We start from the raw sequence: 72,089 nt of genomic DNA, 5'->3' as shown, positions 1-72,089 counted from the left end.
GCGAGGCTGGACAGGAATCCTCACCTGCGTTAGGCTGCCCGCTCGTGCACGCTCCAGCCGGCTCCAGGTCTACACTAGCAGATAAAGCATATCCTCAGGGATTTTCACAGCTTACCTCACTGACATGCCTCCATGTGTTCCTGCCGACATTCCTGCATGTGAGGGTTCGTTGCAGGCGGCTGCTCTCAAGTTCGGCGCTCCCGTGGCACGGCCGCTCCGGCGGTGACGAGCAGAGCAGAGGCAGGTTGCCACTGGCCAGTTCTACCAGAGCCCAGTCGCGCGCTGTCTGCAATCACATCTCACTGAGTGCAAAAGGAAAATTAAAACATTTTTTTCTCTTACACTTGAATGACACAGCATACTGTTCTGTCTTTGCATTTAAATTGGACAGCATAATTTACCACTGGCTTTTAATTTCAGAAGGGTTAATCACCTCAGCAAAGGTCAATCAAACTTTAATCTCCAATAAAATTGCAGTAGCTTCAGTCACCTGCAGGACATTTATTATATTCTTATTTCCATGCAAAAGAATGCATCACTAATCTTCTAACTCTTTACATTAGCACATTTGCCATTAACATTTTACTAAAATTATTAATTCCTCCGAAACTATTACAAGAGCTCATTTCTACACATCTCAGAAGATAATCCTGTTAGAAACCAGCCACATCTACTGTGACATTGCTTTAGTTGTCTGCTCTAATCCTCACAACCGTTTGATACTCCAACCGAGTTCTAACAATGCACAAAGTCTCAATTACACAAAATATTACAGGGTTTAGTTTAGAACAACAATATACTGGTTTAGTAACTTAATCTTCCCTATTGTCTGCAATCACAATACTAATCTATTTTGCCACTGTTCACAGCATTTTCTGTTCAAAACAAAATATAGATTTTAAATTTTGCTTAGCAGCTCTTGAAAAGCAGTAGATTTACAAGGATAAGTTAAAACCTAGAATCTGTTGCTGATGATAGGAATAATCATGATGATAGGAATATTTTTCTGGCCTGAAAAAAAGTATCTCCTCACAAAACAGAAGTCTCTTTTGAGGCATAGCCCATTAACAAATAAAGAAAAAAAAAATTTTAGTTGGTACTTCCAATTTGGTCTACTAATTAATTTATCTGCTATTAAATTGACTGAGAACTGCAAAACCTCTCTGAAGAATTCAAGTCAGGATTAGTTTTAAATTACCATTGCAATAATATCAGCTCAAAACTAGAAAATTATTTAACTCTAAACAGAAAATTGTAAAATAGAAAAGAGCGCATCCCCAAAATATGTTGGTTTTAAATAAACATCAGCTACGTTAGCTATACAGCAATACATTCCTTCAAAAGTCTACTGTAACAATTTCATCTGAATGCTCAGAACTAGTTTACCTGTAAAGATACAGAGAAGAAGAGCAACAGAAAACTCAGGGAGAGCTCATTACGGAACTGAAACACAATGCAAACAATTCATTTCCCAAATTTTAGAAACTGGTACCAAAAAGTCAGAATTACTTGGGCAGAAAAACACTAATACCACCAAAATAAATGGGTCTCCCTTATTCTCCTACCATGGCCATATTAGCTCCTGTGAGAAAGAGAAGGAACCGTCCGTTATATGCCATCTCATGTCTATTTAAAATTGATTTTTTAGCCATAATAACATTTTGACATACCGTAATGTAAATAAGCTGTTCTTTCCCATCCCAATATTTCCTTCTCTGTCTCTCTGTCTCTCTCTGTCTCCGTCTCTCTCCTCTTTTTGTTTTAATATATGGCACACAGACAGACACACGCCCCCGTCACTGTCAATATGCACACTCATTAGCAATATGTCAGGCTGGCATTTTCAACACATACTCCAGAGCATAACCGAACTACCACGCAGCGCGCACACACACATGTAAAAATACAATTGCAGAGAAGAAGAGCTCAGCGGAATCATTTTTAACTTGGAAAACTAGGTAAATGTACAAAAGGAATAAGTGAGATTCTCAGGCAATATTTTACAAAGGTGCTGCGAAGTGGCTCTCCAGCTAACGGCACCGACGCTGCTCTCATTTCACACACACAAACACGCACACAAATATGCACACACAAAAGCGAATATTTTAGCAAGATATTTTAACGCTGAATTACGAACGCAAGAATATGGGGTTTTCCCTGGGTTTGGTTTTTTTTTCCGCCTTTTAAATTACATTCTAACTTGAAGTTATGAATGAAGAGAAATATTACAAAACATAAACCTGAACTGAACTACGAGTTCCTAGAATATAGCCCATCAACAGCATTTGTAGTTCCTCCAGCTGAGAAAATTAGCTATGAAAACAACCGCATCCGTATTTTTTGCAAAAAGCATCTGGCAAGACAGCGAAGACCACTTAGAAAGGGTGAGTAGCACTGAACCATGGTTTTGATTATTCACCTTTTGATGCATCAATAAAACATATTCTAGATTGCTATTGCAACTGCTTTAAAATACGACAGAATAGCTTCATGTGGCACCCTGAAATGAAAGACACCATCAAAGGACCATCTACTTCATTTTTCAAAAGAACAAACAGGGCAGAAATGTACGGGGAGAGAAACATACCTTTAGTTATCCCAGCGAACGACTTCTCAGCACATCCTCATAGTCCTGCGGCTCCACCAGTACAAAAGTCGACACTGCAGCGCTTGTGATCTCTGTGACAATGGTATCATACTGACGGCAATTTTTTCGATTAAACTTCTCAGACATGGTAGCAACTTTGTTAATTATGATATTAGCCAGCTGGCGGGTACAATCAATCATCCACTGTAAGAAAGCCAGACAAAGAGACATCTAATCATTGCAACCAGAGCAGATAAATTTTGTTCCTTTCTTATAGGTGTCACAGATTCTATCCCTCCTGACCCTCTACACAGCCATCGACTGTCAAATTTAGATTCAGCAAGCTCCCAGGCTTTTCTTTATCCCTGCCTTAGATCTGAAACTCCTGGTTATCAGGAAGACAAGCGTCACCAGCTGTCTCAGAACAGGAAGGCAATCAGGTGAATAGTACTTATTATCTCTCATTGCCTTCTGAGGAGCGACAAGATTGATTTTGGACCAACAACACGTCCAGATCTCAGGCACAGCTACTACGGCATCCAGTCTAGAATGTGGTGCATACGTAAAGCTGACCTCAACCTTTATTAATACTGCATACCAAAGTTTGAGGGTTGCTTCTTTTTTGTTTGGTTTTTGTTTGTTTGTTTGTTTTTCTCTAAGAGAACTCAAAGTATTTTTTTTTTTGCTTCACAGCTGCACTGGATATTCCCTCATTCCAGGCCTCCTTCCCCCACCTCAAAAAACCCGGGCAAGCCGACTGCACCGTTACTCAAGGGACTGTGTTTCACAGTTGGATAGTCTTAATTGGGCCCACAGAAGCAGTTAGCTACCATTAAAGGCTTCTCTGTATACATCTTCCTCTCAACTAGTCTGATCATCTATAAATCCCAACTAGTGAAGCCTATGCTTTGAGAAGGTTAAACATGCAAATACACTGTAAGCCCAAAATATAAAAGCATCCTAACAAAATTTGAGCTGACAGTTAATTTCAGCACCACTCTAGAAAACAATACTATGTTTGAGCTTTTCATTTATGGCAGCATTGGACAATCTTTCATTTACGGCAGCATTGGACTATCTTGCGTTTCTGCTGTAAGACCTTTCTACAAACCAAATACACTGCAAAGTACTGGAAGGTAATTCATATAAAGTAGAATAAAGGTTACAACAGAATAAATACCATCCCAATAACTCATTCTGGTACAAAAAAAAAACCCAACTTGGTACCTTTCAAAATGCCTGCTGACAGTTCTATTTAACTAATTAGACTGGAGTACATGAGTTAATTAATACAAATTTATAAGGACATGCAAAAATTTTTATGACCACTTTTGGATGCACGGTACACTGGCTGCCCTGGCACATGGACCAAAGACTGCTTTTCGAAAACCCTAGCTTTTCAGACAATGTGATCCTATGTTTACTTCACCTTAATTTAAGGCTAGTTTAATATTAAAGGTAGTATACAGCAATATTGTCTCAACCTCGAACAAGAATACGCTCTGGACTTGGCAGCATAAAATTAGCCCTGTTTTTAGTAAATCCATTGAAAACAATAAATTTTTCTTCAAAGTTTTCACATACAATTCAGATAAAATTTTCACACTTTCCAAATCCAAACAATCCAAATATTTTCACAATCCAAACAGAAAATAGCGACAGAAAACAGCAGCTTCTGGGAGTGAGAATTATACCCTGACCTCACTGCCTTGAAATTACAGTGTTGCGAGAACCTGCTTTGCCTTTCAGAAGTCAAATTTTTCTTTTATGCAAGCGTCTCATTTGGAAAGTTTACGAGGCCAAATACAGGAATCATTATGGTGTTCATTATTGGTCAAAACACAACTAATTACTTTCTGATATTTGTTGGAAAGGATGAGGGCAGGAAAATAAATTACATCCTCCAACGTAATGTCATCACTCCAGTCATTACGGATGACTGATCAAGTATTTACCCAGCTTCTCAGGCAGATATTGAAGACTGCGCCAGTTCTGCGCTGCGCCAGTTCTGCACCAGTTCTGCGCTGTTAACCAAATGGTTAACAAGTTGAGATCTAGCTCAAGTACCTCCACACCATATTGTCACCAATGCAATGGCAGACACGCTGTTAGAAAGCTCAGTCCTAGCCGAACTAAAATGACTAATTCACTTTATTGAAATATCTGCCGCCGAGAGGATTTTACTCAGAAGAAAAGGAAGCCCTTCATGTGTTATTCCTTCTCATTTCTATTGCTGTACTCAAACCACATCTTGCTTTTTTTAGACAGCCTTTAAACATGAAGAAGTAGTCTTGATCCTAACACAGAACTTTAAGGCAAGAGGAAATAACTGAGCATAGAAAATGAACAAGGGACTTTGGAAGGACACAAAAATAGGAGGGTGCTGTGAGAACTGATTCATTTTTCTAGAAGGTGAACCAAACGCATCAGATACATAAGGCTAGCCACAGTAGTATCTCCAGGCAGCCACCTGCACAGACCTGACCAGGTTTCTAAGCTGCCAGAACAGATCTGAGCCGGTGGAACAGGAAAACAAACAGGATGGTCTCTGACAGGTCCAGATTGAAAGTTGTTTAAGAGTAGCATGAAAGAAGGATCGAACTTGGTACCCTAGCAGCACTTGTATTTGTGCATTTTCAATAAATACATCAGGCTTTTCTCTCACTCACACTTTTTCTTTTTCATTACTTCAGAGTTCACTGAGGAAAAATACAGAATTAATCTCACCTACCCTCAGCTATTATAAACAAGGCAACTGGGCTGGTCGTCTGTGCTCTCCTCTGTCACCACTAGGATGCAGGAGAGCATGACAGGGATCTGCTGAGCATGAGTTATTATACCCGTTTCCATAGTCAGACACTGGTGGAGTGACTCGTCCAACGGATGTACTGCTCTCTCTGTTGGCTGTCACGCAGACTACAAAACTGGTCTGAATTCAGTTTTAACCCTGCTTGGAGCAGGAGGGTGGACTAGTTGACCTCCTGAGGCCTCTTCCAACCTGAATTATTGTATTAATCTATGAACTGGCTAAGGCAAAAGCAACATAAATAGCAAAAGTTATGAGATGAAACCAATTACATGAATTACACGTGTAATTCTTTCAAGAGAGCAGGGCAGCTCCTCTGGGTAGTTTGGCCCTCATCTCCCTCAAACCTTTTGAAACAGCAACCATTTTTTGCTTTTTCCCCCCTCCACTGAGACAAAAAAAATGAGAATTACCAAATCATCTATACAACAAGAGGTTCAGAGAAAAGGAAACATATCAAAGAGAATACACAAAGAAGAAAGTACAGAAAGACGTCTGTGGAAGCAACTAAACAACATATCTGGTATAGGAGGAGAAAGGGAAAGTAAGTGGTAACGGAAAAGTAAACTCGGGGTCGGGTCAGGTAAAAGAAAAATTCCCTTAGAAAGTAGGGAGGTACAGCAAAGGATAGGCCACAGTTAACCTAAAGCACATCCAGTTTAAAAAAAACACAAGCCATGACCGTAATAATGTCTGGTAAAGACAAGATTACTCCAGGATTTCCACAATATTTGCTGCACTCACAGAACACAGAAAATTGCCACGAAAAAAAAACAACCTAGAAGGAAGCATAGAAAAGAGTAAGATCCATGACCTAAAGCAAAAAAAGAAAAGAACATTCTAAAACATTTTGATCAATAGTCACAATTGTACTTCACAACCCAAGACTGATATAAACACATTTAAAGTTATATATATAACTTATATGTTCATAAGCTTAACCTTAAAAACGCCTGTCTAATAAACCTTCCATTTGTACTCTAATAAATCCTGTAAATCTTCCATTCAGTACCTCATTAAAAAAATTAAGTGAAATTAAGTGATAATATATGTAAATTATATATTTAAAATAATGGGCAATGTAATGAAAGGAATACTCTTCACATTGTAATCCAGTGGGCTTTTAAATTAACTTTTAATGTTCAGCGGCTGCCAGTTAATAAAGAGCCTACACGTTTGACTGTGCTACAACGCCCAAACGAGGAGAAGGAAAGGAGCCACAGAAGGGCACGAAGCCAATGCAGGATGGTGCACAGATGCCGGTCGGCAGGTTTAAGGGAGCACATGTGGCAGAGCCTGGGTCTGAGAAGCAACGTCCCTCTGCGGTGAACCTCTTCCCGAAATCAGAAGCTTCGAAGGCTGGGTGACACACTGACCCTCTCCCTCGCTGATTCCTCCTCATTCCAAGAAAGAGCATATGTAGCTACAGACAGAGAGCTTATGGTATAGTTATTCATTTTGGCACATTATATGCGTCAAAAATAGTCACGGATTTTTTTTTATTTTTAGCAGTGCAAATCAAGAGTAAGCCTGCATCATGAAAGAATGAAACCATAAAGTTTCACAGGGCAGAACAATGTCTGCAAAGTCACACGGAGCTTCTCGAGGGGGAAGCGCCATGAGGCAGATGTGAAGAGGCCACATGTTGAGTCAATCCTTAGCACAGAATGAATAGAGGTGAAATATTAATGCATTGCAAGAAAAACAATCTTGCTTACATTCTATGAACTAACCAAGAAAGAAAAAGGGGAACAGACCATTTTTCCACCTGTGTTACGATAAACAGGTCCAGTCTTATCCTGCTATAATATTTTCAGTACACGTGAACTAAAGGACTTTTGCTCTATTCTGCTGTGACCAGCTGCAGGCGAGCCTGAAAACTGTGAGCTTTTTTCCTTGCTGCTCCCTTTTTCTTGCACCAATGTCCTGTTATTCTGTTACCTACACTAGTGGTCAGACACACCGCTTTTTAAACTGATTGGTAAGAATATATACACTGGCTCAGATACCAGCATCCTGCCTTTGACAACGTCCAGTAGCAGGTGTCCAGGAAAAAGTGTAAGGACAAGCACAGAGCAATTTCTTCCTGGTATACTCTCTCAACCTCTGCCCACACGTAGCTTTGAAGTTTACTTAGTACATGAAATATCAGGATGGCTTAATGTAATACATTAGACAAGATTTCAATACAGTTCTCCTATGTCGCAGAATGACAAAAATCAGTGCCAAGAGTGCACAGTTAAATAATTGACAACATATCTGTAATACAGGAAAGCTCATGTGAATAAGAAACTAAGAATGAGATGGAATCTAAAAAAATAATTCTCAATTAAAATATATCTCAATTAAAAAAAAAAAAAAAGGGCACGTCATCCATTCACATTCAGACTGCTAACAATTCTGGATTAGAAAGTTTTGTTCGTATCATTCCGTAAAGATGAAACAATAAAAAGCTTGCATTGTCTTAATAGAAAGATTTTTTTTCATATATAAAGCACCTTCTGAAAGAGCCCCTCACTAGGACAAGCAAGGCATCTGAGCACCATGGCTCCAGGAGCTGGCAATAGCTCTTGCCTAAAGGCAGGGTTTGCACCATTTTGCAAGAAACTTGCGTGCAGAAATTTATTCCCAATTTTGTGGTTAAAAAGCCTGGAAGCTTCTCCACCCACGGTAAACTGGAACTCGAATGGTAGACAGACAGACAGATACACGCACAGAATGAAATGACAACCAAGTTCAACAAATGCTTATTCTGGAGACAATGAACACAAAATATGTTGGTGAAAACATACTGCCATGTTACAGCAACACAATCTCTTTAGATTATATGGTACTTATTTTTAATGTGCCATTTTATATTTTTTTTCCCCAAAACAAAAAATGTACTTACAGCTGAAGTAGCCTCTTAAAAGAATCCATTTTGTCTGTATAAAATTGAAGCATGTAAAACACTAATAATGTGGCAGAAACAAACTCTGGTACATGACCCATTAGAAAGGTTGTACCTGCAATGATCCAATCAAAGTGACATAAACTAAAACACCCAACTGGCAGGAAATTAAAAAAAAAAAAACAACAACAGCCCAAAACACTAAAATTGTCTGTTTATAATTCATTCTTTAAATAAAAAGAGTTAATGTAGTTAAATTTTGGGTCTGGATTCTCCAAAGGTAGGTCTCAAATTGGGAAACTGCCCAACATGGGCATTCAGGATTTTAATAATTTTCCAGATTGACTTAATGAGCTTCTTTCAATACAATTAGTTAATTTCCTGACACATAATACTTTACACCTGATTAATTTCAGAGCAGTTAAAAGGCAATAGTTCCAAAGGCAAATTAAAAAAAAAAAAAAAAAGAGAACAAAGAGGCCAAACCAGTGACCATTGTTTTTGCAAATCTAAATTCCTTTCTTATATACTCTAAAACTGGACTATACATCAACAGCTTTATCTATTATTTTCAGTATCGGAGGACAGCAAGCTCTTACAGAGTCTTATGTCAAGCAGCACCTAAAAGAAGAAGGTCTAACAGTAAGAGAGGCATAGTTTTGTCTTTTGGGGTTGGTTTGTTTGGCGGGGGGGGGGGAGATATTTATTATACCTTGTAAAAATAATCAAATTATCTTTTTTTGCAGCAGCAGCAGATGTAATCTTACTGTATCAGATCAGGTCCTTTCACTCTTTCATTACAGAAATCACCGTTAGGAACAGTGGTATCTACCCATGCCACGGTGAAATCAAGCCTAATATTAGTCATTTTGTGAGACCAGTTTCCGAAATGCACATGTTGCAATGTCTTGCGATAAGGAATACATGACTGTGTTATATGTCACTGAAGTTTTCAAAGCTGCCAAAAGAACATGGATACCCAAATCTTCCAGATGTTCAAGTCCATTCTGTATGGTGCTGTGTTCCTTTTAAATAAAGCCTAACAAGTTCAAAAGGAAAAATGTTGCTGTTTCCCAAAAATTCGTGGTTTATGCTTTTTTCCACTTTATAAAGATGGTATTTGCACGAAGATAGTAAAAGATTCCCATGTAACGTGACTGAATGGGTCATACGTAGTTGACCAAAGAAGCATCACTGAAGGATCCCTCTCCAGTTGTAAATGGAGGGTTCCCCATCACGTAACAATCAATTGCCCCAGGCTTCACCACAGCAAACAGGGAAGTGGAAGTTCTGCGTAAGGAGCCCTCTCCTGAGGGAGCACAAAAAAATCCCACAAAAACTTCAGTGCCCAGATGTTGCCTATTCCCAAAGGGTTTCTAAGAGAAAAATATGACTGGTGTACAGAGCAAAACAGGAAATAGCTCTGAGTATGCCACGTGTGGAAGATGCTGGACTGCATCAAACCTCTTATGAGCAAAGACTCCTTAAGATTTTAGCTGTTGCAGACCAAAAGCTCTTTGCTCATTTGAAAATGCTCTTGCCACTCTCGCATTAATGATCACTAGAAAAATTAAATTGCTACTCTCATTTAAAACGGAACATTGATTTAAATCTTTTTGAGAAGGGAATTCAAACTCTATTGTATAAGTGCAGGAATCAAAAATACCATTATAAAATGCTCTGTAATAGTGTTAGTTTTAACTAAGAAGTATAATCAAAATTGTTCCTTTGCTGGTTTCATTTGAAAAAGAGTAATTCCTTGCTGGTTGTCATATTTAAATTTAGGGGGGGGAAAAAAAAAGAAAACCCAAAACATAACCGTAACTCACCATTTAACTGAGCTAGAACATGAAACTTCAAATGTCTTTAATCAAAACTACCTGGAGCAGAATAAACGCACAGTTAAGGAAAAGTGTCCCTGCTTAACAGTACCTAAGGAGCTGCTTAATTTTGAAGAGGAATTTAAGCAGTGCCCCTAGAAGGAATAAACTTAAGTATATGCTCATATGTTAGGCTGTCGAGGTGCTATACCTCAGGAAAGCACTGCATTATACCGGTTCTGAAGAATAGTGCTCAATGCTGCTGTAGTTCAAGTGTCGATACCCAGTAGCAAGCTACTCCAGACGTATATACTGGCACATCCTATGATTCTTTGGGATTTCCCCTATTTATCACAAATACCGGGTGCAATAATCTGCAAGTTTGTAAAGAAACGCATGAATCCCATTTAAGGATTCTGATCAAGGCTCTAAAACGCTAAGTGCCAACCCTAAATAAACATGTCTGTCCAGGTCTTTGCCTGTGTTTTTAAACACCCGTACCAACTTAATTATCATTATGTTAAAGTTGTGCAATCAAGTTCATTGCACATAAAAAGGCATGCCAAAAAGAACAAAGTAAAATTGATGGATTCATGCGAAAAAAATAAAGCAAATAAAATAAAGCACTAGCTAGGAGTTGGGAAGATCATGCATTAAGATGAAAGATGAAACAGATGCAATACACAGCAAAGATCAAAGAGCTCCATCAATTCATTCTGAGAGTCAAAATCCAGCTGAGCATGGGAGCCCTGTCCGCATAATAAGAAAGGTTGACTAAAACATAAGGATTAAACAGATGAGCTGTCTCCAGTGAATGTACGGCACAGGAAGCCCTGCTGAGCCACTTGTAAAGACACTTTGGAATTGTACACCTGCTACTCCACAGTGAAACCCTCAGGAAGCCAGCCTGGAAGGGGAAAGAAATCCACTAATGGACTAAATAGCTATCTTTAAGGGAAAAAAGAAAAGAGTCAATACAGGAAAACGGCAGCTAACAGATTTGCTCTTTCCCCTCCATTTAGTTTATTTACTAAATATTTCCACCAAAAATGACTTGTTCCCTTGAAATAAAAGAAAAAAGCTTAGCACATACTTAAACTATGAACACAAGCATCCATATACAGCAGGGTCAGCCTAGGATTCTCAATGAAAATATCTGTTGCAATATTAGTGGTTTGGAATCTCTTTTTGTAGTCGAGCACTCATGTTAAATGGCCAAAGCTCCAATAACTTCAGTGCTGCAGGATTAAGTAAGCCAGACGATCATTAGAATTGATATTATTCCTAATACTGATGGCCTTTTAAATAATGTTATATATAAATCTTCACTTTTCTTGTCTACTCATTAGATAGATAGAAATGGAGATATTTCAACAATCAAAAATTATAGGTAATGATTAGTTTCTTTTCTCTTATTATCATTGGCAATGAGAAACAAAACTAGAAAAAAGCTGTTAATAACAGGTAAGAAACACTATTCAATTGAATTAATTAATTCAATTAATTCTTGTATTAAAGTACAATCCCTATGGTGCGCATTTAGCCATAAACACAACCCTTACATAGGGAAAAAAATGTAGCGCTAGGACTCACTCCATTACTCAAAGGAGCCAAACCACAGAGGTTTCTAAAACCTCTGAAAGAATCAGTGTTATACACTATACCTTCTTGCAAGGAATGGATAAAGGAAACCCTTGCATCAGAAGATGGCAAACCATAACTTAAAACAACCGGGGAACGAAGCAAATTGAACGTATACGTGCTTGCAAGTTTCTTAAGGCTTTGCTTTCTGCTAGATGTTCAATTAATGTCAACTGCCTGCTACAGGTGGCTCTTTATTTATTTTTTAAATTAATGATACTAACCTGCTTGTCCCACGAACGTTATTTACAATCACATCTTTTATTCTTGTTTTAGTTGACAGGACAATCTCTTCAAGGATCTGGGCAGAGCTGATATATTTGATTTTCAGGTTATCTACTGCCTGCAGATACAAGCACTTTGATTGTTTACAATGCAGGAGTAATTGGTAACCATTAAATAACTCCAGAGACTGATTTAAGAGTCCTTCACCTACTGCATGAAAGTAAGGCTTCATCCCACAGCCCCTAATCTGGCTAAATTCTTAAAGACTTCGCTACAAAAACAGGATATTAAAAAATTAGCAAATGCAATGATAATTTAAATCATCAATCACATGCAAGCATTATATTCAGTTTTAATGATTTAAAATGAATTTATATTTCAAAGTGGAAATTAATACAAGAGACAAATGTTTTAAAATCTCTCATTACATTTCCAAAATTAGTTGCAAATATGAATTTGTATAGCACAGTTTTAAGCAGAATTTCTACAGTGTTTCTTTCAGCACACCAAGCCAAGATGAGAACAGTAAAACAAAATTCAGCAAGTATCCCTATGAGGAATTTTATGTGCTGTTTCATTGGTAATACATTACTTCCTGACTGCATATCTTCAAGCTGTGGATAATATTTAAAATAACTTTTCAAAACACTTGTCTAGCCTTGAGCAGTCAAATAGAATTACTTTGCTATAAACAAATCAGGCTAATTTTCTTTTCAGCAAAAAGTCACAGAACGCATTTTAACTTTTATTTTCTGACGCCATTTTATAGCCACCGAACTTTACTGCTTCACAAAATGGTGTGGAAGCACAATACTGTTAAGAACACACTGATTGCTGATGAAACTCCTCTGAACTTAGCACTTTGTACCAGAAAACAGTAATGAAATACATCATTGAAGACGTTACACACTTCCAGACAGCACCGTCAGGGACGTAGTCTAAGTCAGATGCTAAAGCACACTGCGGAAGGCCACCCGGTTAGTACTGCAGGGAGTCACCATGCCCACCTTCACCACAGAGCCCACGTCCACCATGGTTTGAGGAGCAAGGTCGAGGTATGCAGCAGGGCACAGGGTGTCCCTAGTCCTTCTCTGCCACTGCAGCTCCTTCGGGGAGTGCTGCACCAAGGCTTCTCCACTGCTTCTATATGAAACTAATTTAAAACTAATCCTGAAGGGCTGAACGGTGGTGGTGCCCCCGAAGCGCGGTTCCACCAGCTCGTGGACCAAAGGAGACACTAGTGGCAGAGCCACACACTGTGGCTGGTCTAAGGACTCGCTGGATCCTCTTCAGCCCCACGCAAGGCTAACTGCAGCCTCTCAAGCCAGCTTGGACAGAGTTCTCTCTTTTCAAGAAGAAGAAAACTTAAGGAAACTAAAACCGCGCCTAAATCTTTAACAATGGCAATTCCCTGACCTCTCGGGGCATAAACATGCTTGTTAGCACACTGTAAATCAGTCAAGAGGAAGCCCATCATTTTACAATTTACAGCCAACAGTGAATGACACCAGGACTCCTGCAAACCCCAGGTGCACGTTCTGCAAAAATCGCAGCAGGTACGTAAGCAGCGAGTCAGCCAGTGGCTCTTCCAAGTAACCTGGTGGATATACTATTACTAAAATTTTACCGCCCATGGGAAAATCACAATACCTTCAGACCAAATCACAACCATTTTCACAGAGACGTTTCAAAGACATTTCTCTTGAGAGAGAGCTGCCACCTTGAAAAATTTCAACCTGTGTGCCCAGCCATTTTGGTACTACAGCTGTCATTTAAAAGGTCATAGCCATTCTTTTTTATAATGAAGGCATTACTTTACTTCCGCTTCCTTTAAATACTGCCAGACAGTTTTAGATACACGCTTGAAATAACTTTCGCACTCTAGGTGTACACTAGAAAATTTTAGAGCGGTATGTGAACAGTTCAGAAGCTCATGATAAGTCAAATGCTGAAATTGGCTCTATTGTTATTTTAACCATTAAGCTCTATGCAAGTTCCACAGTGGGGTGTGTGTACTTGTTTATTTGCTTCGCTTTTTATTTGACTACTACATCATCAGCTCTCACTACCTGTTGTTCTACAATAACATTTTTTCCAACGTATATGTATACAGACTCAGCAGAAGGGAAACAACATATTATCCGATTCTTTCAAGTAAAAAACCACACAGAAATTCCTTTTAAGCTTTATAGTTCACCTAGGATTTTTAGGAAAAAAATCATCTGAACATACTTTTAAGTGTGCTAAACAACAAAAAAAAAGCCCTTGCAATTATTAATTACTAATAGTTAGTAATTAATAATTAATTACTAATTCTGAAACACTTCTTCTTTGTATTTGGCCTCAAATCAGACTTGGTTTTGGCTCGACAGAAAATCAGAACTGTGATTAATTACAACTTTTTTTAGGGAGGCAGGACTAAAATTTTCCATGTCGTACTGACACATCACATGTGCAAGAGACTCTGGCTTGTCTTTGTAAACTTAGTTCACTGGATTTAATTTCCTAGACTAAAACGTATATCTTCTTTATATATCTTGATGGAGAAGATCAGAGAATAAACTAAATGCAAAATATAGTGCCATTTCAGGGGCTATAGCTATCAGTGTAATCTTTTGTCTTCGCTGTCCTACCTTCCAGTTTGTTTGAAAGTCTTACATCCATCGTACTGTAACCTCAGTTTTTCAACTATATATCAATCAGGAAAATATATTTTCGGATGTAAAAAAAGTCTTAAGATTGATACAAGGATATTAAATGAGGTGAACTTTACAGTCATCACACACACAAAACCCTGCCTATATGCAAGTGTCCGTAAACAGCTTTTGTTTTGTTTAAAGATAATACATAAAAACACTTACAAATTGTGAATGCTATTATACCCAGCATGAATTCTGTTGTTATAATTTGCTTTGATACAATGTCATGAATAATCTATTATTGTGTCAAATTCAAATATTCAGTCTCATCTTGAAACCTCACTGTCTTATCTCTCCAGCTTCATTTAAATAGTGGATAAGGTGTGAGAACAAGGGTAAAGGAGTTTGACCTACAGTTTGTGTCTCCAGCAAAGGAGATAACAACATGAGATGCAAGTGAAAATGAACAAAAAAAGCCCTAAAGAAATTTATTTCATTTTAGGTTTCAAATAAATACCCCTACACAAAACCTGACAACATTTCCTTGGTCTTTCAGGTTCAACTTCCACTGATCAAGATAGCACTGCAATATTTACTCGTACATGATCATGCATACCTAAATCCGTAGAAAAATTTATCTTAAGTCTTAAAGAGTTCAGAGTCTGAGGGCTTCAAAATGGATTACTAGCATTTCTCCAAGTAATTTCAGACACCAGATGCTAAAAATACATTTAAACTTGCCTCAATTCAGCAACGATCATGCACTTACTGTAGTTTTCGTTACATCAAAAATGCTTCAGCTTCATCAGCAACAGATGAATTCATTAATTTCTTTATTAATTTAAACGATTTTTTTTCAATTTTTTATAAGCCCCAAGGTTCTCTCAGCAATATCGGCTCCTTCTCTGTTCCATAAAATCGTAATCAATCTCTATTATTGTCATGAAAATGGTATTTGTCACTTTGCTGGGAAAAAAATAATCAATACATCTTGCAGGGCAGAGCAGGCATTTAATGCAGTGAATTGATGCCTGTTAGAGAAATTTAGCTTGCCAGCAGTTTGGGACAAGCTAATAGAACACCAGAAAATTCACTGAAGGTTGACAGATGAATATACGGAGATGCCAAAAAAATTAATATTTGGGCATTTTGTATAGCCTGTCATTTCATATGCTGGGGAGAAAATAGATTTAGACAAGCAAATCCCTAAGGAAATCCTTTTGGTTTTTAAAAGGCAAAAGCCAAAAGCATGTAAAAAAAAAAATTCTTCACTGTATTATTTTCATGTTTAGATATGTTTCCGAAAAGTAAGTATTCTGAAGCAATCTTCCATCTAAACATTTTGCTTCAGACATGATACTGAATATGAAAACACTGCTGAGTGATAAAATAGTGCAAAGTCTCTGAGGCAATACCGAACTCCTGATCCTTCTGGAGAACACAGCATTACAAAAACAAATCAGAGCATTGCTTCCAAAATTAGTACATAATCTGCACAATGGCATTGCTCAGAAAGCGTTCTGAATCATGAAAAAAAAAACCAACTAAAACTGTCATAACCAATATCTAGAAAGAAATCCAGTCATACTGTTCATGACAAACACAATATCCTCAAAAGAGCCGCTAGAATTATTTGAACCTTACTAATAAAAAGTTACACTTTAGGAATGCAATCCTCCCTTCTGTCTACTGCCATCTGCAGAAGCTGTCAAAACACTCCTCCTTCCAATTACGCGCTTTCTGTCTTTCACTTGCTCTACGATAAGCCTATAATCTGTTTAATTCCCTTGTTTGGTTGGTTTAATAAACAGTGCTTTTAAGTTGCAAGGCTCGACAAACCCAGCACCCACAACAAGCAAGTTGGCGTTATCCACCCCCCCAGGAGAGCGTCAGCACCGCTGACCGCAGAGGCGTTACGCCGGCCACAGCGGGGAGCAGCGCAGGGCGCCAGTGGTGGACTTCTGCTGCAAGGCCATCACTTTCTGAACTCCATTCTTCCTAAGAAATCCCACTAATTCTGGGTTGGATATAAATGGGACACCCTCTTCAGGGACCTGCCTGCAACTCCCAGCAAGCTCTAACAGCATGAATTTTAAAAACTAAGGTACTCACCAGGTCACAGAGCAGCAAACATGTCTCTAAATGCCTAAGAAGGCCACCAGCCGATTGCTCGTGGTGAAACACAATCATGCTCTAATTCCAGAGACTGAGCAAACGAGCCTGGTGTATGACTGCTGTTTGGGGAAGAGGAACAGTTTTTTCATCATGTGCAAAATAGCAGCCTTGGGCAAAAGGAAGGGATGCTAAAGATGCCGATAATTTTACATAGCTTCCGAACAGTCAAACACTCATGTTCAAACATAGGAGAACAGAAGGGACAAAATTTAACACCTCCTTGCCTGTAAAACTGAAATAAGACCAAGCAACAGAAGTCTATAACAAGGTGGACATTGTGGAAAATCTGTATCTCCTACTGCCTTCACCATTCTGTCACGTATTTAAAAATACCCATGTAAATTAGAAGTCTCCCCTGCTACTACTGCACTCCTTCCTGACAGCAGTGGTGCTAACACTGAACCATTCCGTAGCCATCAGAAATTTGCTGTAGGAAGTGGAGGATTATTAACATTACTGAGGTTCTCCAAAAATAGGGAACTTAATCTAATTTTTTCCTCATTTGTAAAAGAATTTGACCTTCAGCCTGATAAAATTCAGGCCGAGTTTCCGCCACAGCAGAATTTAAGCTAAACAATAAAAGGAAAATAAACTTCTATCGAAACATTATCACTGACAATTTTGCAAGCCTACTAGAAGGCAAACAGCAACACTATTTGCAAAAGTTTTGCATTCTCCAAAAAAAAAAAAAAAAAGAAAAGATATCATACTCCATAGGAATTTGGCAACACTAACATAGGGGTCCCCAAAAGCCAACTGTATGGTTTTTATTTCACAACTGAGTTCCAGCTGCTATTTTACATTATAGGACCATGCAGTTGGTGGGAATGACAAGAAGTCACTGTTGCATGACACTGTCAACATTTATATTTATGCTTTGCATGAGTGCAAACATTTGTAATTCAGCCTAGGAAAGTTAAAGGGTTGTTACAGAAGATGACAGTGTGTTAGCAGAGCTAGTTCAAAATGGGAGATGTTCCAATACACGCTGTCAAGTCTGATGTGTCAGATTTGCACATCGAATCACAGAATGGTTAGGGTTGGAAGGGACCTTTGAAGGTCCAACCCCCCTGCAGTGAGCAGGGCCATATCAACAAGATCAGGTTGCTCAGAGCCCCGTCCAACCTGACCTTGAATGTTTCCAGAGACGGGGCATCTACCACCTCTCTGGGCAACCTGTGCCAGTGTTTCACCACCCTCATCGTAAAAAATTTCTTCCTTATATCTAGTCTGAATCTGCCCTCTTTTGGTTTAAAACCATTCCCCCTTGTCCTGTCGCAGCAGGCTCTGCTAAAAAGCCTGTACCCATCTTTCTTATAAGCCCCCTTTAAGTACTGAAAGGCTGCAATAAGGTCTCCCCGGAGCCTTCTCACATGTGGTGAGAAAATGAACACACACGTTATGCCCTGGAAGCTACATAAGTATTTTTGTCAGAAGTGCAAAGCACAGTTTGGTGTAAATGCAAGTCTTTACAAATTTACCAGCACTGGAAGCACTTGCAACATCATTGTCTCCATATGAACGTATACACTGCATCTGTTTCATGATCGGTTGTGAGGATATAAGCATAAACTCAGCATTAAGTATGGATATTTTTGTAATCAGTATGGTGGACCCTGAGGGAAATATTCCCATTGATTTTTCCTTGGGCTTTCTAAGACAATTTGTACAAGACTGATGATGAATTTGAACAGGTTTGAAAGCACAATCCCACTGAGGAAAAGGGTAAAAGGTATTTCCCAATTAAACTCTTTCATATTAGCTTGCTGACAAAGGGACATAAATTTGAACCCACAGCATATATTAAAATTAGATGAGCTTTTACTGAATATGGTATATTTTCAGATATTTTTTCTTAATTTCACAGACATTTTTCAGTCCTTTCAGACATTTCACAGTCATTTCCATATGACCAGCCAGAAATTCTGCTGTACTCAAGGAGTAACAGCACTGGCAAAGAAACGCTTTCTTTCTTTATTATTCTTCCCTGTAGTCAAGTGAGAACTAAACCACGAAAACATTTCTAGCACTTGTTATTAATGCAAATACTGTCTGTAGGAATTATGATCTACTTTAAAGTTTCTGTTTTCTCTGAAATATGAAACATTTTCAGGGTTCTATGTGAGCATTTTTTCCAATAAGACTCAATAAAATTATGATGTAAGGGCATGATCCTACATCCACTGAAGTTAATAAAAAGTGTACACCAGCATAAACAGCACAGGAAGAAAAGCTAAAAAAAAAATTAAAATGCAGCCAAAACAGAGGACTTTCCATCTAACATCTGGCCTCATTTACCACAAGTGCCAGTCATGACCATTAAATAAAGGACAACTTACAAAATGCCTCCAGCTTCATTCCCTGTGCAACTACAATGTCCATCAGCATCAGCAAGTACATTTTGCTTCAGATGGAAAAGAGTTTTTCAAAAATACCAAGTAGGTATCATCTTGATTTCTCATTTTGCTATTGACCAAATAATAACTATTAACTGCTAACTACTGAATCACTACTAGTTGAGTTTGGATTTTGATTTCTATTATGTAATAGAAGGCTTTGTACCATACAGCTTTTCTTCTGAATCATCTCGTTCCCTTCCCTTCATATTTGCAAATGAACCTATCTGACCAGCAGACAAGGGTTCATACGGTATTGAATAAAGATCCATGACCAATATAAACAATCTTTTAATTCCTTCTCAAAATCTTACCTTCATTTCCAAGAACAACTATGGTAAGTACTTTATATAACACGCCCTTTAAAAACTAGACGATTGAGTTTTGAGAAAAGTCTTTGAAAGGCTTTCCTCATTTAGTATCCATTTCTATCCTGTTTTTTGTGAGGGGCATCACCTTGAAGCTGCTTACAGAATAACAGCAAAGAAAAGGTGGTCACATGTACCCACAGCTATGAGCAATTAAAGGCAGCAGTGACAAGCTCTAGCAAAGAATAAGTTGTCCTAGTTCTGTTTTGCTCCCCCCTACAAAGTGTGCCAACTCTTCTCATTTTGCGTAATCTACTCAGTTAAGAGATCTGAAGTCAAAGGATCCCAAAAGTTGTCTGTCTTTGCTGCACATACGATGAAGTACACCAGAATTTTACCCATTTTGAGTTTTAAGGAAAATGCCTGTACTGACTAGTTAGAAATGCAGAAAGGCACTTGACAGCAGCCAAAATGGGCTGGGCAACATTCCCATCTCCTCCCTAAGCATCTCTTCTTGTCTTCACTTAAAGACTTCAAAAGATGTTTGTTGCCAAGTCCAGGCCTGCCTTTTCCTCGTGCTCTGTCCTGCTCTGCTCCCACCCCAGCTCAAAGGTAAGTCAAGGAAAGGGCCTGCCTCCACAGCCACCAGCAGAAAGAGACCACCACCACCACTCAGCAGAAGGGACAAACTTCAGAGAGTTTAGTTGCTGCCGCCCACCCGGCGGGATCCGTCAATAGGACCTCAGCTCCTCCCAGAGCACAGATCTGTGAACCATATGGCCACTGATCCTCTTGGAGCTCCCCACTTTGCCTCTGATTCCCATAGGTCCCTGGCACAACTTTCAGTGCGTTGGGGAGCGCATAAACTGTCTGCATTCTTACCGGAGAAAGAGGGAATGGGGCAGCAGTATCAGCCTTTTTATACCCAGTGCTATAGCCTGGTCCCTGCAGCGACGAGACTAAGGCATTGAGCAAACACAAGTGCAGCAATAAGCCATAAGAGAGAACATCTTTCACTTTCCCAAGAAAGTGACTTCAGATCTTAGCTCTTTCTTTAAACACTGGGATGCCAGATAAAACCACAACTTAGTAAACTACTTTTTGACAAAACTTTTGCTTTGCATATTACTGGCAAAATGTTGATGTTATTTTTGGTGCTATACCCCAATACAACCTGTTATAAGCCATTTAGTCTACTGAAATGTATGAAAAATACACCATATCCTTAGATTTCAGACTTGCGTTCATTAAGCAAACAGTTTTATACAGGTATAACGAGTAATTAAAATGTTTTTAAATGGTTAAGGAATTTAGAACCTGTCTTTTTAATCCTGAGTGATGATAACTAAAATCCAATTGTTCAAACTTTCCATACTTTTTAACCTAAATCTTCTGCAAATTTAAATTTGGGGGGGGAAAAAAAAAAAGCTGCAGTTAAACCAAATTATCAATGAACTTTAATTGACATACCTTGGCAATTTTTTTTATGTATATGTATATGTATACATATACATACAGGCTACCTGAAGTCAGGTCAAAAAGAAGTAAATGAAACTTCTCTATTGATGATTTCCATTGAAACAATTATACTGACTTTCACGAGTCTGTAGGATAAGGGAGAATGGACCCAAGAGTCAAAAATTAAAGCTAACTGAATATTTAGCCTGAAGGCCAACAACTTTGGTGGCCATCTGCCATAGTAGCTGGTGACGTTTGACACATTGTGCAGCTGCATTGTTTTGACTACCTACTGTGGATACCAAAGAAGCTGATACACAAGGGAAACCCTTAACATCCAGAGACATTGGCACTGATTTAACTAAGCAAATCCTCCAACAAGTCAACGGCAGAATACCTAGCAGCAGCTCAGGGCTAGTTTGTACTGCGCTTGGACAACTGTGCTGCTCTAACAGCAGCATCACCTCCTGCCTAACTCAGAGGTGTTTTAGATGTTACGGATGTTATCCTGGTGTAAATTAAAGTTTGAGTTAACGTAAGATGGAAAGTTATAGTTCATGTAAGATTTAATGATAGTGCATGTCTTCAGATCATCAGGAATATGGCAGAACAATCTAATTCTAAGCCTATTTATGGTCAAAATATTTGGCAATGGAACTAAGGCTAAGAATTTATATCAGAAAAAAAAAATATACATAGGTTTTAAACAGACTAGTAGTACATTGACTTATCGAGTTCAGAAAAAAAGCCAGGCAAACAAAAAACCCTTGAGCAGGTTAAACAGGGAAACACATAAGTAAGATGCCCAAAAATATTTAACTTTGGACCATTTGTCCGTCTTAAGGAAAAGAAAATGTGTGGAAAAACAGAGTCAAATTGCTATTCATTTCTTGATGGTCATGAATGCTGAAACTTTTTAAACACAATCATATTATACTTACAGGGCATTTTGATTGGACAGAATCAAGACAATTTAGATGCTGTAATTTTAAATTACTATGTTCTGCTGAGTACACTTTTTTTAAAGTGGAACTTTAAATCTGAATGCATCAAATGTTCTATCCCTCTGTATCTGTTGAAAATTCCCAACTTGAATTCCACATTAAAAAGTTGACTGTTCCGCTCTACAACGGAATCAATTCATGACAAAATGTTTTTAAAATAACATCACGAAACACCGTGAATAGGAAGCTTCTCTATCTTTTTCAAACTGAGTTAAAATTCTAGTGAAGCAGGTAAATACAAGATTAAATCACAGCATTAATTTCCTTCATTTTTCTGAACACTGGTAATGCTATCCCATTTCTGTATGGACTTTTACAATTTGAAGAGCAGAAGGATGCTGAAAGTTATATATAGTGTGTGAGAATGGAGTATTGTAATTATAGTATACCTACCTTGTGAGTCAGTCCTTAATACCACTACCATACTAAATGCGACAATATACTATCCCTTTTTTTCTTCTCTTTTAAAAGAAACCTAAACGTAACATCAAAAACTTAACAGTTTGGTGTTCTTAAAAAGGCTATCAATCTGTGCCTCAGAAACATCACTCAGCTGTTTATTTCTCAGCTGCAATGTAGGCAAAAGATGTTTAGTTCACAGTTTGACTCCTCACTACTTGCAAGAAGCCCACATGAGGACTTTTGCTTTTGTTTCGTTAATAATAGCACCAGGGAGAGACGAGGTGGTTGTCAGAAGCTTAAGGAGAGCGCTTTCCTGTGGGCTGTTCTCAGCGAGGCTCTGCTCTAACTGGGAAAGCAAGAGAAAGGAGATAAAGATCAAGAAAATGGCAGAGACCAATTAGTCAACGCAGCCTGTCAGAGCAACCCGGCATTGGGAACCAAGAAGCTGTCTCACTGCACATTGAGCCACGGAAACAGCAGGTGAAAAAAATGTATATTTGGGTAAAGTAAAGTAAAACCTAAATGGCATTTCTCACATAAAGAAAATAAAGGGAAGGAAACTACCTTTCGTATAATGTTGTTGAAAAAACGTATCAAAAGAGAAGCACTAACCACCAAGTTGGGATCTGATTAAGACCCTGAAACCGTGATACTGGTATTATGTGGAATATGAAAAAGACATCTAAGAAAATGGGATATTTGGAAAAATACGAGTGCCAAGTACAGCACTGATGTATTTGTCCAACTTTCCTACATAGCGATCTTATCACTTTGCTCTATCTGCCAAAATAAGCTGGAAAAGTAGTACTCTAAATGTGAAAAGTGGCTGCAGCAAAATCCGGCACATAATGCCTTCTCACAGAAAACCCGCTTAAAGTAGGGAAGAAAAAAAATTTAAGATTGGGGAAATTATGGCAGGAGGTGGTGGTTGGGAAACAATGTTTAAAAAAAAAAAAAGATAACAGCGTGTGTGTCTACCAGAGCAGCAGTTTTGAAAAGGAAGAGGAAAAATCCCAAACCCACCTCTGAACCAATGGTCCAGGGCTAGCACCCCAGTAAAGCTAGGGTAAAGACATACTCAGATATTTAAGAACTCTGCAAGAGGAGACTTGACTTCTGTGTGCAGCATTCATTAGCCAAATAATAAAATGAGGCCAATACACCTAATTTTTTTTTATTTAATCACTGAGGGCAGAAAAGACAAAACTGATTTGAGCTCACCAGTAGTAAATACTTTCATTTAAAGAACTAACTTCTATGAAACAGTTCTTGGAAGAGAAGTAATTAATTTCAAAGAGAAAAAATATACTTTACAAAATTAAAGGACAAATAATGGGGTTGAGTAACTACTAGAACAATCAGTGATTCCTCTTTGCAATGATGTCTTGAAGAAACTCCCTGCTTGTCTATGCCCAGTCAGATCAAAAGTTGTCTTTCACTGAAAAGTTATTAAAACTTACTGGACCTAAACCATCCTTCCTTGATCTCTTCACAAAGCCAGTTCTAATCCTGCTTTAACTGCATGAAACAACAGTTTACTGTTGTTACAGTGCATACAGGAATGGCATATGACTAAGAAGGCACAACACTGTTCTCCCTCTATTTATTTATTTGCCTGTTTCTGATCTGCAAAGTAACAGATAAAGTGACACCGTGGATGGAGGATAAATGCTGAAACTAAGCTCACTTCTTAAGAAGTTGTTAAAATAGAGTATAAATGTAGAACACACAAGTATCAATTATAAATAAAACCTGTCTTAAAATGCTCCCTCTATTTATTCCCCTGCTTCTATATTCCCTATTCCCCACCTATATATATTCCCCACAGTGACATTCTCCATTTCCAATTCTGCTCAATGGAAATAATTTGAATAGGGACTGCCTTCGAGGTCTTCCAGATTTAGCATAAGATAGGAAAACAGATTCCAAGTATTTTGACTCATTCAAGCATCAATAACAGTTGCAGGTGATGGGGGAGGGGAAATCATGTCAAAGCTGGAAAAAAATCCACTTCAAATGCTTGAAGCTGTTGTTCAAGTCATGCTAAATACATTATGTGATAGTAACCATTTTTTATACAGTTTCAAAGGCTTGGCTTTATTTGGCACTTTAGTGATTAAAAACTTAGCCTTTTAGGGCCCTAAACGGCTTGAAAAATATGCTATACTATTTCACAGAAGTATGGACTGAGGCAGTTAAAAGAGAAAGAGCATCTTACATCCATGGCTGTCTCTAAAATTAATTTAAACATCAAATAGATGCAAAACCCCATACACATACATATTTAAACCACTCTTTCAAAATATCAGGACATCTGTCTTGTAGGAGTTATTGCTCTTGGTGAAAATCCTCACAGCAGAACAGGGACTTCTGATAATTAGTTGAGTCAAAACAGGCCTACATATTACAAACAACAGAAAATAAAACCCTTTCTTACTTCTGCCTTGTACATTTTGGGTTGTTTTTGTTCTCAAACAACAAGGCATTCCCATGGTGGTACCCTGTAAAGCTGAAATCTCTCCTGTGCCTTTCAATCACAATATCAGAAGCACATTAATAATGTTATTTCTGAATCAAAAATTTCCTAAGTTAACTATAGAACTGTAAAAGTGGTATCTCTTATGATTAATATAAAAGTAAAAGACACAAGCAAGCTACAAGCGTGCAGCGGAAGTGCTACCACCCACGATTAACCAAGTAGAAATTAGTATTCTCACATGGTGCTTCATTGCGCACTTGCAAGAAATAATACCAAATAATTCAATAAAGGAGTAATTAAAAACCTGCCCCAATTCTCCTGGTACTGTGGCAATCATGCTCCCACAACCTCGCAGCTGAGCACGGAGAACTCAGCTGCCTGCACCGCACTGCAAAGAAACAATCCACCCACCACTGACTCCTGCTGTTTCATAGGGGATCCAATTACTGATATCATTCTGACACTAGAGATTAGCTGATTGCCAGTTCAGTGTGCTTACAAAATCTTATGTGTCACAGGAGGCCCTTTACTTGTTTCTGTAAGACAAACAGTGTTTTTTCTAAATCTATTAAAAACCCACTAGAATATATTCTCTCTCATGTGTAGCACTTCAGCCCCATCCTGTTGGGCTCAAAGCAAATTCCCCCTTTAAAATTGCTGTAGAACTAATGTGTGCTGACAGCAGCGGCAAAAATACGCTTTTAATTGTGCTTTTCAAAGAAGAGACTTAAGAGAAGCAGGAGCCACATATGCCACTATTTTAGTACTCAGAAAGACCACGGATCTATTTGAAGTCCGAGATCACAATTAAATTTTTTCCTAATTAAAAAATATTGATAGAACTTTGCATTCATCTTTTTCCAAATCTAAGAGCACGTTGGAACAAGCGTCTGTGAAAAACAATGGTTTGATTTCTGTTAGAAAGTGTTTTTCTAATCTCCATTGCTGTAAATAAAATGAATTAGGACTGCATAACATCACTTGGTTAAATTCTGTTATTAATCAATGAAACTACATCCATGGGGCTCAATATTATTTTCCCATTCCAGCTGTTGAACCGAAACAAAAAGAAGAAATTGAAAGACAAACTACGAGTAGGGCAAATTAATATCTAAGCATGAAAGGTCAGATGCTAAGAAAAATGGGGAAGACAGACAATGATGAGCAAGAAATATTTCTATTTTCTCACCATCAACACTGGTATACTTACAGGCAGACATTCTAATGACTCTGCTGATTATTCAAGTGTCTAGACTGTATCTACATATGAGATACCAAGAATACCCTCTTTAATGCTCCGATGAACTTTACCATCCGTTCTAGAAAACAATGTCTTCATCAGCTGCGACCAGACACATTATATTACTTTGAATACCGTAGGATTTTACTGTAAATAACACCTTCTACAGAGAATAAAAGTTTAAATTGATGTAGGAAATGATGTAATGCCACGTAGACTCAGAATGAAAGGGACTTTATTTTTTAATGCTCCTACATCCGAAAAAAACAGAAGGGCATTTTGCAACCCCCATTTTAATTAATTTCATCAAATTTTCCTTAAATAAAAGTGGAACTTAAGCCATAAATTTCTGAGGTTCAATTTTACCCAATGACAATATGCAAATTTTGTTTCAAATGATTAGAAAAAGACTTCATTCACAACATATGAACAAAGAACACTGGCAAATAATATAAAACCAGGGTTTAAATAGTATTAAAGAGACATGCTGCATTTTCACAAGTCAAATCCAAATCTTGTTTGGATTTAAGTATTCTCTTAACACCCTTCTTGGGAAAAGAAAGCTATGGAAACTTGCTGGTGGAAAGTATATTAAAGCTTTATCTTATACCCTAACAAGAGTAAAATAAGACATACAATCATAAAACAGTTTAGGGTAAAGAAGCTGTTTAATTTCAGTTTCTAACCTCACTGGGTCCCTAGCACAGCATAAAACCAGACCTGGGCTAGGCAGGGTGCGTAGGGATGTCAGGAGGCCATCTCGCCCACCCCTCTCTGCTCCTGAACAGGATCACTAACCTGCCTCTGACAGATGTTTGTCTGACTCATTCCCAAAATCTCCACTAGAGATGCTGCAGCACCTCCAATCAATCAGCTGCTGTCCTTCACTAACCTTACATTTGCAAAGCTTTCCCTAATGTCTAATTTAAATCTCCCTCACTACAATTTAAATGCATTATTATTCTTGTCCTGTTCCCCATAGACAAAGAGCACAGTTTATTACTTTCCTCTTTGCAGCAACCTTTCATGTACTTGAATCTACATCTTAAATCCTTTCTTCATATTATTTCTTTCAAATTGTGGTTTTTGTGAAAGTTTTCTAGAATGCTGATCCTCCTGGTTGATTTTCTTTGGTCTTGCATGAAAGTCATGGACCAACTACAGTATGATATGCAACTGTAAAGACACTGTTAACTTCCACAGCATTATCCTCTTCACTGCCAATACACACAAATGGCACTTGCCTACTGCACTTAACACTTGCCGAGTGCTGCTGTTTTTAAACTAAAACTATCCCTCAGCAGTTTTTACTAATAAAACTGTCAAATGGGCAATAAAAACAAATATCTGCCTAACTTAAAGTCATTTGAACAAAAAAAACCCAAAACCCAAACCTCATTAGTTTAAATTTTGCACTCTGTTTTGTGGTGTGACTTACCTTGCGTCATTATATCACCTATCCAATGCATATCGTTTCCAAAGTGTATTGTTTCCTTAGCTAAGTACTTAGTGGGCTGACAGACATTTCACAAAGACCCATTCTGAGTCGCTATTTGAAAACAGGGGGCACAAAAATAAACATCATGCGTTCATACACCTCAACAAAGTTACTTCCATTAAGCAAGAAATACAAGGAAGTGCAATATATTATGAAGATAACTGGTTCCTTTTGAAAGAGGTGACAGTGACAGTGAGCTGTAAGCAATAGGGATGTACTAGATCAGAGGGATTCCCTTGCTCCTCGTATCTCACACGGGTTAGGTGTGGGCTCTTGTTAAACATTACCAGCCAAACTTGATAGCCAGTGTCCCCAAGACAGGGCTGCTGGGGCATTGAATCTAAATCACCAAAATAAAAGTCATGATATCACATGTTAAGCATAGGTGATTCCTTATTAAGTGTTAATTTTAAATGACATCATTGAATGATGTCATCTGTCGTTAATGAAACAATAAGCCTCTGACTACATACCCTTCACCAATTCAAAGTCTATCACTAGTGATTAGGAACAGTGATTTTTTTTCACCGAAGCAATATTATTCTGCTTCGACGCTCGCGCTAAGTATTTCACCATACCGTATTGCCCGCGCTGTGACACTAGCAGAGCGTGAGCATCCCTGCACATTGTTCGTTACTAGTCAAAGCTACCCAGGAAGCCTAAGCAGATGTACTACAAAATAGAAATGTATGTATGAGATAACACGTTCCACACAGGTTTGCCATTCTGTGGCACTAAACATTTCCAACCATTTATCAACTGTAGAGTTGCTATTTGCATTTCGTACTCTATACTTGAAAGCATCACAGCTGCCTGTGGCAACAAAGGAAATGCAAAACTTGTTGGAAGAAAATAAATAAAACAAAACTGTTTCCTATGGGACAACTCAAAGTCTCACCTCATCATCCTGAGACATCAGGGATTCTGTGTTGCCTCTGTTTTTTATTAATAATGCAGCAACAGTCTTTCAACCACTCTTTCTGAAGAGGAGCTTTTTCTTTGGAGGCAGTAGGAGTCATGTGATTACCTCACTCATCTAGAGTCAAAGGCTAAAAACTGATAGAGGTTCTCACTATCAACTAGTCTATAATTTGGCACCCAGAGAAGCAGTAATAAATGGGTGTTTATCTACTCAATGGGGAATTTCATTTCACTCTCCGCCCCTAAAGTCATTACCTGCACAACAGGAATGAACAACAGAAATTCACAACATAATAAACTATTACAGGCTTACTGCCTAAATTGCATCTCAAAATAATTTTCTGTACCGGAAGCTATAAGCAAACTATAATCCACTACAAGAGAAGAGAACTTTGTTGATATGATGAAACAAACGGTATTTGCATCTCCTAAGAGCAGAGAAATGTCTAATACTCCAGATAAACAATGTCTGCTGTTCTCAGTATTGTTTTCCTTGGTGAAAAAAACCATTAAATATTCCTCATTTTTTTTATTAGAAAACATTTGAATTAAAGAGTGTCATTAAATAAAAATTGGATAAGACTATCTAACTGAAAGTTGAAATACATTTCCTGTCTTGTTGAGAAAAGCTTATGTGCTTGACAGGGTAAGTAATATAAAAATATTGTTCAATCAACTTGGTGTACCGTTTACACTTATGCTTGGAAACCATATTGCCAGTAAGAAAAGAAATAATACTTTTAGCGTAATATCCAGTTAAAAACATGCACAGTAACTTACTCTGAATAATAAAATTTATTTTTCTAGACTTGGCAGATTACTAGGGAAGAAATGAAAATATTTCTGAATCAAAGAACACTGAAAATGGTACACAGTCAAAAGTCATATTTTTATTCAGTTTTTTGTGAAATGCATTGTGGTACCATTTAAAAACTAAGATATGAAAAGCTAGCACAGTTTCAAGTAATACCTCTCAAGTGCCTTAATCTTAACAACCTAGTTTCTAATCAGTGTTGTATTTCTTCAAGCATGAAAAGCATAATCTTTTTTTTTCCCTTTTTTTACATACTGTGGAGGTGTTTCAGTATAGAAATCTAACATTATCTAGTCCATTACTGATATCACTGAAGTAGCTGTGTAGTCATCCTGTGATCCTATGCAAGAAAACACAGCAAGAAAAGTAGGTAGTCATTAAAGGAGCAACAGAAGCCACTTACATAAATTACTGTACAGTAATTCAAAAGAATATAAAGATAAGAGATGTTTGAAGCTTATGCTTCTTTGTTCTTTAAGCCTTGAATGCATTACCTGCCCAAAACTTGGGGAAGAGACCACGAGGTACCTCCTGTTTAAGTTTAAGCGAACAACTCAGTGTTTCTGTGTTGTCTAAAAGAATTTTTTATTTTAGGCAGCTAATTTGGTATCTCTACTGCTTCTTACTACTTCAGAGTGACTGGATTAAGTAACTCCTTTAATGTTAAAACAGGCAATACACCATTATAGCCCAACATGCTTTTTTTTTGTTCTTTTAACTCACAGAGAAAACTGGAGGCGAGAAGTACACAATCCTTTCTCCAACCAAAGGAAAGGAATTTCTTCTAAAAACAAGTTTGTTTTTATGAAAATATTATAATTCCTTTCCTAAAACCTACCAACATGATAATTTACACATTTTAATTTTTTTCAGTTTATAAGGAATTAAAGACCACTGAAAGAAACAGACAGCTCCATAAAATTTACAGTGAAAATCAAGTTCTCATCCCAGAAGGCACCAGCTACGTGCCTGAGATGCACAGCTCCCGCCAGTCTGGGTGATTTCAGTCACCGTCAAAAGCTCACACACTGGACTTTTCCAGTCCTGTCTTTAGGTTCAAGAATAGTGACAATGAAATTATTTCACATTATCCAAATTATTTCTCAGGCAATAAAATAAGTTAATTTGATGTTTCTCTCCACATGTCAGTGGCCAGTGTTCTCCACAGTGATGTTTACTGTTGTCATTCTCAACAGAGGACTAAAACAAGATGTACACAACTTTTCTCTACAAATCTCAGAGTGTTCCCACACCATCAACATTTTTACTCTGACAGAGTAGAGTGCAGAAGTCTTTTTCCCCCTTTTTTGTGCACCTTTGGCTAAAAGAATAGTGGATTTCAGTCTTTAGCTATGAAGCATGCACCTTTCTCTGACAATAAAATTGCAAAAGCTTCAGCTTGGACCTAAGCACAATCGCTTAGAAAGAAGAAGAAACCAAAATTCAAGAAAAATATTGGAATTGTTAAAAAAATATAAAAATGTATATATCTCCAAATATGAGGCCTGACTAATGTTTTATCAGAACTTGACTCGTTTTTTATCAGAACTTGACTTTCACTAATCACTGACTCGTGATTTATCAGAAATTAATCTACGTTTGACATCAACATTCTCTCTGTGTGCTCTCCAGTACTGACTATCTGACACTGAACCTTTACTAAGAAGCCATCACAAAGGCTGAGGGAGATACGGAAAGGTGCAGCAGAGAGCAGGAGAGAGCAGGATGGATCAGACCTAAACATTCATCCTTCTTGTACAGCTTGAGCATTTATTCTTGCGCTAAGACTTCCAAGAACAACAACAAGGAGCAGAAAAAAATCCCTGACGTTAATAATTACTTCAGAACATACTAATTAATTGTGCTCTGCCGGAACAGAGAGTGGACAACCTAAAATTTCAAAATCTTCAAATTAACTGTGTAAGTTAGAAGGCTGCGTGCGCTATGGAGGGCAAGCACTGACATTTATTTTGTATAATGGTGCATGTCTTTGGGGTAATTGCCACTGGAATATTATCCCACTCTACGTGTCAAACATTAACGTAAAATCAATAAGGAGCCATGTTCCCAACATTTTTCACGCACCTGTGTTACCCCCCCGGAGGGTTTTGCTGCGCTCGGCGCCGGGCTCCCCTGGGATGCGGGAAGAGGCTCGCCGCAGCCCCGCTGCTCGGCACGGCCTCGCTGCCGAGGGTCCGCGACAGCTCAGAAAGCCCCCGGCATCTGTGGAGTGAAAGCGCAAGGTGAGACAAAGACAATTTCTGGTAACTTTGCTGCTCTGTCAGCAAATCCTGAGAAATAGAAAGTGTAAAGGTTGTTTTCCACAATATAGGTGACATCCTAGTTTGAAATGACACAGTCGGAGTTGCTTTGTGACAAGCCTGGTATTAAGACATGACAGAAATAAACCCACAAGAACAGCCATCCTGCCAAATACACTTAGACTCACATAAAAGCTTGACTTGATAGCCCACGATTAAATTTTTTTCCAAGAATGTGGTTTCCTTTCAAGCTCATTATAATTTAAGCTTTTCTTTACTTCAGTAAAGACGGGGAAGTTTTGAACCTACTTAATTTGTGTTGTTGGGTCATAGCACATGATGTGAAGTCATCTAAAACATGATGGCCCATTTCCTTACTGCAAGAGACCTTTTCTGTTTTAATCAATGCTCGCAATGTTTCTGAAAACAGATTGCAACTCTTCAAAGACTTGAGAGCACCTTACCAATCGCTGCACAGACAGGCCATTTCACCAACCACTGAAGTGCAACTTCGTTCAGGATGGCTGGTAGAAGAGGGTGGGTGTAAGTTATGGGCCTATGACTAAACAGGAGTTTGGCTAAAAGTAAGAGCTTACCATTACAAAAAGAGCAATGATGTGTTTTTGTAGCTGAGAGAATCCTGGATTATAGGTGCTTATGCGAACAACCTCCACAGAAAAAATCTCAACAGAGCTCATGCTATAGGCTTTATAATGATGAAGGACCAAACGATCCCTTCTTGGAATCAAACCCATGGTTGCAGACAATATAAGTGTTTCAAAAATCAATGCTTAGATACAATTCTCCCCCAAAGGTCAACTGGTGAATGTAGGACATTCCTGCTGGCTTCCCCACCACTGAAACATGGTCAGAGAATGGAGTATCTCAAGCAAAAATTACTGTATAATGAAAATAGGGAAATTATATATATATATGCAACATGTAATCAGGCTAAAACATTATCAGCACTTCTTTATATTAGCCAATAGTTTCAAAGTGCTAACTCAAAACTCCCCACCTAAACCCCACATGATCATGAGCTGAGAAGTTTGCCCCTTCCTATTCCTAACGAAGAGGCATGGGAATTCCTCTGCAGTCTATTGGAAATCTCATTTGTCTATGTAGTGGTTCCTCCCTGAGAAAAAGAGAGCTATTGAAAGAAACAATTCTGCTAGTGTTAACTGGCTACAACATTAAAATTTTTTGGCCTACATGAACAACAAATTATTCCTATATCCAAATACAGCAGAAATACAAACTGCAGGAAACAATTCCTCCAGTCCTCATGGAATATGCATTAAAAGGTTCAACAAAAGATATTACCTCAGATTGTACATTTAGTATTAAATTATTGATGAGCTACTTCTATTGTCGTTTGTACTTGAGTTACTAGAAATTAAAGCAAACACTAAACTTCTAAATACAGCGTGCCTGGAAAAAACGTATGTTCACAGGTTCCAGGATTCCCCACAGTCCCGAAGGCATTTTCATAACCTCACAGGTATCTTCAAGTCCTAGAATTTGCATTCTGCTTCCCAGCTCAGCTTGCAGATGTTTAAAAATACATGCAACAAGACAACTTGCTTTTGGCTACACATCTAAGAGGTTCAAACATCTGAATTATTCTGTCTGAGGTCAACGACGATATATGTGCCAAATTAGGTTGAAATTCAGCCGGGAAGAGCTATGAAATACTAAGATCTTTGGTGCTTGGGAACCTGTGCCTATTTCTGACCAATGCACATCCTCTCAGATCTTCCTCCAGGAAAAGGACGTATTTTCAGGAACGAAATATGAAATACAAGCTTACACCTTATGAATCTGTAGGCTTCAGTCATTTAAATTTTGCTGTGCAAACAGATATAAAATGTGGATTATAACAGCAAAATTTCATAACAGTGTTCATTGGTTTCTGGAATTCTTGAAGACAAAGGATGTACATGCCATCATATGCCCTCGCATGCCAACAAGATTTGCAATAAAGATAAAACACAGGCTTCCCTGGGCTTTAACAATCTATATCTCTATATAGAGATATATACTCTTTAATATAACCAGAAAATATTTTCCAGGAGTTCAGGATCAAGGCATATATCCTGCTAAAGAGGTATACGCCCAGGGTAATTCCACCAAAATGTTGTTATTCTGTATAGATATAGTACTGATTATATATATATTTCAATATAATTCAGCTAGTTAACAGGAGAACTAATGTTCATCCCAAGATTTATGGATTTTTTTTTTTTTTGCACAACTCAAAATTGTGAACAAGTAACGCAAGTAACTCTTGCGATTCATACTCTAAAATAATTTCACATAAATTTCTAAGTGATGGGTGATATTTCATATAATAACTATCTCCTGAAACATTTCAACACAATTAAGGTAGAGCTAAACAGAACTCAGGTGGTTCTGCTCTTCAGGGATTCACACTTAAGTAAATTCCCAACCTCCAATCTAAAAGCAATCTTTGCTTTCTCTTCTCCTGGAATAGACAGCACCAATATTAAAACTATTCTTGGGAAAGGACAACTTAAAACAGAATTATCCATAAATGAAAATGCTAATGACATCAGCATTTTTTTCTTTACTAAACACACTAGATTTCAAAACCCAAGTAGGAATTTTCAATATCTAAAGTAAAGTCAACTAGTTATCTGCCTTCAGTACTGTTAATCTCTCTCCCACTCACCCCAGCCCATCCCCACCAGCTCCCCAGTCTTATCTTACTTCTCCTTCCAGGAACAGAGAATAGAAAAATCAAGGAACAGTGGAGAATGGACTGAGATGCACTTGTAAATACTTGTTTCAATCCTGAAGAACTCAACAGTATAATTCACTATGTGCTGACCACATTTTTTCAGAAATAATCAGCATAGTACCATAAACCTGGTATGTAAGCCTCAAATATGCTTTAATGGACTGATTGAAAAAATGTCCGAGATTGCCATCTATCAAGAAGCTACAGGAAAAAAGAATTTGTGTAAGAAGTTATTTCTGGTATTTGATCTGGTGATTGATCTGGTATTAACTGAAATCAAAATCTAAATAGAGTATATCCAACCAAAGTCCTCTATCTGTACCAGTATGAAATTAAAAAGAAAAAAAATAACCATCGTCCTTATCAGGGAAAGAAAGAGAGTCAGAATCTACTAAATCCATCTTGTTTGACACACAATTATGTAAACAAATTCACAATGAAGCTGCTTATGATATAACTTTAAAGGACACAAACCATCACAAAAGTAGTATAGAATACTGTGGCACGTGGTTTCTAGAAATATGAAATTGAAACATCAGTTGGATCCATTCTGTAAGCTGAGCGTGCAATGATAAATTCATAATTCAATTCCTACCCGAGACTTGCAGAGCTGCTCAAAAAGTAGAAGACTAATAAAAGATCTGACCTCCCTGATCGCTACAGGCACCTAGTGAACATATGTGCACTATCTCCTTACCCAAGTCAGAGTGGATCCTGAATAATATAATTTGAGAATCTATTTTCAGTGCAACCTTTAAAAAAAAAACCAACCCCCCCAAAAAACCCAGAAATATACACTGAAATTAGTATCTCCTATTTCTGGAGAAAAAAATCCAAGGTCCCTAACCTGCAAGAATAGTTGTGCCAGTACCCTGAATGCTGTCCTTGACCATGGCTCAGAGCAGGCAGTTAAGGAAGAGTATAAAACCAGGACATATTCCTCCTACTTTCTGTTAAATCGGAGATTTAAAGATGACTTGAATGAGCAGACTACATCCGGACAGTTATGCTTTATAGCCACCATGGAAACCACCCTCCATGAATCTCCCTAATTCAATTTTTAACTCATTTATACCTTTGTCCTTCTTAATTTCCTCTGGCACTGAGCTCCATAACCCAACTTCACACTGCCAGGAAGGGTTTTAAAACTTGCTTTTGCTGGGCAGGCAGAAGAAACATTAACTAGCTCTTCTCTGCTCACCTTCTCCTCATGCATCCTGGTGGAAGGCGAGCCAACTCTGAACTAATTGTACCATAACAGAGAGAGATTTCTCTTCCTGCCCCCCCGCCTCACCCCCCCAATCTTATTTCAACCTGTTCAGCCTGTTGTGAACATAGCAGTAAATCTCCTGTTCGAAGAAACTCCCTCTTCTCCCAGCACACTCCTGCCAGGAGACTCATGACTGCTCCAGCAGTCAACTCTGATATGTCATTTTGGTCCGTGAGTCTTTCAGTAGCTCTCTTCCTGAGCTGACAGAGGTATCTAAATTAGCCATAATATTTGTGAGCATTAAAACAACCATTCAGGAAAGCCCTCTGACCTGCTAGCTGATTTCTTTATTTTAACGTATGTTTAACCTGCCCAAAACTGCCACTTTATATACAGTCCCAAGAAAGCCTGGAGGCTCAGGGACTTGCTCAGAAGTGGCAAAAACACTCCTAGAGGTGAAGTGCATTTACCCTGACCCCTACCAAAAAGAATAAAATGGAGGAAAAATAATTTTATGGAGGATGACAAAGTCTAAAAATAAGACACAATTTCTTGGAATTTGAGAGAGCTGGTGCTAACTGAGCTTCTTTGCCTGAACCAGTGGCCAAGGAAACACATTTGTCTGTATTTCACCAGATTCCATAAACCACTTAGCCTGATGCAGAAGTTATGATAGTTTTAATGACATGACATTAAGAAGGGAAAAAAGTAAGATTGAATAGTAGAAAACACCATCAGTTAGTGAGATTTGTTAAGCTAAGAAACAGTCTTCTCTGTCACTGCAAGTAACATTTCTGAGAACATTTAAAGCTAAGAGATAGAAAAAGCATTTAAAGAGATAATTCCACATAGGGAGAAAAAATAAAAAATAAAAATTAAACAGACCTTCTAACAGGTTGCTTTCCACCTGTAGTATCAGTGATTCTGTAATAGAAGCTGTACAAATCTGACCTCAGCCTGAAACAACCTCTACAGAGTTGCAAGTGCTGATGGATGGCTATCATATACTCACGGGGTAGAACAGGGATAATTCGAGGGATGAATGAGATTAGCTCAAGGTACTTAAAAGCCCCCTTCTCTCTCTCTTTCTCTCCCTCCAAGTGCACTATCTCGCATGAAGGCAACATTCCAGAAGAACAATGAAATTGGTAAAGCAATAGAGGGAAACCTCATGAGGATGGATTAAAAAAAAAAAACCTACACAGAAACAGAACCAAAGCTGTAAAATTGCTTCCTAACTCTTTCTTCCAAAAGAAATATTCAGAAAAAATACTAATTTGCTCCCCACACCCCGAAAGTGCCCTGCAGTCGTACTATTATAAGTTAACACTGTTCCATTTCTACAGACATCTGTTAGGACCTATCGCACTAGTATCTAAGCAAGTTATATCAAAACTGTTATCTTTTTTTTCCCTTAGTGTGACTCATGCCAGCTGGACTAGTCTAAATATTATTAAACATCATTAAATATATTATATTTAAGCTTAACTCGTGCCAGCAGGGCTAGTTAACAAGAAGAAAAGAAAAAATAATATTTTAATAAATCATGTTCAGAGGCTGTGGTGACTGGTGCTACCCTAAAAACATCAAGACTTATATACAGTCTCAGTTATCTTCCACAAATGGATAGGTATGTCTACCAATCCTTCTGGCAGCATTTCCACTGCTGTCACTTGGCAGAAGATTTAAAAGGCAATCCAGGAAAGTCTATGATTTGCTATAAAAATTAAGAAGTGTTTAAGTGCCTTGATCACATTCCAAGGGGAACTTTCACACTTACACGACTAAATTTCATTGACTGTCCCTGGAAAGAGACCTGCTTTCCGTACTGCCAGCAGTAGAACCCTGCTTTATCCCGGCATCTCTAAGAGATACTAAAAATAACAAGTCCTTGTCAGCACAGTGCTGAGGAAGACAGCTATTATGAACAGAGTGATTCTTTTACAGCAGCAAAAACCTACTGAAAAGTGCTTTTACATATTTATGGTATTTACATATTATGGTATTTACACCATTGCAACACTCAATATTTTTATGGATATTCTACACTTATACCTGTGTATATGTACAAACACAGCAAGCTATAGCAATTGATGTGATTTGGGTATGGTTTTTTTTTTATGAACTAATGATGTTTATAGTCGTAGAAGCTTTTCAACAGCGACAAATACAGTATTTCAAAAATTGCATGTCAAATCTACCATGCCTCTGGGAGGACAAATCAGCATGTGTTACATCTGCAAGTCTGCAAGCACAACTGTTAAGTATATTATAATCAACAGGAGGAATGCAGAGTACATCAAAGGGAAAAATAAAACTCACAGTAGATAGTAACCACTTTCTTCTTTTCTGGAAAAAATACTAAGATGCTGAAAATTGCTCATACTTAAATCACTATTAATTAAAATAAGCCTTAGCTACTCCTTTCCCTATTCCCTACTCCCTTTCCTCTCCCTGGTCCCCAAAAAAGACTGAGAAAAATTGAAATGTCTGTGTAAGGGAAACTTGCACAGTCTCCAACAATTTGCATTTAGAGGTGAATTAGAATTTCTTTGGTTTACACTATAGTGAAGCTTCAGTTTCGGTAACTTTTTTTTAAAGGTAACTGAATTTTCCATATGAAATTTTAGACAAATGCACAGAGAAAATGCCCCCCTTTAAATGCCCCCCTTGTACATATGGACTTTTCCAGCAAAGTAACTTTTCTCCCTCTACTTAATCAGCCACTTTGTTGCCTGCCCCCACTTATCCACACAAGCAGATTTTTTCTTTTTTTTTTTTTTTTTTTAATTTTGGAAGTGCCTCTTAACTGAGGCATGAAGTGCAGGAGTTTACTCCTTGCCATAGAACTGAACTTTATCTAGATCACCCAACAGAGCTCCCAGTTCCCCCAAACTGTTGATTTCTGATCTTTGCCACCACTTCATTTCTCTGGAGAGTTTTCTCAGCAGCATTATCCACATCACACAACCACGTGGTCGCAGACATGCCCGTTGGATAGACAAGTGGTCCCAGGGAGCAAATCGGACTCCAGGTACAATATGGAGAGCGGGATTATTCCTATGTGCACACAACAGGACAGAGAAAGAAGTATCCCACTACCTCTGCCCCAGGCTTCCCAGGATCCCTAAGGCATTATCCAGAGGGACAGGACAGGACAGCTGAGTCTGCGGAGAGGTACACAGATGCACAAGGACATCAGCTAGCTGGTCTCCTCATTCTGGATTAGCATCTGCATGGATGGGAACTGCCATGTAACACTAAGTTGTGGAGCTCCCACCTCTCTTGAGTGTCTCTATTTCTTTTTTTTTTTAATTCTCACCAAATTTTTAAAAATTGATTAAGAAGCTGAGCCACAATCTGATCTAGCTCCTGTATTCTAAAGGTTAATACGGCATCCAAGAGTGACATTAACATAACAACAGCAAAAATCAATCCAGCATGAGATTGAATGCACTAAATTCAGCCTTAATGCCAACTATGACCTGTTGTATCAGTTTTCAATTTTGTATAAGAAATTGATACAATCATAACTTCCCATCTCCTAAACCCTTTGAGAAAAAAAAAAATCTAAGCAATTTAAATAAAACAGAGGTTTGACAAAGAAGTCCCTTTTTCACTGATACATAATAACCTTCTTCTAAGATCCTTCTTGGAAAAAACTTCACAAAATTTTTCTTGAAGCATTGTGGGTCTACAAAATGAGAACTTGCCAGTGTAGGGACAACGCTGGGAAGGATGAAGAGGAACGAAACAGGTTAAAAGGAGTAACAGACTTAGATCCTGTTTGCAATATGGGTACAACACACCAAACAGTATTTTGCATGCAGTAAAATATACACACATTCTGCCAGAGTTAGCATCTAGTGTAAGTTTATGGTTTAGAAAGCGCCTTTGTGCCATCCTTGAAGTCACTGCATTCAAAAGGATGAAAACAGGAGTGGAAGAATACCTTTAAAATGCCTTTCACGTTTCCTTCTAGTCCAAAATTACAATTACTACACACTTCATAAGCCTGCAGCCAGTTTTAGTAAACTGCTACTTACAGCTCTTGCATGACAGCCAGCAGATGAAAGCGGTGAGTGAGAGTTCTCATTCATTGCTGCTAGCAACCCACTGCCTTTCTGATCCCTTTCTTCAGAAACAAAGATTAGGTGGGGGGAAATAAGGTAAAGGGTTATTTTTAAAAGTCCGTATTTTTAAATCATCATCCAGGAGCTGGCTGAGTTGAGCTCTTATTAGTCGCCTCTCATCTCCCACTTCTGTTTCCATAGAAACCTTGCAGCAGCATCGCCTGCCTCACTATCCTGAAGTCTTCAGATTCAGTCAATGCCAAACCTGGCTGGGCAAGCAGGCGGAGGATAATGGCAGCACCGCTTCAGTGCTGAGGTCTGCGTTGCCGGCCTCCCATCGTGTGGAGACCACGTATATAAAACGGAGAAGTCACCTCTACCATATTGTACAGACTGGGACAGAAGGCTGAACCAAAGCCCAGCTGTTTCCCTTTTCTCCGTCACCCCCCCAACAGATGCATATGTGGACTGGGATGAAGGACACACCTCAGATCTCATAAACCAAAACCCACAAAGGTTGGAAAATCAGTTAAATGGAAAGATATTGATCTACATAATCAGCACAACGGAAGTCAGCGGGCTGTTAAGTAGGGGACTTCTCCAATTCTTGCTCCCTTTTCCCTGCTTGTGGAAAAGTGTATTGGACAGCGTCAGGGAAGGGTTTTAGAAACAAATGATCAGCCTGAATATTCAGAGAGGCATTGTAACACTACCTGTACTGTGGAAAAACACACTTGGAAAGCCTTTTGTCCATGGTATTTGTCTACTTCAATTAGTTCATCTAGGAAGAAGAATGCTCATTCTAGTGTCAGTAACTTGTTTTATAGAGAGAAGGTACAGGCAACTAATTTTTATTTATTTAAATGGTCTGCAAATGAACAATCAGCTACATTTTTTTTTTACCTGCTGCAACTTCTCCACCACCTTTATCCCAGTTAGAATATACCAAAAAAGTGACATTTTGAGATGACAACTATGAGTCACCAGGTGACCAAAATTGACTAGTCAAATGCAAGAGAAGGTACTACTCACTACAGACTGCCCAAGGGGACTACTAAAAACCCCAGGATAGTGAATTCCTTTGATCAAAAGGACCAGGCACGTTCAGCGAGACAGTCCCTCAGAATGACAGTCCCGTGCCAACCCCAGTTAATCTCATTTCAGTTTGAGTAAATTGTTCTTAAAATAAATCTCACCTTCTCTCAGGCACACCCTGAGAGGGAGAAGTGGGTTTATGGAAACAAAAACACAATAAATACTGGTACCAACTTGCTAACAACAAGGGACCCTACGGAAACACCTGCTCAACGCTGAGTAAGAGGCGGCAAAATCTATCCTGTGGAAATCCAGAGAAAGGAGGGACTATCCTTACACGTCTGAGAACTACTGCAATAATACCTGAACACGATTCCTCCTCCTTGTACCTATTAAGCCCTGCAGACAGTTTATGTTCAAGAGATGTTCCCACAGTGTGCCAGATCTTCTGACAATCCAGAAGCAATAGAATTTTTGTTTTGTTTTGTTTTTCCAACGTATTAAAACCTCAACCTCTATATGAAACATGAAACATCAAACCATGCATTACAGAACAGATTTGGAGTTTTGGTGAGCAGGTATAGAGGTTACACAATAAACATGATTAACATTTGAATATAGATGAATATACACCCACAATGCCTAAATTATAGATACTCCTGATCTATTGTTTTTAATGAAATGCTAAAGCAAACCGACAATCCAAATGTTCACCATGGTGCAAGAATGCATTCATATAATTGGCTTTTATTGTATCTAGAGCTGTGAAGGATTTCTAGGTATAAACAATATATAAGGACAAATATTAGTTTTTAAGTGAATTTCATGGACCTGGAAGGTGATGAACTGAAAGGAAAAATGTCAGTTTTGTGCAACAATACTTTTGAACCAGATAGCAGTGATTGCAAGTTACTTCTCAGGAAGACTGTTATTTTCTACAATATCAGTACACATTTATTTACGTTGGCAAAATTTTGTGTCCAAACCACTTAATAGTTCCTTCTTCCAGCAAGCAATTTTCTAAAATCGTGTACTTCAGCCTACTAGTAAATAATTTGTTTTCCAATAAAACTTTTCAAAGGTATAATTTATGGGGCAATAACACTCAGTATTATGGATTTTTTTATTTTTTTCTTAATGTCTGTTGCATTTCACTGAATGTTAAGCGTGAATTTGGGTTCTCATCACAGAAGGAAGAGCACAGTCTGCTCAAAGCAGCGTTCCTGGTATGAGACAGTACAGTTCTTGTCTGCGTCAATGCAACAACCCTACCGAGACACACCGACCTGATTGTTTCATTTGACGGAGAAACTTACAGTGCCCCAATCACACTCACTCTCTTTCAATTCACCGTATTTCATCAGTGATGGAAACCAAGTTAGTGCAATGGTTAAACGGCAAAATGAAGGCTGGTTCAGTTTCCAACAATGAGTTCATTTTTCAAATCTACAGTTTCCAGCTGATGGCCACGTAAAAGCCTTTGGGGTCTCAGTTCTCCATTCTCAGATGCAAAGGCCCTGTCATAATAACAGGAATTAAGATTTTTAAGAAGATACGAAGATATTAATCAGTAATGAAAATAAGATTGCTACAAAAGTTATTTGTAGAGATCACGTTGCTGCCTATATAGTACAGTTGCTGTAGCAAAATTTAAAAATTTAATGCCAAAAGCTGAGAATAACATTACAAAAATGGATTTCTTCAGATTCAAGTCAATACCATCAGCAATGAATACACTGCTACCATTTTCTGATGCTGCAGGCCCAGAGGAAGATGACAGCTGCTATTGAAGAGAAAGATGATTTTGTAGAAGTGCTTGAGGAATTACTAGCAAGAAATGAAAGAGCAAACTTCTCCTACCTCTCTAAAGGAGAGGGCAGGAACCCATGTAATCAATAACAGCAGACTGAATAAAAGCAAAAGAAGTTAAAGGAAAGACCTTGATGAGCTAGAGAGAAACCCGCAGAGGTAAGAGACACCTCTGGAAAACGTAACCTATCAATTTTAGTAGTGCACTTGCGATTTAGTCACAGGATAGCACACTGAGAGCATTGAGAACTGAATCTGGAATTCAGGGGGGTCTCCATTTGCATTCAGTTTTAAGGGAATAAAATCTTTGTCTAAGAGATTGACCTACAGACTGATCTAAGTGTTTTTTTTGCAAGAAATGATGTTACCAGTCCGGAGCAAGAAACACTGTATCAGATCCTTTTCAAGATGCAAGTGCAGAGAAAGAAAAGCATCCTAATCACAACGCTATTTGACCTCTAAATCACTAAGGCAGGCAGCTTTTCCTCCAGAAAGCAGAGGAGCAAGAGGGACGGCATGGTGTGCCAGAGCTGTTTTTCCACAAACTCTATTTTAGCTCCTGCTGGAGCCCCACGACCGCCCCAGCCGAAAGGGCTGACCTGCCCTCTCCAGCCTCGTGCCGCATTACAGCTGCCTCTCTGGTGCTGACACCGGGGCGTGAGCAGCCATGCAGTCAGCTGGATCAGGTGATTGATCTGTCTGAAAACTAACCCTACCAGGGAAAGAAAAGAAAGATTAGTTTTCAGTTGATCAGCAAGCTTTAGAAGTCATTTCTACAACAAAGAGGAGGCAGGACCGGCGCTTTCAGTGGCATCGCTGGTCTGGGTCAGCTAAGCTGCTTCAAAGGCTCTTGCTCACTCCTTCATGCGCACAGCCACCACGCTGCTAAGCAGGCGACCCTGCATCAGGTGGTTCACCATAACCATCTGCATACGCACCCTTTAGAGAGGTATTTATTTTAGTGGAGGGTGGCTTAGCTCGCAATTCAAGCAGAGTCAAATTACCGAGCAGCTGCCCCAAAAGGTCTCCAGCAGAAGAGATGGTAACCACTTCTTCCTTGCATTTTGCGGAGAGAACGATATGTCACCCCGTATTTGGGGCCTGAAAATATTTGATATAATTGGTCAATAGGATTCATTGGGATGATTCAAGATGATGAAATTGATAGAGAGAGACAAAGCGAACTGCTCGCTCTCAGCCGGGCTCTGGCAGAATCTATTGATTTACAGCAAACAAAACAATATGGGAAACAATATTCAGACAACCTTGAGGGTTTATTCTGGTTGCCACTTTATTTCAACAAAATGGATGCTATTCAAACAAACTGTAAATTGACCACACACACGCTATATGTATAAACACAGAAATTAATCTTAAAGATTATGATAGAGGGTGCAAAATTATCAAACAAACAATAGGAGAGGTACCAAAATTAAGGCTGGTGATGAATTCAGAATTGGACCTCATGATGCCGTGTTTAATTATACAACTACCTTTCCTCTCTTTTTGATAGGACCCTTATCTCATTAAGTGTACGGGAAGACTTACTGAGTAACGGATTCTTTAATCCAAATTACTCTGTTCTCAAGCATCTTTAATGCAGAGCGATATACAGACAACAGCAAAGATGGGAAAGACGTCCAGTGAGGAGGAGGGAGGGTAACTGATGATACCTGGGTCAACCAGCAGATGTTAAATGGGTTTGTGCTGTTACCATTCAGCATCAAGCTTAAAAGTCCTCCTCTGCAGGTAAAATAAAAACCACCTGAGTCACCCAGACTCTGCTTCCACCCTCCCTGAGACTTCAGTCAATAAGGTATTTCAAGAGAGAGACAAGAACATAAAGTCCCATGGACAGTCAGACACTGAGGTATGGCAAATTACTCCAGGAAATTAAGAATAAGAATACATTAGTAGCCAATTAGGTAAATACAAATGCATGTCTGATGACAAACAGTGACAGTGGTAGAGAAAAATACATGGGGTTCGCTGTGAGAGAGAGAGAGGATTGCCCCCAGCCTGTGCTCAGGTGGGTGACTCCGTTGTCTCAGGTGAAGGGAACAGGAGTCAAGGGATTTCTCCCCAATGAACCACTGATACCTCGCTCGCCACTTGTGGCCAGGGGCAAGAGCAGGCTGGGTAAGCCAGACCTCAGCTGGGAGGTACCTCATTTGGTGTCCCCAACACGTGATCTGTGCCAAAGCTGCCAGAAAATTCAAAGGAAAAAAAAAAAATCTTTAGTTTATAATTGCTCCGCACTGTTTTACCTGTATATGACCTACTGTAACCTGGTACGGCGTAAAAAAACCTTAGTCAAAACTATGTTCCTTCCAGAAACTTATTCATACACAGTTTTGGCTTCATCCAAAATTCAAACAGTCATGGGAATTGGTTTTGCATGTCACAGCTTGCTCACTCTGGGTACATATGAGACAACATGCATACGTCTCATGAAAAACACGAGGGAGAGGAAAAAACCCTCAAGATTTATGATTATGCACTGATTTATATATTATATTATGATCTATTCTTCCACTTCTCTTCCAAAAGAGAATATTAGTTAATACTGTTAAAGAAGTCCACAGTGAATATATCCAAAATATGTACATGTTATCGGCAAGATTACATGCAAAATCACGCATTTTAAAGAGCAAAAATACAGGTTTCTCCACTGTTGTACCTTTATTCCAAAACCTGGACTATAAATTAGCCGATAAGGCAGCTGTTGACAAGAAAGAGTAATAATTAACTTTATTCACAGATGACCATTGATTAAAATAAGCTTATAAATATTTCCTATTCTCCTGCAACAATTTGCAATTTGATGCATCTTACTTGTATTAAGTTTCATAAATAAAAAGTCTGCTACAGAAATTAAAACTGTAATACCAGTAAAGGAAACTTGTTTCATAAGCTGAAGGGAGTCCCAAAAAATGCAATGATGGTTTTTTTCCTCTCACTTCTGTACTCCACTGAGGTGGTGGTGACATTTTTGCCAGTTAATCAACACTCTTGTATTATGCACTACTGAAATACAAAGACATAATGTCTGTATTCTCTTCTTTAAGTGGAATTCTGGAGCTCTCAAGCAAGTATTTCAATTAGTATACTTGCATTTTAGATGACCAAAATGTAACAGAACAAAAATAAGGACATACTGTGTGTCCTGATCCTACAAACCCTTGCTCCAAAAGCAATTTCCACCTGTGTATGCAGAAACCAGTTAACTTAAATACAGGTGTGAAAAAGACCAAAGATATACACACCCTTCAACACAACTTTTTTAATCGTTGTGCTATCAAATTAAAATTTTTCACAAGATTAAAGAACTAACTATTTTTTCCTTACGTTTGTAGAAACAAATAGTGAACACTGAAATACCATCATAGTCAAAATAAATTACTTCTGATTAGTATTTATAAATGTTTTTCTAAGACATTTCTCTTTCAAAAACATTTAAAAAACCAAGGTCTTTTTCCTTGCTAATGCTTAAATTAAAAAAAAAAAAATCAAAAAGTCTACTTCCAAGTGTGCAGGACTGGTTTAACAGTTTCTTATTGTATAAAGCAGCCAGTATATGAACATTGGACTATTACAAAGCACCTTTACAAGGAGAACATGCAGGTTAGTTCTGTAACTAGCATCTCAGACCATTTTTAGCAATAGCTACGAATAACTGTTACTCTTAAAAGCCCTGAAGCAGTAGCACTATTGTGAACTAACCCCAAGGAACTGCCTCTGCAAATTCTGCTATCAATCTGATGCTGAAAAGCAGCTCAGTAGTTCCAGAAACCTTTGTAAATTCCATCTCTTTGAGAATTTATTTTGGCAGCAATTATCATCTACAGATTATACCGGGAAAATCTGTCACCACTGTAGATTCAAATTTTAAAAATTCACCTCAGGAAGACTAAAAATTGGCTCAACGGGCTCAATTAAAATATTAAGGCTCACTGTAACTTATTACTGAAAATAAGCTATGAAAAAATCAGACTTCAGGAAACACTATTTTTACTTCAAGTACACTAGCTTAAAAATACATACAATTGAAGAATTATTTTTGCTCCACATGTGCTTACCTATACTGAACTCTATTACAGCAAGCTATTCCTTACATTTTTAAAAAGCAAGTTTAGGGTTTTTTTAAGCAATACATTTATAATACTGTCAAGTCCTAAGATCAACAATTGATTTGACTTTTCCCTCGATAGACTAGCAAATCTATGGTAGCCAATTTAGTAGAAGCCATATTAACATCCAGTTCAATATAGTTTTATTTATTTATTATTACTCTATCTTTAAAAAAAAAAAATCAAACCCAAAAAACCCCACCAAACAAACCAGCAAAAGATTTTGCTTCTGCTATTGTGTATTCAGCATCACATTTGCTCGGTGTATGTATAACCTGAATGACTAGCAGCAATTTTAATGCAACAAAATTCTTACTGCTCGTATTATAAAAACCACTTTACTCTCTCAATTACCTCTTAGAACAGCTCCTACTGAAAGAAATTCTAATAGACGTGAAAGACTTAGCACCATTAAGAACCACACAAGTAGTACCCGTCTGGTAGTAACAAATATCTGATATGACTTGAATACAAGGAACTTGCCTAAGAAACTGGGAATTTCCTACAGCCAAGCCACAGTTTATTCGACTGCAAATACTTTTACAGTTAGTAATAACGAAGTGGCAGGCAAACAGCATAAGAAATCGTATTCCTGACTTTTTAATATCTGTACAGAATAAATAAATTAATAATTGATCAATTATATATTCAAGCGGGGAAGCACAACGCTAGCCTTTCATTGTCAATTGACATACAGTCTCATCACCAGAGAGCACAAATGAAATGCTAATGGCAGAGAAGATGAATGCCAATTTCCTTCACTTTGCTCCAAGTTTCAGTGGCTCTCTACAATAAAAGATAGCTGTTTGTGGAGACTGGCTTGTTCCATACCATTAACTCAGAACAAAACATATTTTTAGTGGGACAGCAGTGTTTACTTGTAAGAACTGATGAATTGTACACCACCATTTATCACTTGTAGACAAAGACATTGAGGCACAATTTTGGACATAAATCAAGGTACATGCTCCTAAATAAAAAAGGGATTGCTTAAGTCCCTAAAACTGCATAGATTGAGGTCAGATTGGCCATAGCAACCAAGAATGGTACTTAGGCCTCCAGTAAGACTTAGCAACCAATAAATGAGCTCAGATCTCTTTTCATCTCCACTGGTGTGAAAGCCAAAATTAAAAAGATTAGATCACGCTGCACCCATCACAATAGACTTCACAGTGGAAAAGTCATTTCTAGCCTTTGATTCACATCAAATAAATAACATTCATCCCTTCCATAATGAACAACTTTCAAAGTAAATTGAATCTCCATAGTGCTGCTTTCCCTTGCTGCACCGTATTTACATAACAATATATCACAGGAAGCTCAGAGTGGGTCTTGCAAATGGAAGACTGAGTATAACGCGTCTTTAGCGCTGATTACGCTATATTCAGCTTTAAAATGCTTACCATTTAAACATAATGCACTGTAGTTTATAATAAAAACTAAACAATGCTTTAAATCTTGCGGTATGAAACTTTGTCGTTATTTCAATATGGAAATTTCACAGTAAACAGCTCCCTCCCCCTTTCCTTTCCAGTCCTTCCATTTGAGGATATTCAGCAAATTCGACTTTCCAGGAGCGCTGATGATACTATCTGTCTAGCGTTTCCAGGAAAAGGGATAGGACATTATTTCATTTTTACTGCCTCTTTTCACACTGTTGCTATTCTCTTTTATATATATTTTCAAGTACTCCAACAATTCTTTTTAACATTCCAAACACATTGGTGACCTATTACTCCGTTCTCACACAAAGCATTATGTATTGCTGTTCTTCCTCTCCCTAGAGCAGTAGTTATTTGTAAATAGGTGAAGCTGATCACAGCTGCAGGAATCTAACACAGATCTAACACATGAAATCAGAAAACACATCCAGCAAATGTTTGCGTTGTATTGTCACTATATGCCCTGTATTTCCCGCACTCAATTTGTCATTATTAAAAATGGATCGTCATTCCCTTCTTACTGCAGGTTGCATAAACTGACGTTTAAATGAAAGCGTTCGAAAGCAATATATTGAAACAAAAATTCTACACCTACATTAAAAATATGCAGAAATAATTTCAGCCCTCTGCAGCAACAACTCATGTAGATTATACTATTTGAACTCAGCAGGGAACCTCATTAATTTTTAAAACTCTCTGACCCCAGTGCAGTTAAGAGTGTAAAAATAATTACAAATTAGGGTTGAGGGAGCACTGTTTTAATATTGCATGTGTGCTATCAGCTACTCAACATTTTATCGGATATGGATATTTATTATAGCTAAGCTTAATTTTAACGTAGCCAAAATGAAGCTTCATGGTTAATTTTAAAAATGCAAATGTTAGAAATGTTGTATTTTTAAGAACGTAACTATAGTAGCCACCACTTCCATAGAAAAACCCTGCCTGCTTTCTGCAAACACTCTCGTAACACAAAGCACGGCAATTACAGGTTTAAAAGCTAGTAACAGCCTGGATACGGCAGTAAACTAAAATATTCCTATAACAAGGCACGTTTGCAACCTAACAATTTCTAACTTATTTAGAAGGCTATAAAATACTCGGCTGAGGGTATAAATATTCTCTCTTACCTAAAACTTGTCAGAAGAAAGATCCTTCTCCATTGTTGTCACCTCCAGTGCCCCCTCTTGCCACCATGGAGATTGGTTCTGCTATGTTTACTGCTCTGTGCCTCAGTTACAGCCGTGACACTAATCTGCCTGCACAGACCAGCAAAGGGGGGTGTGTGCCTGAGTGTGAGTGTGTGTGTGTGTGTGTGCATGCGTGTGTGAGAAAAGAGAGCCTGACTTCAGGACTGGGAACCTAAACCTCAGGCCAAGTCAAGGCTGTGAAAATGATCAAAGCTCTGTCCCTCATCAACGGAGTAGACAAGATTTCTCCCCCCCCCCCACCTCCCCCAATGAGAAGTAGGGCTGTCATTAGGGATCCCCACTAAAAAGCCTCTAACAGAGGCAGACCTCCTCCAGATTGCTAGTGCCTGCCCAGCAGTCCGTGCAGAATACAGGTAGCTATTGTTCCTGAGACAGATATGTAGCCAGCCACTCAGACTCTGACAGATCTCAACAAACCAGTGAGCCTGCCTTCAGTTTAACTCTTTATTTACTAGCGCTTTACTTTTTACAAAGATGTCCTTTTGCTCTGGAGAGGGAGGGGCAGGGAAGGGGAAAAAAAAAAAATGGATAAATTGTTCTGGTTTTGTTAAGAAAAATGTTTTAAGTTTCACGTACATAGGCAGTCATCCTATGCAAATTTAGGAGTATTGATTTTAATTTTGAAATCTCATCTAGTCAGGTGTTGGACAACACAGCAATAGCACACTTCAAGCAGTAAAACAGGATTCCAATTCTGTAAGGTAAATAACTCCTGCTCTGCCTTCCTCTGAATTCTCATCATTCATGGGAAATAAAACAGGTTGAATAGATACCATGCATCTTTGCTCAAATATTCTAGAAATTAAGAAACAGAACAATTCAGTGCAAATGCTTCAGCAGTTTTTCCACCAGAAATCAGTTTTCAGCGTTGACTGGAAATGGAGTTAGCGTCTCCGACAGAAAACTGCACTAGAGCAAGTAGATAGTTAGACAATTAGTTGGCATAAGAAGCAGCAGATACTCATTTCAGTCTTGCAGCAGTTTTATATTTTGATAAAGAGATTTTACCTGCACAAAAAGGGGGGGGGGGGGGTATTTTATATGACATGGAGCTTAAGAATTTATTCACAAAGACACAGTCAATGAAGCTGTTAGAGAAAATATCCTGACATTTATACTCTGTGTTTGACTTTTAGGAAGTAATGCGTTATTATATGAAAAGCTAATGATTCTACATTCTGTATAAATATTGTATAAGTTCAGCCCAGGTGTAGACTTCAGCTTTAAAACACTTTTTTCCCTTCTTCTGTTTAAGCCAGTCTTATCTTCATTTCAAGCAGGTTGAAGTAGGATGTGTATGTGCATGGGAATACTTGCCTTAGGGTGGGTGGGTTGGATTGTTTTAAGGCAATTTTAAGGTGTGAAGGTTGAAGACTACAAGAAAACTTTTCACACAGTAATAAAATCAGATTTATAAAATGCCGAGGTTTTTTAAAATATTCAGACTGCTAGCACAAACGTGAATTAGAGACATGACGTCAAAACCAACATTTTAATCTGGCAGAATCTATAAATTCAGAGAAGCCTCCCTACCCATCACACAAATAACCATTTTATCAGCTACTTCAAAACGACATGTTAAAAAACCTGCATGCAATTTATTTTGGAAGTTGCCAATGGTCACTTTGTAGTGTTTCAAAGCAATCTTTTCTGCATGTTTGAGAATTTTATTACACTCCTACAAAAATGCCAGGCGTCTCAGTGCCTTTCAAAATTCTTCCAGTGCAGCAAGGAAACAAGCAGAAAACAGGAAAGCAAATCAGTGTTATTCAGCATAACACACCCTGTGTGGCAGAATACCTCTAGACTACCCGATGAGTTTTAAAGAACCAGGACTCTGCATTCACAAACCCTGTTGCTTTTTAATTTCAGAGTATCATCTCATTCATGTCAACTGGAATATTAGTCCTTAAGGACAGAGACATCCATAGGACTGTACTTTTTATTATCAGCTTATGTAAATGCCTGGCGTTACGTAGGGAAAAAAGCCTCCAATTATAAATATATTTACAAATTAATAGCGTTCTTAGATAAAAAGATGACATTATTACAAATTCTGAAGCATTCTGCACTGGTTTCCCTTCTGTTTTGAGCAAACCGGTAACAGACTGTTGCCACTAAATGGAATTAAAAATTGCTGGGGAAATATGTGCCAGGCAGATCCTCTGGTGCTGGTGTAGAGTGTGGAGGAGCTGCGCCAGCCCCTTGCAGGTGAGAACGTGGCCATGAAGCCGTAACATCAAAGGGCTGTGAAGTACACGTTACTGCCGGGAAACGTCTACCCTACCCAGCACGCGTGTACCACTGCAAAATGGAGACCAGTGATACTGCGCTGGGAAAAGAGTGGTCTGAAGCCCGTCGGAGGACCACGTGACAAGCTCCTGAGCACGGTCATATTTGATTTCAACCTCTGGTTAGGCCTCGCTCAGTGTAATACCCTGGGATATTTCACCCTGAACTGAGCCTCCCACACGCCTTCCAGCGCGGAGTGATCCCGGTACGTCCTCATCAGCTGCTGGCTTGGTATCTACACGAACGCTCAAGGCATTCAAAAATGACACAGCATTGAAAACCACAAGGTTACGTGAGAATGAAAAGGGAAACTTTCTGCAGCGAGCTCATGTCGGAGCTGGGCAACTCGCGGTAAGACGGAGAAATCGGCGCTACGAAGACGTGACCTCCTCCTCTGAAACGCTCCCTGCTTTTACTGGAGCAATCCCCAGCCTGCGTCCGTGAGGGAAACAACTTTCTTCAGGTTTTGCGACAAGAGTGGAGACCAGTATTCTGCCCAAAGACTTCCTGCACTCTCTGGAGGTCGCCTTTGAGCGGGAAGATGGCTGCTCTTCCCAGTCAAGTCTACCGCAAGTCACCGGTAATGGACGCCTTGCTATAAAGTACAAATTATGGGATTTATATAAAGGGTGATGTTTCTTTATAGTGATTGGTGCTCATTTTTTTTCTTTTTTTTTTTTTATCAACCAAAACCACACAAGCACAGAGGGGGGAGGAAAAGGCGACTGCTTAAGGGGGCTGCTTAAGGGGGAGGAAAAGCAAGGCTTTTTTCCTTCTTTTTTTTTTTTAATTGTACAGCTCATTTAATAAAAACAGACATGATGGGCACAACATTGGATATCTAGTCTCACGCACCGTAGGATATTTGAACAGTTTGAACTGATTTCCCAAAAGGAGAGCATAAAGAAAGCCAGGTATGTCCTGTATAATAATCCTCTGCCTGAGCATTTTGCCTGAGAACAGACCGCTGGAGTCATTTCTTTCAGCTAACCCCACACAGCCCCACTTTGGTGAACAAAGCCACATACCGGTATCACGTATCCATTTTCCTTCGGAGATTCCATTTTAATGATTCTTTAGTAAATAGCTTTGTATTTAGAAATTATTCGTATCAGATATTAAAAAAGCACAGTGTTTCCGTAACTAACGGTGTTACAGAGGTGAAATATACATAATGTATTCGAGCATGTAACCTCAATTAACCTTTTGCCTCAGTTTGTAGACAAACCTATCTATAAAAAGTAAGCTCTCCCCGTGATCAAAAATCAGTTTTACAACTTCACACTGTTTGTGGCTAGCTCCCTATATAAAGGAACATAACATGAGGGGTTCTTTATGAGCTGCAATTCAAGCTTAACTCACTGTTATTCTTGATCTTCATTTCCTTAACATAAAAGCTATTGTGAAACGGCATATGAGAAAGCACCGAGTTGGTTTTTTTTTAACAAAATATACTTATTTAAAATGTGGTAACTAGACTTTATTTATTGCAGAAAATACTTAAACACATAAGATAGCAAACAAAGATTTAAAAATATTTAGACTGGAGCCTGTGCCTGTTTTGGTTAGGATGTAGGCAAGTACAGCACGTAGTTTAGAAAAGAACTTACGATTAACATATGCTCAACTATGTACACTGTGAGATAAAACAACCAGGAATTACAGTTGATAAAGTATCCTTAGCCTTCCCAAAATTTGATCTATATATTACTAATGAAATAGCTTTTCTTTAAAATGCTGTGCTAAAGAGCACAACTTTTTTTTTCCCTCAACTCTTTCACAGAAACATAATTAGGGTATTGCATTCTCCACTAGATGCTTTGTGAAAGGAAATGTCAGAGATTACGACTCAGCAAGATAATTACAAACATTCTGCATAATAACATAAGAAACCAGCATCAGAGGTACATTTCACCAGTTCATGTTCCTCTTACAGATTACACTTTTGATACGTGATCTGTTGGGAAAAATGAGTTGACAGTATCTTTATTTTTTTCCTCCCCCGATTACTTTAGAGCTAACATCAGCAGACCAAACTACTGTTCAGATAAATGCTTTTCTTTTTGTAAGGTTTCAGATTCTGAATCCCAAATACATACTTTACAAAACCTCCCTCCATTCAACACTGAGCCCAAACACTTACTTAGCTAACTGGTACTACATGAACTACAGCAACAGGGCATATTCACACATTCTTGAGTAAATTAAAGCATCTCTTTTCAAAAAGTTTACTTTTTAAATTAATCTCGTACCCAGTTCCATATCAAGACAAGAGATAAATAGAATAAATAGAACAAGATATTTCCCTATAAAAACAAACAAACAACAACAAAAAAACCACAAAAAATTCCCCAAACCCCCAAAACAACACCCGCCCCCACAAATGTGATGAACATGAATAGAATTTTTCACTGTGGTTCCTAAATCACAGTGGTTTAAGTAACCAGACTACCTTACAGATATTCCAGTTTGACAATTCACTTGTTAGCAGGAATTTATAGTTATCAATTGTTTTCATCAGCTTAGATGGATTTGGACCTACCACTTTAAGCGCGGATCCATGGGAACTGCTGGTTTCAAAGGGCCATAAGTAAAGTATGTGGATGGAGAAAAACCAGTCACAACTGCCCCTGTAGCTTCAACCTGCCGTGCATAGTTTTCTTCCGCAGAATCTTTTGATAAAAGTCAGAATACAACATGATTTATTAATGTAGCAAAGTCATTACAATTCAGAGCTCAAAACGTTATTGGACTTCCCTCCAGCTAGTGCTGTTTAAGGAAGCCTTTAAAAAGCAATTTAATTCCATTCCACAAAGTCAAATTTTTTCCACAGATAATTGGTTTTCATTATATGTATAAAAAGCTGCAATGAAGCCAATATGTCAAACTATATCTTTTTTAGGATTTATATTTATTACTGAAAGACTGACCTGCTTTTGCAAGAATTGTGTTGTCTCTGTTTTGCTACTGTTAACCTGAAATCTTTACTGTTAATAACATAAGAACACACTATAGTAGCACTCACCAATGTACCATGAAATCTGAATATAATCAAGAATTCTTCTGGCCTGTCACATTTATAGCCAAATAATTTCATGCTGTCATCTGTCATAGATTAAATCTTCATATATAAACTTGTTCGATAAGAGTTAAAACATTCACACTGTTTTGAGAGCTTGAAACACTTAGCTGGAAAGTACTTGCCTGGCTTGGTTCATTATGAGTATATTTTAAAACTGCCATACTAAAACAATTATTAAAGCCTGTGATTGTGTATATAAAAATATACAATAATATGTATTACCACTGGGCATGTTTATATTCAAAGAGCCTAGGAACAACAGTGCTCTTTTGAGCGTCTTGAAACATCAAACTTGCAAAGCTTATACACTAATTACAGCAGAGCAACAACAAAAAAAAGAAATCCAAAAGGTATCAAAGTTGGAAACGCAAAAACAGCCATTAAATTTTTCCATAATTAAAAAACTTAACAAAAAACCCACACTCATTCAAGTCCTGATTTTGTTTATAGCAAATACTTATGACTAAAAATCTTCAAGCTAAAGCAAATAAATTCAATAAAAATACTTACCAGATATGTCATCTTGCTTGGAATTCATGTCTTTTTCTTTTTTTCTTTTTTTTTTTTTTTCTTTAAATAAGACAAGGAGATTCAAAATTCAAAAGCTGTGTTAGTTACTGTCTTCCTGTTCCTGCAGCTCTTCAGTTGTAGGTACGGAGGAGCTTGGCTGGTATTGTTTTGAGATAAAGAGAGTGGCCTGTCTGAGCCAAGATATTCTGTACTGTCTGAGGATCTCTGCAGTGCTCTTAAACTCCACCACCGAGACAGGTATTTGTTGCTGTCTGTTGTCCAAACAGGTTCATCAGAGCTCTTGCAGTCACCTTCATTTTTCAGTCGTGGAGGCCCTACTTGCTGATAGGAGAGAGGCTTCTTTCTCTCAGTATTTATTTGCTTTTGGATTGGAGGAAGAGGCTCAGAGATTTTCAATTTGAGATCAAAGACAGGCGCATGCAATGGGACGAAACATAGTTTTCTCAATTGTGCTCAGAATAGTAGTCCCTGAGTTCCCACATTCAGCATTCCCAACTCCAAAAGCTTCATGGGGAAAAAGAAGATGGATAGTTATATATACACACACACACAGGCGCACACAGACACACACACATATTTTAAATATATTAGTTTTCCCCCTTGCAGCACTGCAGTCTCTCTATTGTCGAATAATAACTGTATCTGAAAAGAAAGCACTTAATAAGGCTAAGGTCAGACTGCTTAGACTTGGCATTTGCTGCGATAACAAATCAGAAATGATAGCATCGTACAGATTTATGAATTTTTTGCCCCCGCAGTCACAAACATCAGACGTTTACTTTATAAAGAAAGCTTTTAGATTCTTCCTGCAGTTTCCATAGTGATTTCATTTTTTCCCTTTTATCACAGATTGGCTGAAGTACTGCTACCCTTTGTGCTTTAAAAGGCTTGTGCTACCAACTGTCAATATAAAGGCACTGTAGCTAAAGCACACATGCAACACACACTGTCAAAAATAATTGAAATAGATAAATGCTGGCTAAAAAAGGTTTTGGTATTTTCTCTGCTTGTCCTGAAGAGTACAGTAGAATAGTATTTCATCTGAATAAATGTAATTAACTTGAGCCAACCATACTACTTTTCCATTTCCCATAACCTGTGATACTTCTATTAGAGCACTCGTCACACAAAAAATAATCTCTTCACAAAAAGCTTTAATACAGCTTACATCATACAAAATGCCTATGCTCGTTAGATATTAATGAAAGCACTTTCATTAATTTTTTGAATCTTTTAAAGACAATGCTTATGCCAATGATACTTTCCCGCGTTCTAATTAGTTTATTGTTTAGAGAACATAATGATTTAAGGAACAATTGCACTGTTTCTGGCAAAGCAAACAATGCTCTCTCTTGCTGGAAAGATAACTACCTTTCAAAGTAAACCTAAAGGATTAGTTTCTGTTTAACCCCTTGCTAAACGAATGAGACTGTCATCTCCTCAACAAAACAGAACTCAGCTAAGTAAACACTTTCTTATTCAGTTATCATGCTTTTAAAAATGTAGTCTTTAGATTGCAGAACGTAGGCATGGTATTTCCCTACCCCTCTTTCAACTAGCTTAATAGAAAGTGAGTGCGTGGTTAACCCTAGTCAGTTGCTCCAGTCTCATGAGAGTTTCTATTCTTATAAGTCAGAGAAGGTCTAACTTATTAAAAATCCTGAATTCATATCATGTAGTGGTAAATACATTACAAAAACCCTTAGAGCTGGAAATTTTCCAGGTGACTACAAAAACAATGAGATTCCTCATTTTCATACAAAATTGGCAAAGCTAATGCAAAATTCACAGGGACAAATATTTTAAAAACCTATAGAATACAGTACAGTTAAACAGATAATTTAGAAAAAAGAGAAAAATCAGGCAACTTTCTTTTGGATGTATTTATGACAATGAATTATTTATTTCCAAACAAATTATCTACGGAAAACTATCAAACTCCTATTTTTTTTGTCATCTGTTTATGAGGGGAAATTATACAACTGACTTTTGCTGTTGGGATATTAAAATCAACTGTTAGGCATTCACAACCACTAAACAGGCACTAACTGTGAGCATAAAGTATGTTAATACTTACTGTCAATAAAGTTTATTGGAAGAAAGAGTTTGCAGCATGGTGTAAGTGAAGGACTAAATGTAAATCGATTACCAATAGAGATTTAAAATAAAAAGCAGACAGTTATTAAGATTACGTTGATTACTGATATACTCCACAAGTGGTCCTGGCCAAAATCGATACGGACAGATGCAGCAGTTTTGGGAAAGATGCAGGTACAGATGATGCTGCCCTGGGACAAGAGAGTGGGCTAGCCGAGCTCCCAAAGGTCCTGTTACCCCTCAGTAAGCAGCCACCAAACTGTCAGTCATAGCAAACCTGACAGAATCTGGACCTACTCTTCGTACCTATTTTCCACCACAACCATCTCAAGGGTCATTTAATGAGCCAGTTAAGCACTGTATTCAAGTAATCAACGTCATCTGACTTATGATGATAAATATTGTCTTTGTGCAGATTTTCATGCACTGGCAAAAGAAAAATAACCCATGCTAAACGTTAGTGATTAGAACCCTGACTTTCCAATAGGATTCCAATAGGACTTTTCACACTCCCTTTTTTAAACATTATCGTTATTTTAAAAACCTCCATGCACACATACCTCAACACAAACCTGAATCGCTCTAGGAGAATTTCTGTGCAACAAGGGGAAAACATTGTTGTTGTTTAAAGATAACTCATCAGTAAAAAAATACGAAAAGGTTTTGTCCTAGAACAGTAAGGATGAGAAATCTGTCTTTTACAATACAAAGATCATTGAAGCCAGTTTCATCCTACCTAGGAACACTAAATCATGTTCTCACAGGACTTTCTTTCCAAACTTTACATATATAAAATGTTCAAACGGTTCTTGCAAGATTCATAAGGCAACTAACTTTCGGGGGATTGTATAAGACTGCTGAATTTATCCACCATCTTTCTCAGAGAACCCTAAGGAAATCATTTTTATAGAAGGAAAATACAAACTAAGTATTTTTTTAACCGTTAGGGACTAAACAGGGCATTGAAATGAAGAGTTGACTAACAGTTTAAGTTAAAAAAGAATTTCATGCTCTTACACTCTGCGTATTCTCCTTGGAGAAAACTCTTAAATACAGCGGGAATTTGCTAACTAAAGGAAGTAAATATTCATTGTTATATACTTTTAGTTATATCTCTTTTAGCACAAATGTTTCTTCAGTCATGCAGCTGACGGGCGCCCAGGACATTCACTCATTCTCTTCATCAAATGAGAAAAATAGGTCAAGCTCAGAGTGTCCCCCTCCAAACTCCACAGGTAGACCTCACGCAAACACTGTTTGTCTTTTAGCTTAGGCAGAAGAGGCTAATACTTTTAGATCTCACAGTTATTCATTAAAATATGTAGTAAAACAAAAAAAAAATCTAAAGAGAATTCTCCTTCCTCAACTGTTCTTGGGGCAATAAGACCCTTCTCCTCATCCTCCAGACTAGGGGGGAAGGGGAGGGGAGAACAGACTAGGTAGCCAAAGAAACAGACTATATAATTATTGGTTTCCCCATATCACCCTGCAAACTACCCACAAAAGAAATGAAAAATATTCTTCCAGCATCATTCCTGGACACATAGTGAGGGACCATATTCTCCTTTAAAAGAGAAAAGAAACGTCCTTTGTTTCACTCACATAGGGTTTTCTTAATTTTTTCTTCTGGGGAAAAAAATTGCTACTTTCTCAGATTTCCCAAGATCCTCCTCTACACCAAGTGCGTTTATTCAAAGACTGAAAATCTCTAGCTTACCACGAGACATGAACTACAAAATGTTTTAAAATTTACAGTCCTAGTTCAATCAGCCAAAAACTCCGCAGTCTTAAATCATAGAATCATAGAATATCTCTAGTTGGAAGGGACCCATAAGGATCATCAAGTCCAACTCCCTGCTCCTCACAGGACTACCTAAAACTCAACCATATGACTAAGAGTGTTGTTCAGACGCTCCTTGAACTCTGACGGCCTGGTGCTGTGACCACTTCTCTGGGGAGGCTGTTCCAGTGACCAGCCACCCTCTCAGTAAAGAATCTTTTCCTAATGTCCAATCTGAACTTCCCCTGATGCATCTTCATTCCATTTCCTCATGTCCAAATGAACTCCCGACTTACTGAAGCTCTAGAAGTCAGTAATCTATTTTCTACCAGCCAGCGTCAAAGCCAGTGACTTACGTAGCGTCAGGAATTCCCTATCTAAGGTATCAGTCATTTTCTGAGATAGAAGAACCAAAGCTCTCCACTGAGATCTTGAAATATATATTTGGGGAAAAAAGGTAGCCTTTTAGACTATCTTTAAGATCACAAAGATATTCTCTTGTACAGTAAGTGGAACCTAAGAAGTCACTTGCTTCCTAACAAGAAAAGAAATTGCCAAAGTACAGGAGATGCAGCCTGAAGTGTCATACTAGTCATTGGGAACTAGTCCTAAGCTCCTAAAGGACAGTTAAACACTCGCTTTATTTGGGCCAGTGTTAGAGAATACGGAAGTTCTTTGCTGCTTTGTTTTCAGTGACATCTCAACTTGCTAAAATATGCAGATATAAAACTGTTTGCTGGAAATCTTCCTTAATGAACGAAAGCATCAGATGCATCTAGAAGAGTGCCAGCTCTGAATCAAGGACATAACTAATTGCCTATGCCAGTTCAGTAGAAAATTTGCACACAGATTGTTCCTTTCAAATAGATGGAGAGACATAACTGTGCTACACAGAAAATCCTCAAACATGTTTTATCCATTCATTGTAAAAAGACTGTTTTCAGACATTGCAAATTTTTGCTAAAAGACAACTAACCTGAATTCCATTACTGGAGTACCTAACAACTGCACCAGGGCACAAGGGCGCCCTCTCGTCATTGGAAATCAACAACTAATCACCAAGAGATAAGTCCTTCTTAAGCCATATCTATTTGTATATCACATGGGAGTGTGCTTATGCATGACTACTTCTGTACATGCATCTACCACAGCTGTGAATACAACTATCTGTAGTTACTACACTGCGTGCATTAAAAACAACAACAACCGATTTTGGCACATCAGCAAGCATACGCACATTAAACCCTCGCCTTAATAACACCTGAGCATTTTCTAAAAGGGCATCCAGCAATATGATTCATACCTATCATGTTATTTGTTCCTCTGCCCTTTTTCATGGCTGAGAAGAATGTTTGAGGGATTAAGATGAAGGGATCTGGGTTTTTTTTAATTTTATTGTTTTCTACATGTTGCTGTATATTTACACAGGCAAGGTAAAAAATGTTCCTACTGAAAAAATCAGAGATTAAAATGAGATTTATGATGATTCTTAGCTCCTGGGAGAATCCCCAAGAATGTTCTGTGTCCTACAGAAATGATTTTTAACACTACGAAAGAAGTTTACATTGCAGCAAAAGAATGACACACTCAACCACATCTTCATCTTGGAGCTTTAGGCAACCTTTAGATTGGAGGAATCCACGGGAGGAACTTGCTTGGAATCCCTGACTAAAGTAAGGTTAATTTTAATCACATACCATAATAGCAAGAAGTGGCCTCAAGAAGTAGTACAGGAAAAACAGCATTTAGAGAAAAAGGAAAATCACATTCAACACACACACACACGAAGACATGGCTAACTTTACAACAGACATAGATGAAGTATCTGTAGTTTCTGTTGTGAAGAAGGCTCGTCCTAGAGTCCTCTAAACTTTGCAGAACACATATTGTTCCTTGTTTCTATGCTGCATCTTTTAGGTCTATTTATGGAATTTTCCAGTAATACCTCTGATACTAAAAAAATGTGATCTCTTTGCAGCGGGTCTGAAATAAGAAGAGAAAACAAAGAACTGCAATGCTCATCTTCCAAGGAATGCTGAGAAAGGGATCTCGGACGTACAGTCTTTCATGATTGATACCAATCTGATTAAACATGAGGCGGCACAAAGCCAGGCACCCCAAAACCCCAACATTTTACTCTCTGTCCTCCCACCCTAGAAAAATTGAATCCATTTTCACTGTGTATTTTGGTTTTACTTATGAAATGTTGAAAGAATGCCAAATGAGTGTGATTTTAAATTATGTTCTTCCTTTATACTGGAGCCTGAAGAAAATAATTTAAGAAAATATCTGAAGAAAAACATTTTACATATTTTAATACAATAACAAGCAAATATTCTTCAGAGGGGGAAGACCTGTACAACATTTGCATTTCAAAGACTATGTCATTCAAGAAAACTCTGATTATGTGCAAAGCTCAACTTGTACTTGCATAAAACTAGTAACCTTTTTATTAAGATGAATCATAAGTGTTTTCAGGAGTTATTTTGTTAAATCCCTTATTAAATTCAGGAGAGGCTTTGTGAAAATCTAAGGTAATCAATACTGAACCTTACCCCATAAAGCTGTGAATTAATATCCAAACTTGATCATTTTAGAATGCAATAGATCTTTTAAAATAATACTTAGCATTTATTACCTACACTAATTAAGCTTCAACATGCCCGTGAGGCAGGCAAGTAAAACCTCATTTTACAGACAAGAACATTTAGAGTAGACAGAAAGGTTATGTACATTGTCACTGATTAGAAAGAAAAATCTCTGACCCATAGTTGGAATTCTTTGAGCAAATTGTCTGCACATATCCACACTGTCCAGTTCCTCCTTCAACAACTCACACAGTTTGCATTAAACGTGGGACAAGGAAAAGTTAGACAAATACAGAAATGTGAACACAGTCTCAAGCCAAAAAACACTCCAGACAAATAACATTAGGAGAAGTGGTCAACAGCATGCCCTGGCTTACTTCCACTTCCTCAGAGTTCAAGGAAATACAAAGGTGGAAGGGAAATGGGGAGACATAAAAAAGTATTGATAATTATAAATGTGCTGTCTAGATCTATCCAAGGACTTGAGGACAATTTTCTTCAGAGTTCTGTGATTACCTGAGGATCAGGCACGGTAGAGAAGTGTCCACAGAGGCGATGCTGGAGTCTACTGAGTAGAAAAATATCCCTCAGGGAACTAGTTTGCTCTTTTCTGAAGCAAAGCGGAAAGCACTTGGTGTTCTCTTGGATAGAAAGAGCGATCTATTTGTGGTGTTTGCTCCCATCTGAAAGAGTGACTTGATTACTAAGTCTTTCCAAACTCAGCTGTATGAAGAGCTGCTCTTGTTGTTAACTTCATCGGGATGTACCCTTTCTAGCGCACACACTGCTGCAGAAATGATGAGCAGGTGAATGTGCCACTTTCAATGACAGATGGCCTCTGAGCTGACGGATCTGAAATACACTCCATTGTGGCAATTTATGTAACACACCCACAGTGGTGCTGTGCTGGAAAGAAAAGATTTAAATGTTAGTATGACAACTCTGTTTAAGTTCTTTTATACATAACCAGATCTCCACTTGCATGCAAAGCTAAACATAGTAAGATTAGCTAAATTCTCCATCATGTTTTGAAGGCATTATTAGGTAGAAGAATTGCAAGAACTGGTGTTTAAGAAAACATGAACAATCATCTCTGACTCTACCTTCAGCCACCCCCATGTCTCATCATCCAAAGCAGCCTGGCAAAACAAGACTACTAGAATTGAAAACAAACCAAAAAAAAGCCAAAAAACCCCAAGGTATCTCAAGTCTTACATTTCCAAGTTGCACAGTGTGATTCCAAGTTTCTCAAAACCATGCCTTGAAAGTTGAGATTCCATTACCTGAGAAGTGCAGAGACCAGACAAAGTCTTGGGGTCTTCTTTAAACGAAAGAGACTTAACCTGCAAAGAATCTATAGACATTCTGTTGGTCTTCTCAGCTAAAGTAAAGTGGTATTTCTTTCAATTTATTCACACATAGGATTTAGAATCAAGAAGGTGTAGTCTGTTTTTTTTCTAAAGAAAATCGGATCTTTTAATAATCTACACTTTCTTCTGCTAAAAATATGGGACGACTCATTTATTATGCCTGCTTCGTTGAGTTGCTGCCACATTTATTAAATATGTCAGGCGAAGTGAAGAGATGAAATGGCAAAGTTTTGCACGAGCTAATAAAGCTCGAAGCGGAAACATAGGTATTTCCATACTGATTTTGATTAAACCAAATCACAGAAAGCAAGCATCATGCTAAAATTTACTTGCCACCTCCTTAGGGCTGCTGTCACTGTCTCTCTTGCCTCCCTCTTACATTTGTCAGGAGAGCAAAATAACTACAGATGAGCTTGTATAAAGGCCATACTGAACCAAAAGAACTTGAAAGTTTACAATTCTAGCATGCTAAAAGGCAAATTAACATAATTTAAGACCAAGATAATTTTACTTTTCTCATATACTTTTTTTTTTTTTTAAATGACACCTGCTCTGTTTCCTCATTTGGTGGAAGGACTGTCAAAGAAGGCAGCAGGGTACTGAAAACATAATCAAAGCCTAGAGGGAATATGAAATAACTGGCCTGCCTAGACAATGTTCATGGAGTTTGTAAAATATACACCAAGTAGTTTGTTGATATCAGGAGGTAGAGGGTTCTTCCATAGCTACACAGAGGATGCCCCCTTATTTTGGTCAGAGTTAATACAGAGTAACAGGGAGCAACACTGACCACTGGAAGGAGTGAAGGAATAGCATGACGCAGAGTCCAGTCCCTGTCTGGGTCATACTAAGTATTCCCTTGATACAAGGAAGATTTCTTTTGGCCTAATCTTTGTGATATTTCAAGGCTGGGATTTGAAGTGTGGTTCAAGGGTAGTCTGAATCTGACAGAACCTGACTCTCAAACACTGCTCATGCCTCTAAACCAGTAATGATTCAAAATCTCCTCTCAACATTATTTGAAGAAAGCCTAAATGAGATTACTGCACTTCTATGCCGATACTTGTATATTCTGAAGAAGATTAAAGCCTCAGTTTTATATTACATTTGCATTCTATGTGCTCATTCCATGGAAATAATGCATTAAATAGTTAGCATATAATTTGGGTGCATATCAGCAAAGCGCGCATCCTACTCTCAACATTGGCTTCCCACATTAACATTGTTGCTAGACACTGAAAAGATTAACTATGTAAGTGAAATATACTCATTAGCCTTAAAATGATCATAACAGATCTATACCATATCTTCAAATTCCTTTTCAAAGCCTGGTTTCTATTTTTATAATCAATTTCCTAACTAAACTACATTCGTCATTATGAAAACAAATCATGTAAGTCATACACACATTTTTGTCTCCCTGTGACAGACATTGATTGAGAAAGGAACAACTAGTTTCAACCTCCAGTAAACAGCTGGTATCCTTAGATAAGAAAATCTCTGCACACGGCCAGGCTTCCAATATTGTGAAAAAATGATGCAGTAGAAAGAAAAAGACAACAGAAGCTCCAAGTGCTTACATAAGACAACATAATTTATAACCAATATTCGTAACATAACTTAATTATCACATTCCTTTTTGTATTCTGCCACTAAAGTGCAACTACAGCTTCCTTTGGCATCATTGGATTTGTTCCTGGGAAAATAAAATGCATCACAACAGGAAATATCTGACTTTTGGTATGAGAAGATCAGAGGAGAATGGTTGAAAGATAAACTTATGCAATAATTAAGCTTTGATATATGACAGTTCACCCTTCATGACTCATTCATAAGATCTGTATGTTCTGAAAAGTCAGAGCCAAGCTCAATCCCACTACCATTTTAGCAAGTATCTCAGGATAGAACTGGAGTGTCTGATTGTCATTTTAGCATAAATACTATAAGAACAATTCAAATATGTTTCTCTGCTTAGAAATCTTATCACTGTATTTAATAATTTTATTTAAAGACATACCTTTTATAAAACAATGACTCACTCAGATATCAAATTGGTCTAATACATTAAACAAAGGCAAATAAAGACTAGAACTCGAATAGAGATAATTATTGTTCAAAGTCACATTCTGGCTGATTCATAGGGATGCCATATAAAAGGCCAAGCAGTGACCGTACATACATTTCTTTCAAAATACATTCATGAGAAAAATATTACTTAGTATTGAAAGGGTAGAAAGTAAGGGATTTCTTTGTGAATAAAAACCCTTTCTCCCTTTTATAAGGAAAAGAAAAAGAGGCAGGAGATGTTAAATGCCCTCCTTTGAGGGGGAGGAGGGGAGAAGGGGGAAGTACTTTCCATATCTTTTGCCAATGTAAAAGGAAAACTGAAGAACGTTCCACATATACATAATCTAGACTAGGCCATCACAATCCCTCCTAAATAAGGGACAGAGTACTATAATCTCCTTATTGCCCCCGCCCCCCTTGCTCCAGGATGCCAGTTAAAAAGAAATCACCAAAGAAGTTGTTGTCCCTTCCATGCAGTGCACCATACTCTTGGCAAGCTAGGCAGGAACAAAAAAGCATGCATGGTCCTTCTTCAATTAAGCACTCAGAGCAGACAAAGTGGCCTTCAGCTTCCATAATTAAAGAAGAAAAAGGCAATTGGCTTTCAGGCCATAAACTCTTGCTGAAACAGCAGCTAAGATATGAAAGAGCAGGAAGAACTAAAGATCCAGATAACAAAGCTTCTAAGTAGAAAGAAAAAAAAAAGAATAAAAAAAAAAGAATAAGAAAAAAGAACAAAGAAAAATCATGCGTATAGATAACTATCAAGAAGGGCATTTTTAAACTCTTCTTTTGTTTTTTCTTTAACTACTTGCTCCTTTCCATCAAATGCAATTTATTTTTAAAGTAAGCATAATCACTTTTCAGAGACTGTAGATTATTTTCTGTTTTAAAGCAAGAATTTAAGCTATTGAGCTATACGCATCAACAATAATAAATCATACCTCCAATATTTTCAGTCAACAACACTCAGCCATAATTCCAAACATGTTTTTGGTTATACTGTATCTCATGTCATTCTGGAGGCGCTTATTTATTAGTATATATTGTAGTAAGATAAATGCCGGTTCATAACGGCTGGCTGCAACATATGTTTTCCATACTCTTCAGGAAAAGATCGTTAGAGTCAGGGCCTGCTTGTGGGATAGGAATAGGGATCTGGGACTTCATGAGTTTGACTATTGATGAACATCTTACCACTAGAACTACACCCACACACATAAGGCAGCAGGAGGCGAAAGTAGGTTACTACTACTTCTATTACTGAAGAAAAAAAAACCAGACCACAATCTCCTTTTCTTTGGGTTACTTATGAAATAAGGTGTTGATTTCACATACTGTAAATCCGAAAAGGACCAGGTGTTGTACTGACTGGGTGAAAAAATGACAAGAATTCTCTAAACATTTTTAAAGGGGCCATGAGGAGATGGAAAGAAGGAGAAAGAGATTAAAGTCACATGGAGTCATAATTGGTCTTTACCTATGCAGTAAACAGAGATCTTTAAACAGAAGCTACCTTTACAGACTCCCTATGACAATACACCAGTAGACTCATTTGGTCCAACATCTCATTTGGAAAACACCTAAAGCTCGCTGTTGCTGTTGTCCTGCACAAAGATTCAAAGGATGATATCAGACTGAAAAGCCAGCACAAAAAACCTTATCCTTCATCTCCTATGCCTGATCCAACCAGAAGCATCTGCTCACACTGTCTGCCAGTCTGTTCCGCAGACCTAGTAAAAATGTACAGCTGAAGAGACAGACTTAATTTCAAATGTATTAAATCATAGCCAGACTGCTATTTGGCATAATGAGAAAGATCTTGCTCGCTCCTTTTCTGTTTACGTATAAAAGTGCATTTGTGTTGCCTGTCGTTATTTGGACTGACTGACCTTGAGGGTTTGCATTTTTTGGTTTGTTTCTGTTCCTTTTTATGTGCATGCTGGATAAAAAAAATACTGCACACTGTGACGCAGGGGAAGACTTCGATAGGATGAGTTCTCTGGTTTGTTAAAATAGTACATCATGGTTATGTTGTCCATGATGGGCTGAATTGCTGTTTTACCCTGCTCCTTTCCAGCATATGTAAAAAGAACTGATTAATTGCTTTCAGCAAGTGACATTTATATGTCATTCCCATAAGCATTTTAACATGTGTTCCCCACAGTATTCCAGTCCTTGGAAGTACTACATGACTGCTGTGGCACTGCAGCTGGAAGGCTGAGCAAAGCTTCTTCCAGGACATTAGCTTTCTGAGGAACAGGAGCACATCACCTAACGGCCACCTTCTGTCTGATATCTAACACCAGCCAATGCTACAGAAATCCTTTTCCTGAGGTGAACACAGTGTATGCACAAAATTGTTGAATCCAAAATGATAATAAATGCGTATGAGGACATTGGCCTCTGCATTCCTTGATGTTTAATGGTCTTTATGAATGGCCATCATTCTAGAAACATCTTGTGTGGGAGAAAAATTGCACCTCATGAATTAAGAAGGCCCCCACAGAGAAGATCATGTGTATGCGCGTGCGTGCAGGCCATAACCAGGACTACAGACATATATCTATATCATACAGATATATATACACACATACACCCCTAGTGTTACAGCGCCTCAGAGTATTCACAGCCAACAAAATAGTCATGCAGCATCAATTTGGGATGACTTGTCTATGTTTTCACTGAGACCTCCTCTTCTCAAATGGAAAAACACTTCAAGAATTCTAAAGCACACCAGCCAAAGCAAAGGAAGGGAAGCTGTAGCTAAAGTGTTTACCACGAAAAGTTGTAGCTAAAGTGTTTACCACGAAACCAAGACAGTTATGAGTAACTCGGTATATGAGAAAGATGGAAACCAGTTTCCAAAGATGTGCAAGCTGATGTAGGGTAAAAAAGAAGGATTAATGCAAGGGAACATCAACATAAAGAGCTGTAACTTTCTGTCTGGAGTACTGAGGTTTCTTCTTTCCCCTTACTCAGTGTGTGCGGTAGGAGATTGGGCAAGACTGACTCTGAAAAGAATTTCTAAATTATACTATATTACCTGCAGAATCTGTTGGGTAACAGAAAGTTTGATTTGAGTTTATAATCCCTGGAGACAGGCATTTAAATTCAAGTCAAAGGTTATTCCCTTGGCTTTAAAGTTTTCCATTGCTACATCTGAAAGGGGAAAGTTTTGACAACTGAAATTTAGATCTTTGAGAAAAGAATAAAAAGACAGTGAATAAATGTCTCTGAATATAACACCGCAGGGGTCCTCCTCACAGACTGAAAGATACCCAAATAACAGTTCTAGATCTGTCCTTTTCTAATATTTTGTCTGTTTTCTTGCTGAAAAATATATCCTCTTTAAAAAGGGAAATTCACCATCTTTAACTCATTTTTAGGAAATAAAATGGACCACCTTAATAATATTGAGAAGAACCAAAAGCAACCATCCCACCTGATGAACTTGAAGGACAAAAAGAGTCCCGAGGGCACATTTTTGAACTGTTTGACCTTCAATTAGCCAATATTCTTTGATCCTCTGGAATTACTTTGTTGAAATATAGCCTCTTCCATGAGCAATATTAATAATGTTACATCACAGTCTATTTGCTATTCTATTTCCAATGGAAACAAAGGAGAAAAACACTTCTCTCTCCTTTCTTTCTTGCATTGCTTAACAAAAATCAACAAATGCAGGTCTCCTCCTCATCAATTAGCTACTGTTGGCCTTCACATCCATGAGGGAAGGAAGCAAGGTCTCTCAATTATTCATTCTTCATACGTTAAACAACACAGCTTCCCAACCCTACAGAAAACAGATGACAAAAGAAAGGTGAAATATTTAGGCTGTTTATTGCAGTTCGTGAAGCTTAAGACAAGAAGAGAAAATTTACTATTTCAGGGAGCAGCAAAGGTGTCAAATACTGGATGAGAGGTTTTCTTCTGAAATACAAGCAGAAGTTTTAGAGTTACAATTATTACAAGACTTGAGAATCTTAAGGCATTCCCAGAAGTTTTCTCCAGCTCAGTTTTTCCTTCATCTCTAGTTTCCAGTATCCCACATAAGACATCAGCTCCTCCCTCTCCCTTGACAGCATTAGTTGCTAAGATCAGAATTGCCATCAGATCTGCAGCCCTTAGATCCACACTTGCTCTGCTGACAACAAGAAGTCACACTGTATGGGTTTCAACGGTGGCCGATAGAGTCAAATGCTCTTTGGGAGAATTTCCCACTTGTACCAATTCCACATGTCCCGGTCCCATTCTCACACCATTAGGGAAGGCAGAGACAGCCATTAAACTCTATTTACATAGATGGTCTCTCGCCATAGCGATAGGTTATTTCAGAGCCCTGAGGGAGGTACAGAGGCACCCCACAGCCTTTCCCCCACCCCTCCTGGGCTTTAGCTGCCTGTGCTCAAGGCTAGCGCTGATAACGGTGCTGCCGGATAACCTTGGATCGGCTGCTGGGAACAGAGCAGTGAGAAACCTGCCGCTGCCCCTCAGCTCAGGAACTGTATTTAAGCTCCAGCCCTTGGCCCTTTCCTGCGCTATGCTATAGGTATACCTGCTCCTCGCTGATCCTCACCCGCTGGTCCTGGCTTGACCTCACCTCCACCAGCCCTGGTCTGGCAACGAGGTTCCTGGCCCGGGTGAGGGACGTTCACCATGAACAGAGGCTACAACGAGAAGGAGAGGCAGCAGCAGAGGGCAGCACACTCAATGCTGAGGACACCTCTCCAGTCCTCAAAGTGCAGAAAAATCCAGAGAAGCACTTTAAAAAGCCCTGCTACATGATCTCACTGTCTAGCTGCACTAGCCAGCACAACTCATGAGCAGAAATATGCAGAGAATAGTTGAACTCTGTGACAGTTTTAATTTATAAACTTCAGCTCTATAATTTCTATTACGTATGTTGGCAAATAATAATTGTGGGTGATAAAAAAAGACTGTTGCATAGGGGGCTAAAGATAGGTGAGCTCTGCGCGATGGAAGGGAGGAAGATAAGGCTGAGATGCAGACCTGAGTGAAGCACAGGATATCGAATGACTTAGCTGCTTATTTCCTTGCTTTTTGTGTTTTGCGTTGGAGGGATACAGAGTCTAGCACATTTCACTCATGCTTCATGACATTTTTGGATGTGCTGGTTTATATTTACATTTCAAACATATACACAGTTAAAATTAGGGTTACATCAGTACCATCGACAATCAAGACTCAGGAAATGAAAAACTACTTCTACTAATTGAACTTAGCCAAGCTGTACGTCTATCCTTTAATCATTGCTATTAGTACTGTTCAGCTATTGACAGTATACAGAAGGCAATGTATACCTTGCAAGAAAGGCAATTTCTTCCATGCAGAAGCAAAACAAACGGTAATATAATAAGCATTAGAAATCCACAAAAAACATTTTTAAAAAAAAATCTATTTGTGTAAAGCAGCTGAGCTAGTGTTACCATGAGAACATTCACTTTTTCATTTCCTGATTTCAGTGTCAAAAAAATTTACTTTTATTAGAAAAACTAATCCAAAAGTTATGAGCTCTCCCAATTTTATTTGTTTCTCTTCCACGATGCAGACAAGCATCACCACAGATGAGACTGCTAATCCCCAACTTCTAGCTCAAACACATAAAATCAGATGTTTCCCCAGTTTTTCTAAATAATTAAGATAGGGATTTCAACCAGAGAGAAAACACCTGCCTCGCCTTATACCTTTATAAAATGAGAGTCAAATGTTGTGTTCCTTCCAAAAAAAAAAAAATTGAAGGACAAAGGGAGGAGACTTCTGCTCTTGCTTTAGTTTCAGCTTTTACTGTATCACTAAAAGACATAAATGAGTGATTTAAAAACAAGCTATACTATCAATCTCCAAGTTCCACCAGATTTTTGCTCATTCATTACAAGAAATTCTCTATGAATCACTACAGTACAGGCAATCTGGGGCTGTACAGTGACTTAGTAATAGGCAGCAGTGAAAGCCAGCCTACCTACCTATTTATATCACACTTATCATAATGGCATACATTTTCCTTGGAACTATAACTTACTGTGACTGATTCCCACTTCCTATACCACACGACAAGGAAGCATTAGAGATTACATTTATTTTTTATAGTTTTTTTAAACCGAGTTTCCTCGCTAAACAGGTTTATGCAGTCAATACTATCTGCTCTGTCAGCCTGCTTACCACTGTCATTAATCACTTTCTGAACTGTTAGTTTTGCTGATATTTAACTTGGGGGTGAAGGGGTTAAACACACTGTTCCCATAGGTATTGTCAAAAGAGACTTCTAGTGAAGGGGAGAGACCCCCAACACCCCCCCCCTAAACAGGGACAGGCTGTGGCATGAACGTACACACCAGAGAAGCCACCATGGGAAAGAGCTCAGACACAAAACCTATGAAAAGTTCCAATCTTCCTAGCTTTCTAAGGCTCCAAAGTAAAATTAACCACAAGATCAAATCAGTAGAAGAGATTTCACTAGTACCAGTGCTCAAGGAACTAATTGCTTTTATTATTTTTGCAGGGTGTACGAAGAAGAGAAATGGTCTTCTTACATAAGAAATACTGTGTTTATCATGTAGTGAAAAAAGGGAAGTAAAAGGTAAAATGGTGGTATTGTAAACAACTTTGTATTTCTTTTGTATGTGCTGAAAGGAAATAAATTCTGTCATGCTGTTGACTTTGTAACGGTTTTTCATTAAACAGCAAGAAAGGATATTGCCAGCCTATTCTCTCTTTCTTTCCAATTCCTGTTTGCCAAAAAAAAGCAGAATGAAAAAAGCAAAGGCACCATTCATACGTATACAACTTAATAATAGCTTTCTATGCATTGAATGGGGACTGCTGCTTGCATTAGTATAGATGACGAAGGGGAATCCATAGCTAAATGAAAATAAAATTAAAAAAAAAAAAGTTGTCGCAAAGTATACAGCTAAAATTACTTTAAAAGCATAAGAATCCCATGTTCTACATAAGAAGAGAAATATCTTTAATTATTTTAGTCCCTTATCTTTCTTAACAATTTTGTTAATTCTTAAAAGGAATGCT

The 72,089-nt window shown here is 38.2% G+C and overlaps 1 long non-coding RNA gene across 1 annotated transcript; it reads right to left on the bottom strand.

The window, feature by feature from the left end:
- Positions 1-29,447: 29,447 nt before the first annotated feature.
- LOC142085346 (uncharacterized) lies at positions 29,448-63,055 on the bottom strand. Its single transcript, XR_012674635.1, has 5 exons — positions 62,122-63,055; positions 55,120-55,644; positions 54,070-54,199; positions 31,389-31,526; positions 29,448-29,643 (listed from the first exon to the last, which is right to left on the bottom strand). It is a non-coding gene; the product is annotated as an uncharacterized LOC142085346 (long non-coding RNA).
- Positions 63,056-72,089: the final 9,034 nt, after the last annotated feature.

This window comes from Calonectris borealis, chromosome 1 (genome assembly GCF_964195595.1).
Source record: "Calonectris borealis chromosome 1, bCalBor7.hap1.2, whole genome shotgun sequence".
Taxonomy (NCBI): domain Eukaryota; kingdom Metazoa; phylum Chordata; class Aves; order Procellariiformes; family Procellariidae; genus Calonectris; species Calonectris borealis.
Note: the sequence above shows the minus strand (reverse complement) of the source record. Positions and strands in the feature narration are given on the sequence as shown.